Raw genomic sequence first — 72,089 nt, 5'->3', positions numbered from 1 at the left:
TATTGCCCGTTCCCTCATGGCTTTGGCACCCAAATGTCCACCTTTTTCATGAGCCCACCGACCGAAGACTAGCACTCTTCCATCTCCTGGTCTTGATGAGGTGCAACCACCCGCACTTTAGCTGGCCGATTTGCAGCTTGATTATACAGGGCTTCAGGTGTCCCTGACATGTGCCCATCCACATGCCCAGCATACACATTCAGCTTCAGGAGCATCTGATCCAATGGCATCCGGAGCTCCTGTCCCCATAATGGCTGATTATGGATACAAAACCCACCTATTTTCCATTTAGGGAACCAGACTGTCAATCTTTTATATGCAGCCCATGAATCAGTGTAAATATACACAGCATCTGCTTTTTGCTCCACGGCATGCTCAGTAATCATTAGCATTGCCATCAGTTCAGCATACTGGCTGGACTTGCCTTTCCCTGCATGGGTTAAAGTGATCTGCTTCCGTGGATTAATGGCAGCTGCATGCCATGCCCTCTCATTTCCCTGATACCCAGGAGACCCATCTGTAAACCAAACTTCATTATGGGACACCTGCTCATCGGGAGGGGCCTCTTGCACTGGAGACTTTTCAAGTTCCACAACAGAACTGTCCTGCATTTCTTCTCCAGTGGGTGTCACAGCCAGGACTTGCTCCTGCAGTGCACTGACCCCTTGCGGTCCAGCTTTGGCCCTTTCTGCAATGTACCATTTCCAGTTAACAGTGGAGGATTGCTCAGCTCTCCCCACCCTGGGGCTTGCAGACTCATCTTTTACCCAAGTCATGATTGGTATGGCAGGTCTCAATACCACAGGATCCTGTCCTGTCCATCTTTCTGTATCAACCAAAGCCCAATAACATGCTAAACGTTGTTTTTCAAAAGGTGTATAATTAACATTGGGTAACTTACGGGACCAGAACCCTAAAGGAACTCTTTTTTCCTTGGGTCCTTTTTGCCACAAACTCCATAAAGCTGTCTCTTCATTCGTGGAGATCTGTAACTCAAAAGGTTGCCCTTTAACATAAGGTCCTAGAGGCATTGCCGCAGCTACTACAGCTTTAGCATCAGACAATGCCTTATCATACAATTCTCCCCACTCAGACGGAGCCTTTTTGCGTGTTACATGGTAAACAGGTCTGAGTATTTGAGCTAAGTGAGGTATATGTTGCCTCCAATACCCCATTAGTCCCACCAGACGTTGAGCCTCAGTTTTTGAGGTAGGGGCTTTTAAAGTAGCAATCACATTCAAAACTTTTCAGGTATGTGCCACACCAGTCCTGCCCAAACCACCCCTAGGAATTGCACTTGAGCAGGTCCCTGAATCTTTTTTGGATTAATTTCCCATCCTCGGGACCGCATGTGTTCAATTACTGTAGTCAGTCCCTGCTGTGCTTCTTCCTCTGTAGGTCCTGACACCAAAATGTCGTCAATATAATGAGCTATAAACAAAGCAGGGCTCAATGTAATCTGTTCCAGGTCCCTTGCCACTATTCCATGACACAAAATAGGGCTATGCACATAATCTTGTGGGACAACCTGAAATGTGTACTGCCTTCCCTCCCAAGTGAATGCAAACTGATCTTGGGAGTCCTGATCAATCAAAATTGAAAAGAACACATTGGCCAAATCAATTACAGCATGCCACACTCCAGCATTCTTCTCAATACTTTCCAACAGAGTTACCATGTCTGGTATTGGTGCTGCCGAAGGGGGGTGCATGTTTATTCAGTGGATGATAATCTACGGTCATTTTCCATGTCTCGTCAGGCTTTTACCGGCCATACAGGGGAACTGAAAGGAGAAACAGCTGGTCTTAAAATCCCCACCTCCAACGACCCCTGTATTGTTTGAGATATCTCTTCATGACCTCCTGGTAGCCTGTACTGTTTAACATTCACAGGATTTGCAGGAGGAGGTATTTTCAAAGGAGTCCATTTGGCTCTGCCTACTATTATAGCTCTGACTCCAAAGGCAAACCTCCCCACTGGAGTCTGGAATTCCTTTCCTTGTAACAAATCAATCCCAATGATGTATTCAGGAACACAAGATATCAACACCTTTGCCCAGAAAGGAGCTGACTTTCCCAAAGCCAAACATAATTTCACTCGAGTGGTGAACTCCTCCCTGTTACCATAGGCATTGATATATAGAGTCTCTCCTTTGTGTATCTGGATTGTGTTGGGAAAATTTGGATAAATCCTGTCAGAAAAACATTACTTCTGTGTGCTTTTGCATTGTGCGATCAAATCCTGTACTTCTCAAACCAAGCTAAGTCACTGTCAAATGGCCTTCCTCCCCCACTCCTTTCTCTCACCTTTAGCTGTAAGCTACAGTAGACAGGCCATTTAGTCCAAATATACATTGTAAATAATCATTGTTGGAATTCATAATTTACAAGGAAGTGTCTTCCTAGCCCAGAGGGCTTCATGTGCCCTGGTTATTCAGAATGTCTAGAGTCTAGATAAGGGTCTGAGCTTATCATGAATAGTTTCAGTAGCTTGAATTTACATGTCTAAGCAGACCTGGAGATGGGTTCAAGTTACTCAACTAAAGTGTCAATACACTGTAATCAGAAATATTGTAATCTCATTGTCTCTGTATGATTGACTGACATTCCTTTCTCTGTTCTGTATGTGATGACCTCAGAATCTTATTGTAATGTCTGCATTCTGCCATCAATTGCCCTGTACCTGTGTACCTCTAAAATACCCTGCAATGGTATTGAAGCTTTGCAGCAGTTCACCTCTGCCTGCCCGGTAATGCATTATCGTGAGTCTACCGCGGGAATCTGGGTACTACAATAAAGCCAAGATGGTCTGGACGCTTGATCTTTCCCACGAACCCGAGTTTTATTTCCTCTTCTCACATTGAGATTCCAGGATTCTGACAATTGCCATATATCAATGTCACCTCCACTCCTGTGTCCATAAGAGCCATTACACACTGCACATTTGCCTTAGACCAGTAAATTGTTAAAGGAATATGAGGGCGTGGGTCTCCAAGGATAGCCTTCTTTATTGGCCTTACCTCTGGAATCTACCACACCCCTATAAAACTGGATGCAGTATCTCCTACTCCATTCGTTCAGATAAGGAGGGATATAGCCGTTCTTCCGGGTGGGGCTGTTGGTGTAACAGTTCCTCTTACCTGTGGACTATTACTATCCTTTTTCACCTCCTTTCTTCCTTTGCCAACACATTTTTGCTTCCACAATTTATACATTTCCCCTGTAGGAATGCCATCTATCTCATTCCTAGGCACTCCTACTTCCGGAAGCTCCAAGAACATTTGTTTTCGCGTCACTTTGATATCAAAGGGCTTCCTGTCTGCTTTGGGTTTTTCCTTCTCCTTTGTTACACATGTACAAGGTTTAGGAGCATTTTCCTTCTGAATGTCCCCTAATTGCCCTATGAGCATAACAATTTCAGCCATAGTTACCCCCTGAGCAGGTCCCAACAGCACCAATAGAGGACCACGCATGTGTGAAGGAGCTCCTTTCATTAATCGTGCTCTCATCTCTGCAGTAAGATGCTGAGTATCTGGTCCGGAAAACCTTGGTGATACATTCCAGCTTGCATAGCCGTTCCCTGCAATTGCTCTATTGCCTCGATAGTATGCCATGAAGGCATATGCTCTTCCCAGTCCATTGCAGCCGGGTGTCTGGCTTGTTCAGCTTGCTCACACCAATCAAACATAGACCCTGCTGCAGCCACATTGGGCATTCGAAGATACTGATTAATCAGCATGTCTTTGGTTAGTGTTCCTAGTTTTATCAACTCCTCCCCTGTTAAATAAAGACTAGTGGCTCCCTGGTCCCATAATCTGACCAACCACTGACTTAGCCTCCCCCTTCCACCCCCGCCCCTGCTTCTGCCTATTTGCTTTTGCCATTCGAGCCAGCTCCTGCTGAGTGTAATCTCTTACTACCCAAGTCATCTGGGCTGCTTGTGGATTGCCAGGGGACCCCTTGCTTTTGTTGGTAATCAAAGGACATGCCTCAGCCACCCATACAGACTCATCCCCATCCTCATCTTCTGTCCATTCGGACTCCTCCTCATCAGAATCCCATATATCCTCACTCCAAGTTTCTGGGTCCCATTCCCTTGAAGCAACAAGGGCTCTGACCTTCCAAGGATTAGGAATGCATTTTCTCTTTGCTTGCTTATGGTGCTTTATCTTAGCAAAGTGCATTGCCATAGTAGCAACTCGTTCTTCAGCCAGCTCCCCACTCCCTTGGGCACTTTCTAGCGCCTCTCTCAGAAATAGCCTGCTGATCCTTAAAGGCAGCGATCTCCTCAGTTTCTCAATTGGCTGCCGTACTGTTCTCTGAGAGGCTTCTAATTGCTGCCACACATTTCAGAGCGCTGGGAGAAGGATCCATCCAGATCCCCTCACCGCCTTGTGCTCCTTTTTCTCCCCCACTCCCATTAACTGCAGACACTTAAGCACAGCCCTACGGGTGGGCCCTCCAAACTCAGCCATATCAGACTCCCATGACACTGGTGGTGTCAACCGGTTCAAAATTTGAGCCACTGGCCCCCAAACACTAGTGCTGGGCCAACCAGAGATGTGGCTCTGGCCATCGTCTCGCTCAGTAACTTTCCTTCTCCACCAGGGCATTGCCTCAAAATCCTGTTCGTGACGCCAATTGTTCTACCAAAGGCAGGGGTTCTTTTGGATTTGGAGGCAATGAACATACCAGTAGGTGAAGGAAAGGCAATGCTTTATTAAAGCAATGATAGTATCTGCAGGCAAACAAAACAGCATTTATACCTTGCAAGAGTATCTTCTCCCCTTCAGCTGCCAGAAGCCCTGGTTGGGCAGCAAATGAGACTCCAGGCCATCAGTCACACAACATCCAGTACCTGATCTGTGTAGAAGCTCTCTAACTCAAGCTCTCAACCCCCTGGTTTTATAATAGAGTAACTGAGTGCATCTGGCTCACAAACCTCCATTCTATGCATGCCTGGCCCCTGGCCCCTGAGCCAACACTGGGGTAAACAACTCCAGATAGCACATCTAGGATCCTCCCGAATGCTCTACACCTGGGACACAGCACTCCCTTCTGGCAAGGGGAATGTAAAACAAGATATGAAAAACAAAACACATTTTGTTGTATAACTGAAGACTCAACATACTTGATAAGGGCAACATGAGGGGAAATGAGACATGTCAAACCTAACTCCTCGCCATACAATAATCTTCCACATGTTTCCAATACACTTACATTCCAGGTTCCTATGAAGTATAGATCTTTGCAGCATCGGACTCTCCTTTCACCACTAGATACATCCGCAACTGAGTGTCCTTTTGGCTTTGACCCAGTCACTTCATTCTTTCTGGCGCTACTAGTACTAGCCCTCTGCTCTTCCCCAGTAGCGTATTGGACACCTTCTGACCTGAGGGGCTCATCTTCCGGCGTCATATCTTTTTGCCTTTTGGTACTGTCCATGGGGTTTTCATGGCCAAGATACTTGAATGGGTTGCCATTTCCTTCTCCAGTGGATCCCGTTTTGTCAGAGCTCTCTGCTATGACCTGTCCGTCTTGGGTGGCCCTGCACAGCATAGCTCATAGCTTCATTGAGGTATGCAAGCCCCTTCGCCACGACAAGGCAGTGATCCATGAAGAGAGCCTTGGATACAGTGAATCAATAAATTTGTGTGGGCTGTGCTGGGCTTCTGTTCTGGATGTCTAATTTAGAAATAAGAACAAACTCAGTTACAAGGCTGTTATAAAGATAAATAAGATAAAGGCACAACTAGGACTTAGTCCTTAAACTTAGTTCCAGAGGCTGGACTCAAGTTTGTTTGTTGTTTTAAGTAATAATAAAGAAAGCATCTCTTACAAGCTTATTGTGATGAATTAGGCCAGAAGACCATGCAGTCAATGTTTGGCCTCCCAACATTGGCTTAGACTCTTTGGCAGTGTTCAGGTCCTTTACTCCAAGTCTCAAGTCAAGTCTCAAGTCTTCACTTTCAAGTCCAAGTTGAATATCAAGTCATTGGAAGGAATTTTTGAGTGAAGTCTCAAGTGTCTTCTCAAGCCTCAAGAGGCAACTTTAACAGAAAAAAAGGGAAGGTGGTGGGGAGGGGTGGGATAATTGTAACCCTGCCCAACTATTCCCATCTGCACTTCTCTCAGTGATGCATTAAAGTCCTTTACTTTAACCACAATTTGTTTAAACAAAGTTGTGCTGCTATTTCGAATTTCATCCCAGTGCTCTGGAGTCTGCCCTGAAGAATGCCTGATAAATAACTCCAAAATGCAGGTTTTCCGCTCAAGCTCAGATTCTTCTTTCCATCATGGCCTAAAGCAAAGCAAAGCAAAGCAAAGCAAAGCAAAGCAAAGCAAAGCAAAGCAATCCGAACTGCACAGACACTGAAAACAGCAAACTCTGGATGATTGTAGGTGATGGCTTAGCATGGTCTACAGTACAACCCCACTTTTGGAGGCACCCCAACCACCAATGATGTACTTAACTTGTTGCTGTTTGCTCCTCTCTAGAAACGTGCAGGAACAGAGCAAAGACAGCAGGCAGGAGAAGCCCTGTTGTGCTTCCTGATGAGGAGAGCAAAGTGTGCCCAAAAGAGCTGAAACCTTCCCCCTATATTGCAACCCCCTGGCCCTGCCCCCCCCCTGTCCATCCCTCATGCCAAAAAGAACTGAACCCTTCCCTTCCTTTCCCTTCCCTCTGTTGCAACCACCTTCTCCCTATCCTGCCCTCACCCCCTTGAAACTCCCTCCCTCCCATCAGCCCCGCCACAGATGCCTCCTGCCGAGATTGCCGCAGGATATCCGGCACACATTGGGTTCAGCTGGTGTGACTCGGTTAGAAAGACAGTAGAAATCTTTCAACGAGTCACTCCTTCGTTGCCCCCAAGCTGAGTCCAAGTCAAGTCACTAACACAACTTGAGTCAGACTTGGGAGCAAGTCACTCCAGTCCCCAACACCACTATTTAAATAGTTTTTCTAAACTCGTGTTATACTTCTACAATTCTTAGGCTTTCCCCAGACCTGTTCATACCTTCTTGTTCATGCATCGTGCTGTTTGGCTACAACATAAAGATCAGGACTTGGAAAATTAGTTTGTCAGTATTATCCTGAATGATCATCATTTGTATTTCTGTAGTACAAAAATAATATATTCCTTTGGCCAAACCACAGTGCCTCTAACCTTATATCTGGCTACCCTATGCAGATTAAAAGAACAGAAATAGGTTGTGGCCACTTTTCCAATTTCAAGGTTGCTGAGCAGCCAGTTTATCATTCCAATTCTGCATTAGTCATATACCCAACACCACAAAATTTGCCAATCAGACAAATGTATACTAATTGCTTGGTAGAGATACATGTTAAAAACAAATGCTGAAAATAGTAAGGAGAGAACTTGTTTTTATTTTTCTGGAGGCCTTATTCTGAGTGGGAGTGTACAACATTTTCACGAAATGGGATGTGTGCAGCGCTGGACAGCAACCTGGGGGCTACACGTGGCTCTCAGTATGGCCGTTCCTGCTCGCCTACTCAAAATTGTTTGGGAGAAGTCAGATTAAAGCCTCTCCCCACCATCAGTGATCCTGATTAGGATCCTGTTTTCTGCCAACTGACTGACAGAAGTGGCATCCCAGGGTTTTGCAGATCACACAGAGAATGGGCAAGGGATGCCTGTGGTTCACAGGTTGCCCACATGTGTTCTAAAGGTTACTGTTAAGTATAAGGATATAGCTTCTTCTTGTTTTATACCCTTATACCCAAGCTTTGCATGCGGGAAAAAGGCATTTCTGATTTATAAATCAACAGCTCAGAATCCATATGTATTGATCAATATATTTATGTGATTTATATTATTTATATCTTGCCTTTTCTCTAAGGAGCCCAAGGCAATGAAAACAATCTACCTCCTTTCTATTTTATCCTCCTTTCTATTTTAACCCTTTGGGGTAGGTTATGCTGAGGGTCAGTGACTGGTCCAAAGTGAATCCTATGACATAATGGGAACTGGAATCCAGATCTTCCTAGTCCAAGTCCAACATTCTAACCACTCCACTCCGCTGGCTTTTTGTGTGGCCCAACAGGGAAATCATGGGTGGATGTCCAAGACATCATCATAGCAGTTACTCAAGTGGCTCCATCCTGTACTTTTGCATCTCTTTCCTACTTCTCCTGCTTGGTATACTGTACTTCTCACTTCTCCTGGTCCTGCAGAGGTGAACTTACCTCCACAGATCTTGTACACCATAATGATGGCAGACTTTGTCTTTTTTTTTAAAAAGGGAGTTGGAGAACCCAAATTCTAGCATGTGGGAAAGCACCTCTAACATAGCAAAGGTATATGCATTGCATGTAGGTATTCTAGGGTGGGTATTTCAGGCCAGTGCATGGTGAGCACAATTATCAACATCAATGGAACCCTCCACCAGATTTATATAAAACAGTCTTCTGCAATCTGGTGCCCTCTAGGTGTGTTGGACTACTCCCAGAATGCTCCAACCAGTGAGCTGTAGTCCAGCACACCTAGTGGGCTCCAGGTTGGGGAAGGTTGCTACATTTCATATTTCAGTGGAAACATTGGCAGAGTAAATGGCACAAACTAGTATCAGCACTGACAAAATAATATCTTCTGCTTATATAAACACTTAAAAGTTGAAGTCACATTTACTTGATCTGTAACAGAAAAAAGGAGATGGAACCAGTTAATGCCTAGATCAACCTTCCTGATATCCGCTAAACTTCCAGCCTTCTTGACCATTGGCCATGATGGCTGAGGCTGATGTTAGCCAAAGTCAAAACATCTGGAGGCCACCAGGTTGGGGAAGGCTGGCTTAGATGGAGAGTGTTCCTTGTTTCTTTTAACCCATATCCTAATTCCATTCCCTTTCAATTTCTAGAGGAAAGCATTTTGCAGCTTGCAGAATATTTTGCTGTCTAGAAATGGCTAGCTCCTACTTTTACCAGGACTATTTAAGTCTGTAAAGGGAAGACTAATCTAGTTTTATTTTCAGTTCCTCATCCTTCATGGGGACATGGAAGGCAGGCTTTGCTAATCCATGTCAGCAGGGAAATGAGCAGAAACCTCTGAGAAATAGGTGGCCGATACATGGACCTTTATAAAGCTTTTACTAGGTATCTCTGGAATCAACCTTTTGAAGTTGGGAGGGGGAAAGAATGCCCCTCCACGTCTTTGCTGATGGTAACAAACAGCACATCATCTGCTCTCTCCCAGGTGATTATTCATTGAGAATCCCTGCTTTCCATATATGAAGAAGTGCCTTTAAATGGTGCTTTATAGACTCCTACTCAGTTCTTGAAGGTCATAGCTTATTTATTTTAAAGATGGTGAGTCACTTGAGTGATTACCATTCCATGATAAACTCATACATGTCATAAATGTCAAATCAAATGAATGGACCAATTAAGTAACAACAAGCTTTTCCTGTCATCTGACCTACAACCTCCACAATGCAAAATTTTGGCTTGATGGATTCCTCTTGCTAATGATGTTTATATCACTCTCTTTGTCTCACAAAGTTGCTCTTGGTGGGCAAGCTTTATCATAATAAAGATTGTAGTTAGAAGCCTCTAGTCATGATCTGCTGCAAAGAGAAAAGGAGAAAGGCTGGGAGAGAGATACCTGTTTATAACATTAACAATTAGCACAGGACAGAAGACTGAGCAGGAAAAAGTCACCTGGTCAGTCTTTTTCACTGTGATGTGATATATGGTATCACATTTCAATTATTTCTAAATTGGCTCCTAAACATATAATTTTACTTATGAAAATTAGAATTATAAAAGGTCAGTTTACATTCCATGTCCAAAGAAGGCCAATGCCAAGAATGTTCAAGTTACCATATAATTGCACTCATTTCACACGCTAGCAAAATTATGCTCAAAATCCTACAAGTTAGGCTCCAGCAGTATGTGGACCGAGAACTACCAGAAGTACAGGCAGGATTTCGAAGAGGGAGAGGAACTAGAGATCAAATTGCCAACATATGCTGGATCATGGAGAAAGCTAGGGAGTTCCAGAAAAACATCTACTTCTGCTTCATTGACTATGCTAAAGCCTTTGATTGTGTGGATCACAACAAATTGTGGCAAGTTCTTAAAGAGATGGGAATACCAGATCATCTTATTTGTCTCTTGAGAAACCTCTGTGTTGGTGAAGAAGCAGTAGTGTGAACTGGACATGGAACTACTGATTGGTTCACAATTGAGAGAGTTCAGCAAGGCTGTATACCTTCGCCCTGCCTATTTAACTTATATGCAGAGCACATCATGAGAAAGGCTGGGCTTAATCACAAATTGGAATTAAGATTCCTGGGAGAAATATCAACAACCTCAGATACGTAGATAAAAGGTAAAGGTTTCCCCTTGACGTGAAGTCCAGTCATGCCTGCCTCTAGTGGGAGGTGCTCATCTCTGTTTCCTAGCCGAGGGAGCCAGCGTTTGTCCACAGACAGTCTCCATGGTCATGTGGCCGGCATGACTAAACACCGAAGTGCACGGAACGCTGTTACCTGCCCACCGAAGTGGTACCTTTTTATCTACTTGCATTTGCATGCTTTCGAACTGCAAGGTTGGCAGGAGCTAGAACAAAGCAACGGGAACTCACTCCGTTGTGCATATTCGAACCGGTGACCTTTCGATCAACCAGCCCAGCAGCACAGCGGTTTAAACCACTGCGCCACCTGCAGTCCCAATACATAGATGATACCACTCTAATGGCAGAAAATGAAGAGGAACTAAAGAGCCTCTTGATGAGGGTGAAAGAGAAGAGTGCAAAAGTTGGCTTGAAACTCAACATTAAGAAAACTGAGATCATGGCACCCAGTCCTATCACTTCATTCTACTAAAAAGCAGAGACATCACCCTGCTGACAAAATATCATATACTGAAATCCATGGTTTTCCCAGTTGTAATATATGGCTGTGAGAGTTGGACCATAAGGAAGGCTGAGCACCAAAAATTGATGCTTTTGAATTATGGTGTTGGAGAAGACTCCTGAGAGTCCCTTGGACTGCAAAGAGATCCAATCGGTCAATCCTAAAGGAAATCAACCCTGACTGCTTTTTAGAAGGCCAGATACTGAAGATGAAACTCAAATACTTTGGCCACCTAATGAGAAGGAAGGACTCCCTGGAGAAGACCCTAATGCTGGGAACAACTGAAGGCAAAAGGAGAAGGGGATGGCAGAGGTTGAGGTAGCCGGATGTGGTCACTGGAGCGTGGGTGTGGGGTTGACCACGGATGGTGGAGCAGAGGAGATCCTGGAGGAATGTTGTCCATGGGGTCGCAAAGGGTCGGGCATGACTTTGTGACTAAACAATAACAATGCAAATTAGTGTATCCTCTTTTTTATATTTTTTGGTGCTGTGCTCTCTCTCTCTCTCTCTCTCTCTCTGTGATGAGGCCACCCTACTCATCATTGAGCAATTTCACACAGACCCAAAGATTTCCAACTGTGTCCTCAGCAGTGTCAGACATGTGTTGACCAGGCAAAAGCAGAGTAAGTCATAGCAGGGTAACTCTCAATCCAGAGAGTTCATAAATACCACTGATCAGAAATGTACCGTTAGTACATTTTGAAAGAAAAATATTGTGTATCTACCTGACACTAGATCTTTCTTTTATTGAGTATTTATATACTGACAAGGCAAAGCCCTGCATTTATTTTTCACTTATTTATTTTAGGATGTCTTTATGGATTTGCCTGCATGAATAGGACAAAACTATTTTCTGGGAATATTTTGGAATGCGTATGAAATTCCTGGGCTTTTTAATTTTTGGACTGAAATTTTGGACTTTTGTCTACCTGAAGCCCTGCCAGCAAGAGCCAGACCAGGCAGGAAGAATGGCAGGTATTTCCCCAGTATTCCTGTTCTGATGGAAAGGTGGAAGGGCCACAAAAAAGAGGCTGCCACAGGGCTGTGGGGAGGGGGGAACACCCTGAACTTTGATTCCCCCTCCTAAGTCATTGCAGGTTCTTTCCCAGGGAACATAAGATTGCTCTGCCTATTTTTTTTTAAGTGTTATTGCATTTTAAGTTGCTTATATTGCTGCTAGCTTTTACTTTGTTTTGTTTTCTAGTTTATTCCATTTTAAACATGATAATGTTTATATTACATTTTATTATGCTACTGTATTTTATGGCTAAGTTTTGTTTTATTAACTTCCCAGAAAGCTTCAGCTATTGGGTATAGAGTTTCTATACTACATTTCTACTGGGTTTGTATATCTGCATTTCTATTCTACATTTCTTCTATTCTACATTTCTTCTATACTGCATTTCTATTGGGTATAGAAATGTAGTAAGTAAAATAAATCATGTGTTATGTGCTGGTTTACACACACAGAAACACAATTAAAATCAATGTAAACACTTTCCCCTTCAGATCTGTTTTCAAGAATTGTCCTGATTTAAAGAAGAAAAGCCAGACCTTCACCAATCCAGAAAGCTGGTTCGATTTCGCATTCCTACATATTGAGTCAGAATGTATTTATATCAGTAAAACCTTTATTCCACGTTTGTCAGGATGTTAAAATGTATTTTGACAGTACCAGAGAAGTGAATTTTATCACCCTCTTCTTCTGCTACAAAGTGATGAAGATTTATTTGCAGAAAACTCAGAGATGGCAGCATGGAAGACAGCAGCTGCATCAGCTCCACTACAAGTCAAACAAAAATTGCCTCTGATAAACAGTACATGCTGGGAATCAATACCAAGTGGAGATACGACACAACTTCAGAAGGCTTCCATAAAAACTGCTAAATATTTAGACAATCTATCACCCACTGACAGCAGGAGCTTGCAAGTTTTCATTGTTTTGATTACATTCTTCCTCAGGATGGCAAGAATTTACATAATTTTAAAAGGAACTCTAGCAACAGATCTATTTATTGTCAGAAAAGGGAAAGGGGGGGAGAGTGATATTCTTATTTAAAAAGGGAAACACTGGAACGAAGGAGGACAGAATAGGTTACACATGACTGGGGGAGGGAAACCCCACAAATTGATAACTGAGACTGGACAAAACACATGCATATTACGCTACCTAAATAAATAAATCCGATTGATGTGTAGGTCAGTGACCTTCTTTCCACTGCTGGCAACTAGGCAGCAGTTGCAGTTAAATAGTGGAGTGTGTTGGCACCATCCTTTTCCGAGTTTTTTATCTCCAGAGAACCTTTCCTATACTGCTATATCTGCCAAGTCAATTAATTGTGGAACATACCCTTAAGTGCAGTCCTGTCTCTAAACTTCTTCCCTCTTTTTTTCTTGGACTAAGCCCTGCAGAGACCAGGTCACTTACCAGCATTGATCTATGTGGGACCTAAAATGAATAGCCAGGATGAATAGGCCGTATGGATGCTCTATGGATGCCAGGATGCTCTGCTGGAGCCTTATATTTAGGGTGCAGCAACAGTTTATGCACTGAAGATTCTTCTGGCCTTTTGGCCCTTATTTCTGCCCGTGAATGGGGAACACTGCAAAGTATACGCCATGTGCTTCTGCATTTATACACTACAGAAGACAGAGAGTGATAAGCTACCCATTTTGAGGAGTAAACTCGTCTGTCATCACCAGCCATTTCACTGAAGAACCAGTGGGAGATTTAAGGAGAGCTCAGCGTTGCACAGAATACCGTTCGCTAAAGGGATGGAAGCAGCTTTATTTGGACTGATGCTTTAACATGGATGTATATACCCTGTCTTAAAATGGTGGGAGGTAAAACAGAGAATTGGGAAAGGATAGTAATGATTAAATTTGAATGTGAGATTGCTGCTTTAGGGCAGGGGTGTTGAACCTCTTTTAGATTCAAGGTAGAATTCCATTTTGGAGCAGGTCTGGGATCCAATGATGGGTGGACTAAAGGAGAAGGGTCAGAATACCAGCATATTTCAGGTAAGTAGTAATTGGTACTAACTAACTCTTAGGAAAAGCACTTTCTAAGTGTCTGAGATCCTGAGTTTGCTCCTGTTCGGATTCTGTTTATGGGATGCTCTCAGCAGACTAATAGAGCAAGGTGACTTTCACCAATTTCCCCCTTCAACTCCACCTCTCCAAGTCTGCTCTGGAGAACTGAAGGGCTCTCTGGAAGAGTTGTGGAGTGCTGTAACAGGGGGGATTGGTAAAAATGGCCATCCCGTTCTTTTGGTGTGCAGGATTTTCTTCTGGACCTCTGTCCCATCTGTGAACAGTGGAAGATCAACTTCCAGTTGGAAGTCTGTGAGATGTACTTTCAAGCAAACATGCAGAGGATTGCATTGTGAAGTGGCTTCAGTTGAACTTGTCCCCCTGAGGGCCAATGTGGTGTAGTGGTTACTGGGAACAGTGTTGGACTGGGGATCCAGGGCATCTGGGTCCTAGTCCATATTCAGCCATGAAACTCACCAAATGACTGTGAGCCAGTCACAGACTCTCAGCCCAACCTACCTCACAGAGTCATTGTGGTGAGGATAAGATTAAAAGGAGGATGAGAATTTTAGAAGCCCACATGAATTCTTTGAAAGGGAAAAAAAGCAGGCTATAAATTTAATAAATAAATAAAATCCTCACAGGTGTGTTTATTGGTACTATCCTACCTCATTATCAGGCATCAGGTTGTTCATCAGAAAGTATTTCATCTCAAGTCATTCAGAAAGAACCTTCTGTTAATCAGAACTGAGAGATTAGCAAGTTGTGTTGCTTTTTTGTTCTTGGACTTCCACTGGCTTACATCAAACTCTTAAGTCCAATTCTGGCCTGCAGTCAGTGATTAGTTTAAAGGTAAAGGTAAAGGTTTCCCCTTGACATTAAAGTCCAGTCATGTCTGACTCTAGGAGGCGATGCTCATCTCCGTTTCCTGGCCGAGGGAGCCAGCGTTTGTCCACCGACAGTCTCTGTGGTCATGTGGCCGGCATGACTAAACACCGAGGTGCACAGAACGCTGTGATTAGTTTAGGCAGAACTTAATTTAATGATGGATCTGAAAACTGGAGATGCTATGCCCTGGCAGTTATATTTGGCATAAGTGAGAGAACAGCTTTGTGGGAAAACCGGGCCGTGATCCATACTGTTAAGTGTGTTCTGTTCTCTTCTCCAGCATAGTAAAGCACAGCTGAGTTTATAGACTGTGAGCCAGCAGAAGCATTTTTTCAGCTCTCTAGAATAATAACCAAGTATTTAGCCTTGTAAACCTTAAAGGCTGCAATGCTCTGATTATAATTTTGGAGGCAGGGTGAGGTTTGGACTTAGTACTTGCTTGGAAAGGATCAAAGGGCATTTTCAGCTTATGTAGAATTCAAGACTTTGCTTTGAAACAAAATGCAGCTGTAGAAAAAGACCACATAAAGCACTTATCCAGAGACAGGCAAACTTTTTGGACTCAAACACACATTTGGCAGTTTGAGGAATTGTCTTGGGCACTATCACAAAGCATGGGTAGTGTCAGGATACCAGACCTGCTTAGAATGAATATGTGCAGTGGAAAGGCACAATCAAGCACTCAACAGTTTTATTTACAGCAAACAGAAATCCCTAACACAACAGTGCTGAAGGGTAGCAGTACAAAAACTGTCCACAAGGAAACAGGATATGTGCAGAGTGCTTTATGGAGTAGCAGTCATGTATGCTTTTGGAGAGATGGGGGATGAGACCTTGAATGAGTGAAATGCAATAACAATAGAAGCACAAAAGGAAAATATGGAAACATTGAGAAACCATTACAGACATCAGGGAAAACATAATGACACATCAAGATAAAACAATCAGGTTTAACAGGTTTCAGTGCCTGCTTTTTACAGTCAGAGGTAGGACACTGCAGGAAGACAATGACTGGCTGGCCCAGTATTTGAAGATTCAAACTAGTAGCACTGCATCATCCCTCTGCCAGCTGTGCTCTGCTCACTGCATATCAGGTGTGGGGCTCCTTTTCCCATAGAAGGAACCTGAATGGAAAAATCCTGCAGAATGGTGTGTGTGTGTGTGGGGGGGGGGGGGGGCAGGCAGTATTCTGTGCCCTAAAGTATAAAAAGTATAGCTTTTATTAGGGCAACTCCAACAGTGGTATGCTTTATTGTTCTGTTGATAAAAGAAGCAGTGCTTATACCACAGCAATGAAAATACATGTAAGAGCAGGAAGTGCCAGAATTCAGATGAACCAATCACATCTGCAGCAGGAATTTCAAACCAATGAACCTCTGTCTCTATTACATGGTCAGCAAAAGTATAGAATCATAGAATCGTAGAACAGAGTTGGAAGGGGCCATCGGCTACAACCCCTTGTCATTGTGTCATTGCAGGACACTAAGTTACACTGTCCCATTTAGATGATTGTCCAGATGCTTTTTGAATGTCTCCAGTGAGGGAGAGCCCACAACTTCTCCAGGTAATAATTTCCATTGTTGTATTGCTCTGACAGAGAGGAAATTCTTCCTGGTGTCTAGTTTAAATCTTGTTTCTTTTAACGTAAGTCTGTTATTCCATGTCCTACACTCTGGAATGAATAAGAAGAGATCTTGTCCTTCCTCTTTGAGAGAACCTTTCGAGTACTTGTAGAGTGCTATCATATCTCCCCCAGTCTTTTCTCCCTGAGACTGAACATGCCCAGTTCTCTCAATCTTTCCTCATAGGGCTTTGTTTCCAGCTCCTGAATCATCCTTGTTGTCCTCCTCTAGTGTTTCTGCATCTTTTAAAAAGTTAGGTACCCAGAACTGGACACAGTACTCCAAGTGAGGTTTAACTAGTGCTGAATAGAAGGGAACTAGTATTTCACATGTTTTGGAAGTGATAGTTCTGTTAATGAAGCACAAAATAGCATTTGTCCTTTTTGCAGCCATATCACTTTGTTGGCTCATATTTAGCATGTGATCTACAACAACCCCAAGTTCCTTCTCATATGAAGTATTGTTAAGTCGAGTACTCCCCACTGTATAGTGATACATTTGGTTTCTTGTTCCTAAGTGGAGGAGTTAGCATTTGTCCCTGCTGAATTTCATTCTTTTGTTCTCTGCCCAGCATTCTAGCCTATTGAGATCACCTGTATCTTAACTCTGCCTTCCAGGGTATTTGCTATTCCACCCACTTTGTGTCATCTGCAAATTTAATTATCTTCCCTTGTACTTCTTAATCTAAATCATTAATAAAAATGTTGAAGGGTACCAGTCCCAGAACATAAGCCTGTGGCACTCCACTTGTAACCTCCCTTCAGTTTGAGAATGTGCCATTGATGAGTATGTTTTGAGTCCAATTTTGCAGCCAAACATGGCTCTATCTAATGGCTGCATTATCTAGCCCACTTTTTTCTAGTTTGGTAATCAGGATGTCCTGGGGCACTTTGTCAAAGGCTTTGCTAAAGTCTAGATAGATTATATCCACAGCATTCCCACAGTCCATTTGGGAAGGTAGCCAGTCAAACAAATGAAATTAGATTCATCTGACAGAATTTATTCTTGCAAAATCCATGTTGGTATCTAGTAATTATTGCATTGTCTTCAAAGTGTTTGCAGACTGTTTTATAATTTTCTTTAGAATTTTTCCAGGGATTAATGTCAGACTAATTGGTTTATATTTTGCAGGTTCATCTCTCCCCGCCCCTTTCTTGTAGATACAGACAACATTATTCCTTCTCCAGTCATCTAGCAGTTCTCCTGTCTTTCATGAATTCTCAAAGATGATAGATCGTGGTTCTGAGAGTTCTTTTATTAGCTCTTTTATGACTCTGGGATGAAGTTCATTGATCCTGGGGATCTGAACTCATTTAGCCAATTAGAAGATCCTTGACCATTTGCCTATCAGTCTTGGGCTGGGATTCTGTCTCTTCACCTTGTACTACATCTTCATCAAGAGAACTGTAGTTCTTCTTTTGGAAGAAGATTGAGCCAAAGTAGGAGTTGAACACTTCTGCCTTTTCTTTGTCATCTGTTATCATTGTTCCTTCCATGCTGAGTAGTTAAACTCCTTTCTCTTTCATCTGACTTTTGCTTTGGATGCACCTGAAGAAGTCTTATTTGTTGCTTTTAGCTCCCCTTGCTAGCCTCACTTAATTCATTGCTGTAGCCTTCCTGACGTCAGCCCTGCAGTTCCTTGCTACTCGCTTATATTCTTCCTATGTAGTCTGGTCTTCCTTCCACATAGTATAAAGGCCCTTTTTTGTTTTAAGATTCTATCTTAGCTTTTTGTGAAGCTGCATGGGCTTCCTCTGTTGTCTACTACTCTTTTTCCTTGTTGGAATTGTTTGACGTTGTGCCTCAAGCATTTCTTTTTAAAAGATATCCTACCTTTCCTGGGCTCTTTTTCCCTTTAGAATGACTTGCCATGGGACTTCGTTTATCATCACTCTGAATTTGCTTAAGTTGGCTTTTTTGAAATACTGGAGGGTGTTATAAGCAATGCATGTTAGGAATCTCTCAGATGGGCTGTGTTTGGCAGAGTTTGACTCTCAACAGATATCAGAGAAATTGAAGTGTCTCATAAGAGGACATCATGCCTCCATGAAATACTGGCAATTTGTTTTTCAAAAGGTTCATCTTTATCCTCACCTTGGTTGGGAGGACAATAATAGATTCTAACTATGCTCCTTTTATTCCTTTTTCCATTTATATTAATCCAGATATACTCAATGGCTTACTGGTTTCTTCTTTCTATATTTCTTCACAGGGATTTGTATCTTTAATATAAAGTGCAACTCTGCCTCCTGTTCTGTTACTTCTATTTTTTTAACAGGTTATATCTTGCAATTTTTTGAATTCTATTCATGGGAGTTGTCCCACCAAGTTTCTGTTATGCCTATCAGATCATATTTGCCCTCACGTACTAAGAGTTCAAGTTCATTTTGTTTGTTTTCCATACTTTGACCATTGTTTTATAGACGTATAAGACCACATGAATTATTCTCTAGCTTCATTCCTACATTTTTTGGTAAACTAGTGTTAGGCCCAGCTGGAGTTTCTTTCACTGTTCCATTACATAATCCTTTGTCAGTTGATGTTGCACTCCGATGTATGTCTCCCTCCTCTGTAGAATTCAGCTAATATAAACTTGATAAACCTCTTCATACTGTGGCTAAGAACATCCCTTTCTTTGTAAGGTTCAATCCATCACTTGCTAAGAGTCCATCTTCCAGGAAGCTTAGACTGTGGTTCCAGAATCTAAAGGATTGAGAAGAAAACTATGTGGGCCCCAATGTTCTTAATTTTCCTGCCTACATAAGTTTTCAAAGTCTGATGTAATTTCCTCAAAGCTCCTGTTGGCAATGTCATTAGTTCACACATGAATGAGAAGGAAGGGATGCGTGTTAGTGGGTTGTGCATCAGTAGGCTGTATTAGCACTGGTAATGTGTTAATTATATCATTGATCTTTGCTCCAGGGAGACATCATGCTTGACAATTCCAAGAGTCTTCCTGACATACATGCTTTTCCATCTCGCACAACAGGGAATCTGTGCAACAGCGACAACCATCACTCTTCTCTGTCTGTTGTTGCAAACTTTGGTATCTTATTCTTTACTTAACTGTTTGTTTCTTTGTCAGAGTTAGTATGTCATGTAGTTCCTTTGCAGTAGGTTTCTCACTTGTCTCTTCCTCAAGTAACTTAAAGCAATTCGAAAGTTCCACTGCTTCCACTGGTGCAGAGCATCTTCTAGTTCTGCACCTGTTACCCTTTCCCAGGGAATTTTCTCATTTTCCTGTCACTCAGAGTTTTCTTCTCCTGCCTCAGCTTGTTGATGTACTTCTTGTTTCACTTCTACACTCTTTTTTCCAAAGGTATGGCTGCCACACTAAGCAAATATAACAGAAAGCAAGTCCTATTGCTTCTAAGCAGATCTACCTTGGACTGAGCTGATAATTCAATTTTTGACAAAGTCTGAAATACAAAGATGAGTGTCATGGAAAAATGCTTAATTACATAGCCTCACAATATGGATCTGGTGGGGTTGCATAAGCTAGGCTGTTGATTTGTATAGTAGCACAAGGAATATCCATTTCATCTTTATCATGTAGGTGGCATAGACATGATCAACCTTTTTTCACAAAAGAGAATTTATAATGGCTGGGTTGCAGGAGGAAGAAGGCTATAGTTATAGAGTGGTATCTAGTTGTCTAACTTTGCTAATGCAAAGCTTTTGCAGCTTGCAGAGCTCCTTGTGCAGTTGTTTGCATCTTTATATATCTGTCCAATCCAATCTGATTCTACTTGCACCAGGCATTGTATATGTAATTATATAAGCTGTTTCACAAGGCATTCCGCAATCCATTGCACAATGCATTCTGCAAGCTCTTTTGCAAGTAATCCTGAAGCCTGTTTCAGAAGGCATCAAACAACATAGTAGAACTTCAGAAGGTCTTGCTTGTGCTGTTTCACCATTTCATTTATGTGGCTTGATTTTAGCCCACCCCTTTAGCTGTACGGCTCCATGGGTGGGTTACAGACAATAACTGGTTGTTCTGCTAGTGGCTGTGCTACTGCTAGAAGAGCCCAAACCCTTGTAATTTTTCTGCTAGCCTAAAGTTGGATATAATGCAGTCTCTGCTTCCTTTCCGCAGCTCCCCTTGTGCAGCTTTCTCCTCACTCATACCATAACCAGAGAGTAACCAGGACAGCTTCTTCTTTTCAAGGCATTTGCAGGGAAAATTTGCATTGGTTGCCATATCAGCATCAAAACAACAGTAACCATCCATAAAATCTCGTAACACAGATAAAAATGAGAGCTACTAGATGACATAAAACCTGAAAAAGTTGATACTGTAGAACCAGTCAGCCACCAGACAAACTGATTTATAGGTAGTGTTAAAAATGTTGCAGAAATCCATGACTCCATGCAAATTGCCCAATGTAATTTGCAACGAGGCTGCAAAATCCCACAGCTCACTCCAACTGAAGTATGCCATCATCTTTATGATGGCAAATAAACTTGATTCATGGAAGTGTCTTCCCACAGTGAAAGCATGTAAGAGGCATGGTCTGGCTTTCCATCTACTCATGCAACTTTCGGCTCTTTATCATTTTAGAAATTCCCTTTTCTTTCTCTCCCTCACATGCATTCATATGTACAGAGATATTAAATCAGATTTTCAGAAACATAGTAGCCAGGATCTGTGCAGCTTCCATGACTTAAAAGGTGAAAGTAGATAGAACATTATTATTTTTAGAGCACTTTGAGACTGATCTGTTCCCTCGATGTTGCTTCCCAATAAAAAAAAGTGATGTTTCCCAATAAAAAAAGTAATGTCAGAACCTCCCTTGCTATACAGTAGAAAACAGTATCATATCCAAGAGCAGCCTCGATTGATGCTTTAAACTGTGTACCTTGCTTTGTGCGATTTTACTGGGAAAGTGGTCTATAAATGTCATAAGCTGCCTTTGGAACATTATTACATTTTAGCACTTAGCAAACAAACAAACGTCTTTAAAATAAAATAAACAATTTTTGAAGTGAGAAATGTTTTAGCCTGTTGGTCCCAATGGAAAGCAGGGCTGTGTTTCCACTCTGGATTTTATTCCAAACTTAAATGGAGCTTTTTCCATGCTGCCAGATCTATTTTGGGGACAGGGTTCAGCAGCATGGATAACTCCTTTAAAGTTCAGAGTAAAATGTGGAGTGGATACATAGCCCCACTGATTTTAGTTTTAATACAAGGTATGTGAGATGGCTGGTTGCCACTGCTACTCTGTAGTATAAAAAATCTCTCTGTACGTTACCAAAGGCATTCTTGTCTCTATTACATCAGGTCTGCATCTCAAGCAGGTTATCAGAGCAACTTCACCTGTTACAACAATTTGTAATCAAAGTATTAAACTTACATTGGCCAGAATCCACACCTGAATTACAAAAGCTTCTCTTTGTATTATCCATTAGCAATAACCACACAATTATATGAATAGCAGAGCAAGGCTTAAATGCCTGGGAAGTGTGGTGAGATGGCATCCTACACTTCTTCAGCTGGACCACAAACAATCTACTTTTCATCAGATGCCATTGAGCTTGGCCTAATTTGAAATGAAACCATCCCACTTTATTTTTTCTCCTAGCACTTCTAGCACCACTCAAAGGAATAATAATAAGCTTTGCTTCTAAAATGCTCGCAGTCCATCGAGCAGGAGGACTCTTTGGCTATTTATAGCCTTGCCACTTCTCTGCTGGCTCCTTTTCAACATCTGCTTGAATCATCAGTCTTCTGCCCTCTTTTCCTTGCCTCTTCAGTTCCCTGTCACATGGATTTCCAGCTGGGGCCTGGATGCATGCGTGGGTCGTACCCAGACCTGAGAGCAGGGGTATCAAACTTCTTCCAGCCCAAGGGATGAATTCCATTTCAGAAAAGCCCTCATGGGCCACATGCCAGTGGTGTGTGAATCCAAGGCAGAAGGCGCAGGGTCCTTTTGCTTCAAATCCCTTGCAAGTAACTAAGTGACTCATCTCAATCTTTTAGAATGGGGGGTGGGGGTGGGGGACAAGTAAAAGCCAGGTGACCATCAAACATTTGGTGCTCACAGGAACGAGGGCGTGGCTTTCTGAGAAATCCAAACTGGGAGGGCCATGTTTGGTCTGTGGGTGTGAGGTTCAGCGCTGCTGCCTTAGAGGCTGCAGCACCAGCACCACAGCTTCCCTTTCATCCGTCTTTATCTTTGAAAAGACAACAGCAAGGATAACCAGGACTGGATTATATCAGATAGAAAGGAGGGCAAAAGACCTCAAATAAGAAGCCGGTCAACTGGGTGGGAGTTGTAGCCCACCATATGTGAAGACTACCAGTTGCAGAGGCTACAGACAAGAGAAAATGACATACTTTAAACTGTTCCTTTTGCACTTTTCTTGAGGCAAGCCAGGCTCCTAGCCAGTGAGCACCGATTCTTTTCTGCCGCAGCACCAATGTCTTTAACACTTGGAATGGCACCATCAGAACCTGAGGGCAGAAATCCAGAACCCCACTCAGCAGCAGAGCTGGCTTATTCACAGGACCATCTGCACCCCCCGCCCCGCAAAACAGTTAAATTCTAGAGTCAAAATTTACTTAATAACACCACTGAATATTTGCATGACAAGCATAGGTAACAATTCCTCAGCATGGAGATGCAGTGATAGAGAAGGCTAAGCATCAACAGATGAATTGCTGCACAGGAACCCTGCCAGAAAATAAAACTGGAAAAGTTAATTTCCAGTGCTGACCCATCTAGGTATACAGTGAGATTTTAAAAACCAAATCTGTGGGGAGCTCAAACCTGATCAGGAAGTCCCATCTTCTATTCTGGATTTCCTTCTGACTTTCTAAACTGTGTTCTGGTAGAACTTTGACCATTCTAGCAACAGGCTGAATTTTTGCAGAAATCTTCTCACAACATATGGCAGAACAGAATGTGTGGTGTCAGAGAACAGTGGGAGCCAGTGTGGTGAAGTGGTTAAGAGTGTGGGACTGGGACTCAGGCAGTTCGGGTTCTAGTCCCCGCTCGGCCATGGAGCCAACTGGGTGACTTTGGGCCAGTCACACACTCTCAGTCTAACCTACCTCCCAGGGTTGTTATTGTGAGGATAAGATTGAGATTGATAATGCACAGATCAATAGGTATAATTTTCATTGGTTAAATCATGCAATCATTGACACATAACCAGGCCTGAGAAAAACACTCTTTTCTAGAAAGTAGCCTGTGTGCATCCTTGAAATGTAGCCGACACTGACCAGGACCTATCCAGAGAAATCGAACTGGCACTTGACAGATAACATCAGATCAGACAAAGGGCAATTCATACCAGCCCAGCCCATCCTCCTCCTCCTCTCTGTAATAGCACCCTTTGCTAGCATGTGAAATGAGTGCAATGGTGCGGTAGTTTGAACATTCTTTGGCATTGCCCTTCTTTGGAATTGGAATGTAAACTGACCTTTTCCAATCCCGTGGCCACTGTTGAGTTTTCCAAATTTGCTGGCATATTGAGTGTAGCACTTTTACTGCATCGTCTTTTAAGATTTTGAATAGCTCAGCTGGCTTACTGTCACTTCCAGTAGCTTTGCTGTTGTTCAGACTTCCTAAGGCCCATTTGCCTTCACATTCCAGGATATCTGGCTCGAGGTCAGTGACTACCCCATCGTGGTTATCAGGGATGTTAAGCTCTTTCTTCTATAGTTCTTCTGTGTAATCTTGCCATCTCTTCTGCCTGTTAGGTCCCTGCCATTTTGGTCCTTTATCATGCCCATCTTTGCATGAAACATTCCCTTCATATCTCCAATTTTCTTGAAGAGATCTCTGGTCCTCCCTATTCTATTGTCTTCTTCTATTTCTTTGCACTGTTCATTTAAGAAGGCATTCTTATCTCTTCTAGCTATTCTCTGGAATTCTGTATTCAATTGGGTGTATCTTTCTTTTTCTCCCCTGCCTTTTGCTTCCCTTCTTTCCTCAGCTATTCATACGGCTTCCTCAGACAGCCATTTTGCTTTCTTGCATTTCTTTTTCTTTGGGATGGTTTTAGTTCCTACCTGTTGTACAATGTTGCAAACCTCCATCCATAATTCTTCAGGCACTTTGTCTATCAGATCTAATTCCTTAAATCTATTTGTCACCTCTACTGTATATGGTGAATAGCTACACCCAGTGAATTTCTGCCTGCTGAAAGGCGTGGGAAAGAGGTGGAAAGGGCAGGATTCCTCCACACACATGTATGCACCAGATGAGATCTCACGCCTCTTAATGGTGGGATGAATTGATTAAATCCACTTAGTACTATGAAGGTTCCGCTTGATCTGCGAGGGCTCAGCGGATTGTACCCAATGTTACAGCAGCACCGCTGAACGCGATTTACGCTGGACGAGTGCAGGAAGCCCCCTCGGGTCTGGAGGCGCAATGAGCCAACGGCGACCAGCGCCCGTGCGCCAAGGGCTCTCGCCCCTCGCCCGCGGCCAGGGGGCGGCCCTCCTCAGCACCAGCGCGCCGCACTGTCGGCGCACGTGCTTCGCGGCGGGATCCCGCCCCGCCAGATGCGCGCCGGGAGGGCGGCGGCAGCGCCCGGTGGGACGAGCGCCCGGCCCGGACACGCGCGCCACGCCTCCCGCCATCCCGCCCGCGCTCTCGCGGGGAGGCGCACGCAGCGCGCAAGCGGGGGACGTGGCGCGCTCCTCAACTCCAACTTCGAGCCGCGCCGGCGACGCGCAGCGGCTGCAGCCGTGGCCTGGGCGGAGCGGAGCCGAGCCAGGCGCAGGTGGGACGCGGCGACGGCGGCGCGGCGGCAGCATGACCGGTCGGCGGCTGGGCCGACGGGCCGGGCTCCTGCGGAGGCAGCTCTCCGCCAGCCGCGCTGCCGGCAGGCGGGAGCCGAGCGGGCGACGCTAGAGCCCTCGGCGGCGGCGGGCAAGCGGCGGGGTCCGTCCGGCGGCCACGCGGGGCTCGCGGGTTGGACCGCACAGAGAGTTCCCCGCCTGGGCAGGAGCAACCCGCGGGCGCCGCCGGAGCGCTGGAAGCCGCCGCCACAGCGGGGAGAGGCGGGCATGTGGGAGGCTGGCGGCTGGCTTCCTGGGCAGCCCTCCTCAATATGGTCCTCGACTTCAACGGCGGCACCAGCAGCTGCTGCCCCCTCCTCTCCGGCGGCCCGCTGCGCTCCTACGTGCCCGAGGATCCCCGGCAGCTGGGCGGCGGCGGCGGCGGCGGCGTGAGGATGATCTCTGGCTCCCTGAATACGCCCCGCTTAGGGATAGGCGGGAAGCTCTTGCAAGGGGTCACCGCCAGCCCCGGGGGCGGCGGCGGCGGCGGCGGGAGCAGCAGCCCCGGCAGCCCCAGCGCGATCAGCCCGGGCTTCGGCGCTGCCGGCCACGCAGGCAACGACACGCCGTGCGGGGAGCAGATCCTGAGCTACGGCAACGTGGAGAAAGTGGTGATCGGCGCCGTCCTGTCGCTCATCACCTTGCTGACGATCGCCGGCAACTGCCTGGTGGTGATCTCCGTCTGCTTCGTCAAGAAGCTGCGGCAGCCCTCCAACTATCTCATCGTGTCGCTGGCCGTGGCCGACCTGTCGGTGGCCGTGGCCGTCATGCCCTTCGTCAGCGTCACCGACCTCATCGGCGGCGAGTGGATCTTCGGCGGCGTCTTCTGCAACGTCTTCATCGCCATGGACGTGATGTGCTGCACCGCCTCCATCATGACCCTCTGCGTGATCAGCATCGACAGGTGAGCGGCGCCGAGCCCGCGCGAGGGCTCCGGGCGCGCCGGCGGGAGGCGGCCCTGCGGGGGCCCCCGCGCGTGGGTCTCGCTCCGCCGGCGGCTGCCTGTGTGGAAATGCGTGGTTTCGGGCAGAGCCGCTCCGCCTCGGAAGCCGCGCTTTTCCGGGGAAGCCGTCGCACGATCTGTGTCTGTGCGCAAATCCGCCCCGAGACTTCAGTGTTTCTGGGGGAAGGTTTTCATAAGGGTCGGGGAAATTAGTTGGGAGAGGCCTCCGGGGAACATGGGTTAAGTCCAAGGAATTGTAAGGCGAATATTTAGGAAGACTTAAGTTAGCCTATTTCATGTCTTTCAGTTAGGGTGTCCATAGGAATGGTAAAAGAAACATCCATTCTCCCGTGATGAGGGGGTGGGTGTTTTCCTGCATTGCTCTCAGAAGAGTGGCAATTCTGGTTTGAGCGAGTGCGAGTTATCCGAATTCACCCCAGATCACATCCATGAACTCCGTGCAACTTGTTCAGACAAACTGCTCCAAAAGATTTTGAAGCAAGCAGCCTCTCGCATAACACTTTTAACAGAATGGATTTTATTTCCTTTCAGTCTGTATAGGAAGGTAATTTGAAGCTTTCTTATGGGGAAATAGAAGAATGCTTATTTGGAATTTCTATATATAAAATAAAAGGCAGTGGTATTATGGGCTTGGAACTCACGGTAGAGATATTTATTGAGTTTGCAGAAGCAGAAAGCCTAATGAAGTATTTGTAGCCAGTGACTTTTTATATCCTTCAAATTCTCCCCCTCAGTTACTCCTGGGGATTCCAAACCTGAGCGAAACTAAGAAATTACATCAAGCACTCTAGTTACGATACTGAGGTAGTAGGAGAAAGTTAGGAATCTGGAGTGAAGCATGCGGGAAACATTCCCTGAAGTTTGAGTGGAGTAGTGAATTGTTCCACTGACGCTAAGAAGCAGGTTTACAACCATTCCAGCAGGGGGCTCTTTTGCATTGTTTATTTTTGCTTCAGCAGTAAATGAAGAACTGTGTAAATTAGGCAACAAAAGGATGCCTGATATGAAGAAAAGAACTACACTACAGATATGTACAGCCCATCTTACCTGTCTAAAACTATGTCAGGTAAACCAGATCTCTGTTGATATGCTAAACTTCTTCCTGTGCTGCAGTGACTGTCAGCCTGGTCTTAAGCAGAGTCAAGTCCCCCAAGCCCATTGAAATCAACCAGTGACCAGGTTGCTGCTGCACAGGATAGCAAGCTGGTATTGCTGTTGCTCAGTGGAGTTTGCATTTATACGAAGTCAAATTAGTACTCTTGCTGATGAGATAGTGACTCCCAATAGTGAGTTACTGGAGCAGCATTAAATTCTTCCGCATTTTTGTGATTCTCACTTATTTGCAAAAAAAACTTTACTCTGGGAACACGTTACTTTTGAGAACTCTACTGCAGTCAAGAAACATTTGAAAATAAAAATCACCAATTAATTGAGCAGTTTCACGTATTTTTTTCCTCAGAATGTAACATGGATTTACTTTTTCACAATTAGTGGGTTTTTTCTAATGTCAAACATCTGCCAGATTATCTTTATAGATCTAATATTACACTCACCAATAGGCCCCACTGAATACCAGCAGTGTGAGATTCAGGACACACACATGGATGGGAATGGGAAGGAGCCCAGCTGTGTTTTACTTCTGTATTGTTATTTTCTTTTTAGTTATTTGTGTATATGATGCTTCATGGTTTCTTAAGCAAGAATTATGGGTCTTTCCTTGCCCTCATAATTATTACAAGCTAATTTTTGACAATGTGGGGGATAATGGGTGGGAGAAAAGGAAAAAAAAATAAAGTAACAAAGGGACATTTGCTGCTTGAAAAAAAAAGATCAAGGGAAGATGAATGTTGCCACATTGGACACAGCCTGTAGATTTCTACTTTCAAGCATTAGAATGTTTATCTGAGCTGCATTCAGTTGAATTCATGTTACTGTTTAAAAAAAGTGCACTCTTTAAACTCATTGCATCTTAGGTTTGTGCCTGCAAATTTCCTCCACTGTCCCTTCCAGTGCCATGGAGGCATTTTACATGTGCACCTTGAATTCCCCCCTTTCCACCCTGAAAGTGATCATTCAGCTGCAGAGGCATAGCTAGTGAGCCCATTGGTAGGATGCAGCTTAACCACACATGGTGATTATATGAACCACTGTTTTTCTAGCAGGAACCACTTTGGTTTCTGGAACTGCCACCAAGACCACTTGGGTGCCTTTTCCTAGGCTATGAGGAGCCTCTCCTCTCCTCACTCTCAATCAAATGGCAGTGTTGTGCACCAGGCTCAGTTGGAGGTTATTTGCATTTTCTCTTCACCATTTTGTTCACACGAACATCCATCAGTCACCAAGAGAGGCCAATTCTCAGAGTGGTGCTTGGGTTAGAGTGGATCTTTTTGTCTTCATTGAGAGAGCATTGGAATGTCACTGTTGCAGAATCTCACAGTACCGAAGCACATTGCATGTTCTTTCTTTCTCTCACCCATACATTTATTTTTCCCTCCTGTGCTAGCATGGTGCACCATTGCACCCCCCCCCTTTGCTCTTTGCCTCTTGCACTTCTCCTCCACTGTCGCTAATTGTCTGATTGCCTCTGTGCTCTCCTTTTCTCCTCCTTGACTGTTTCAAGTGGCAGGTCTCCTGCTTCTCCATCCCTGAAGTCTCCATCAGTAGCCCAGATCAAAACAGCCAGCCTATTGCTAAAGCGAGCAACAAGGCAGAGAATGTACAGCTAGTACAGAGAGAGGGAGAGATCATGGGTGAATCAGAGAGAGACACACAGAGCCATGCTTGATGCGATTGGGTACTGCCAGTGGCCATGATACCCTGCAGCAAAGAATACTGATCTGAACAGTTGGATCACTGACCTTTTAATCCAGCAGAATTCCTCAGTAACATTGTAGGAATGGAGAGAGATAATGGAAAAAATGACTTATGCATTTTATTGTTGTGAAATACCTGAACCCAGAATAGTTTGGGTTTCCGCAATAACTCTCCAGATATCTTCTAGGTAAGAATAAAGGAACGAAAACATCATTTAAAATTGGCACTAAGGTCATGAAAACTGTCTCTTGCTAACAGTGCAATTCCTTTTTAAATTTGTGTAAATAGAAATTACTTTCTTGGAAGAAGAGAGATTCTTTTAAAAATGGATAACTTTTGATTTATTCCAGCACTCTAGTAGTTAAACTTAGTCACATCCTTGACCTGTAATCAGTGGATTTTGACTACAGCTCTGAGATGGAGCCAGTCCTAGGATACATAGCCTAAAAGGAAATTCTCAAGCACATCAGACTGTTCTTGCAAAACAATCTCCAAAGAACTCTGTAAAAAGCAAACTAACATCAGAAACCTAGGCAGTATTTTACATATAATTCTACATATTACATATAATTCAGAACTAGAAAATGAAATAGGAATTAGGAATTGCACATAAAAATAGGAATTAGAAATTGCATATAAAAAGATCGAATCAGAATTTTCCTGACTGTCATATTTGGGCAATTGTGATAGGGAAGGACTCACTGGGGAGGACAAGTTGAACACAGAAGAAGAGCAAGACCAATTATGAGATGGATGGATTCCATAAAGGAAGGCACAACCTTGAGTTTACAAAAGCTGAGCAAAGAAAAGGACATTCTAGAGCACATTCATTCACAGGATCACCATAAGTTGGGGATGCCTTGACAGCACATAACAACAACAATGACAAAATTAGCTTAGGCTGGAGACTGCCCCCACCACAGAAATAGTCTATGTCTCAGTAGCCAGTTGGCTGCAGCTGGTTTTCAAACAACAGGTAGGTTCTGAGGCACTAAAACAAACAGGACTAGATAAGTCCAATCCAGGGGCCTGATTCTAACACTTTCTCTTGACAAAGCCTGCCTGTTTGCTTTTCAGTCCTTCCCAAAATTCCTTCTTTTCCAGTTGAACAGCCATATAATCCCCCCTCCCTGTTTGCCCACAGAAATAATTAATCCTTGGGGAATTTTGTATTGATGAGATGGTCAGATTACAGTATTGTAGCCTCCTTCTACCCAACTTTATGGCTGAGGCAAGAAAAGGGCAAGCCCTTATTTACTGTATTTATTAAATATCTCAAAAATGCATTTTCTCCAGCTATTTTACAATTTAGAATGTGAGTATTATAATAAAATTGCAGTAAAACCAGCAACATAATAACCATGTCCAGGTATCCAAATAATAATAGCATGACATACAAGATAGGACATAAAATCACACTAGATGTACTAAACTAATAATACATGTAGTATACACAACTCTTAACATATTTTAAGACTTTCAGTATTTATTTGCAATCCTGTTTGTGTCTACTCAGAAGTCCTGTTCAGTGGCACTTACTCCCAAGGAAGTGAGTTTAAGACTACACTTTAAGCCTGGGAGAACAGGAAAGTCTGAAGTCTGGTGCAGCATCCCAGGGGGGGAGGGGGGAGACAGCATCTTTTGGGAAAGCGTGTCAGTGCTTGAGGTGCACCACTGAAAGAGTCATGTGTTTCCAAACCCATAAACACATTGTTGGCTTTCTTTTTGCCTAAACAGCCCTGGGGTTCATATATGAGTTGCCTTGAAATCATGTGTAATTCCCTTGTTTATGTTAAGAAAATAAAAATTTTCAGAAAAGAACGAAAGTGTCATTCCCAAGTCCCAAATTGGCTGCTTCTTCCTGGCTGAGGAAAATCAGGTTCCAGAGCCACTTGTGCCTTCTTATTCTTTTTAATTGTTTTACTGTTAACTAGTGCTGTTTGAACTCATACCCAGTTTTACATTTTCTCCACCATCTAGCTGGGAAATCTGTACTGTGCTGCTGCTGTCATATTTAAAAACACAAGGATTTTTGAAGAAGGTCAAACTTCTCCAGTTCCATTATTTATGAGCAATAAAAAATAATATGCCTACCCTGGAAAACTCTTGCCAAAAATCCAACATTGGTGTTTATTTATTTATTTAAACCATTTTTATGCCGCCCCATTTGCAAAAAGCCTTGGGGCGGCTTACAACAATAATAAATAAACATTAAACAATTTGTACAATTAGAGTTAAAAAACCGGAAGCATCTCGGCATATACCTAAAAATCCCATAAATACAATTCATAAGTTAACAATTAAAATAACTTTTAAATAAAAAGGTGTTGTCCTGGTGCCGAAAAACAAATAACGATGGTGCCAGGCAGACCTCTTTGGGGAATGCATTCCATAAGTGGGGCGCCACCGCAGAGAAGGTCCTCCTCTGGGTACTTACCCTCCTAATATCTTTCACGGAGGCTTCCTGGAGGAGGGCCTCTGCTGCCGATCTCAAGGGGTGGGAGGGCATATATGGACGCAAGCGTTCCTTTAGATAACCAGGTCCCAAGCCATTAAGGGCTTTATAGGTGATAACCAACACCTTGAATTGGGCCCGGACTTCAATGGGGAACCAGTGAAGCTGACGGAGAACTGGGGTTATATGAGAACAACGCCCAGTTCCCATCAGCAACCTGGCAGCTCTGCTTTGCACCAATTGAAGTAGCCGGACCGTCTTCAGGGGTAGCCCCACGTAGAGCGCATTACAGAAGTCTAATCGGGAAGTTACCAGTGCATGTGTCACTGTCGCCAGGCAATTGTTCTCCAGGTAGGGACACAGCTGATGGATCAGCCGAAGCTGACGGAAAGTGCTCCTCGCTACCGCCGTCACCTGAGCTTCTAATGACAGCTCAGGGTCGAGGAGCACTCCCAACCTGCAAACCTTGTCCCTAAGAGGGAGTGCAGCCCCGTTCAGGACAAGGTCCAGGTCCCCCAACCCGAAGCCCGAAGCACCTACCAACAGGACCTCCATCTGGTCTGGATTGAGCTTCAGTTTATTGGCCCTCATCCAGCCCATTACCTCGGCTAGGCACCGGTTCAGTACAGCCACTGCCTCACCTGGATTGATTGAGAACGAGAGGTAGAGCTGGGTATCATCAGCGTACTGATGATTCTGCAGCCCACACCTCCTAATGACCTCTCCCAGTGGTTTCATGGAGATGTTGAATAGCAAGGGGGACAAAATGGACCCCTGCGGAACTCCATGGCATAACTGCCATGGAGCAGAGCCATAGTCCCCCAGCACCACCTTCTGGAATTGGCCATTGAGATAGGAGCGGAACCACCGCAGAGCAGTGCCTCCAACTCCCAATCCTGCTAGCCTATCCAGAAGGATACCATGGTCGATGGTATCAAAAGCTGCTGAGAGGTCCAGGAGAACCAACAGGGGCGCACTCCCCCTGTCTCTCTCCCTGCACAGGTCATCATACAGGGCAACCAAGGCAGATTCAGTACCATACCCAGGTCTGAAGCCGGACTGAAATGGGTCCAGATAATCAGTTTCATCAAAGAGTTCTTGGAGTTGTCCCACCACCACCCGCTTTAACACCTTGCCCAAGAATGGGATGTTGGCCACTGGTCTGTAATTGGCGGCCATCTCTGGATCCAGGGATGCCTTCTTTAGGACTGGCCAGACTACTGCCTCCTTTAAAGGGGCAGGTACCTGGCCATCCTTAGAGAGGCGTTGACAACCTCCAGGATGCAGGTCCCTATCCCGTCCTTGGCTTTCTTGAGTAGCCAAGATGGGCAAGGGTCCAGTAAGCAGGTGGTGGGACGTACTTGTCCAAGCACCTTGTCCACATCATCAGGCCGCAGCAACTGAAATTCATCCATCAATTGTGGACCAGATGGCGGCATTGGTATCTCTCCAGAAGACTCTGGGTCACTAGTGGAGTCCAGCTCGTGATGAATCTGAGTGATTTTCTCCTTGAAATGCTTGGCGAAGTCATCACAGCGGGCCATTGAGGGTGGCACAAGATCTTTTTTTGGGCCTGGATGAACCAGCCCCTATACCACCCGAAAGAGCTCTGCCGGACGGCATTGTGAGGAGGCAATGGAAGCGGAGAAGAATTGCTTCTTCGCCGCCCTCACCACCACAGCATAGGCCCGATCATGGGCTCTTAAGTGTGTTGTCACCTATGGGCAGCAGAGCCTGCCTTGCCCTTCTGAAGGTTTGCTATGCACTCTACCAAGCCTCTTTTACAGAATCCGCAGATGTAGGGTTCAATTACAAAGCAACACTTTCAATATAGGCATGGTAAGAAGTGGTAAAAGAGGCTCCTGCCTTCTCCACACTGAAGTGTTTTGTTATCCATGAGCATCTTAGAAAGAGAACCCATGGTCATTGAGTCATGCAGTCTGGGTTGTTTAAACCAAGGGTAGCTGTTAAATGCGAACCCAGAACTGTGGGTTGCTTTCTCAGGCTACAGAGGGGGCAGGGAAGAGTAGTTAAAAAACTAGCTGCTCTATGTGCCAGAATTAAAGTACTACAAAGGCATTTAAAATTCAGGAAGCAAGCAGGTGAAGGAGGAGGACAACAAACAACTGAGGGACTGAAAAAACAAATCCCTGTTTGTTTGTCAGCTAGACAGACTTTGGGTAGTATAATAAACTATGGATTTAGAAACCATGGGTTAGTGTTATGTGTAAATCAGGCTATTAATTTGAGAATCGTGAGTTTTGAGATTAACACATTTTGGTGGAAAATATGTTCTTTAAAGAGTGTTCTTTCTTTGACTGAAAAAGAAATAATTAAAATGAGATGTCATCTGTGAGAAGTAGGTTGTTTTGAATGCATAAAGACCAATATATAGTATGTGGGATGAAAACCATAGCAATGCACTGAATTCCTGAGCTACCTGGAAGTCATTAACGGTTCCTAGCATTGGCTAGAAGTTTATTAGTATGTGGACTTCGATTTCTGAACTGATCTTCCTCACTGTTACAGAAACAGGTCTTAGAACAAAAGGGTGTCTGATGTATCGACAAGCAAATGTAAGGGCTTCTTTGGATTAATATTACATTTTGAATTGGTAAATGTGAGCTAAGTTTAAATAAATGTTTAAAAGCTAAGGAGATTTTCGATGCGTGGTAAAATAGGACTACTCTTCCTTCTGCCAGTATTTGTAGAGCTCCCTCCTAGAGCTTTGGAAGGATAAGGGACTCTTGGATGCATTTCATCAACCTAATGCTGAACAGATGCAACTTGGAAAAATGTCACATATCTGCACAAACTCCTTGGGGAAATCTTGCTATCCCTCCACACGAAAGCTGTAACAGAAGAAGGCTTTGTAGTCTCTAGAAAAGACAGGTGCTTATGTGTGGTGTGCGTGCCCTAAATGAGAGTTATTGCCTTTAAAGTGGGCTGATGAGTATTTTGGATTGTTGTGGGAATTTGTGGGAAATTCTTTTAGGGAAGGGACAGAACCAAAATTGGATGAGGGAGGCTCTCCATGGACTGTATAATATCCACAGGCATGGCTGCACCAGTGACATCAGTGGGTATGACCAACATCCACCTGTTTGTTTCCTGGCTGTTGGAACAGGGAACAGACTTTGCTGCACTGGCCTTTCCTAGTTAGGGAAGTCCCACAGAGAGCAGAACCTTCTGAGTCCTCTTTGCTCCTTTTACAGAGCCTTCTGCTTCACCTACTCTGCCTTCAATTGCTTATTTAAAGAAGTTTCCAGAGAATTTGGATGGAGAGCATCCCTTGTCCTGCTGATGAAGTGATTGGATGGATGCTGCTTATCCTTTATGAGTTTGTTAGAACCTCAAAACTCTCCTCCCAAAATGACCGAAACCAGTGAATTGGAAGGAGATCATCGAAAATAACAGTAATTACTGTATTTTTCGCTCTATAAGACGCACCTGACCATAAGACGCACCTAGTTTTTAGAGGAAAACAAGAAAAAATATTCTGAATCAAATGGTTTACTAAACTATTTAATAAACTATAACAGAATACACTAATACCGTATTTCAACCTTGCAAAGTGAACAGCAGTCAACAGTGGCATTAAGAACCATCATCATTGTCATTAACAAAAGAGAGACTTTAAAGTTTGAGTACTCTTCTAGTTTTCGTTGAACCCACAGAACTCATCATCACTAGTCAGAATTTATGAAGCTCTGTTGCTCACAATCACTGACATCACTTTCTTAGTCAGTAGTGGAATTACTGAAGGAATCCACAACCTACACCAGTTATACAAGAGCTGCTGCAGACAATTCAATAACAAATCTAAAAAAGCCAGTAATACCAATGCTGCCCTACTAGTAAATAATAGAAAAAACCTTCTGACAAAAAATGAGATATTGTACGGTAAATCAAACACACAGTGGACTAAGTAGCCTTTGAAGAATAAACTTCATACACGAAGGTAATGCTGTTCACATTTCCACTGATCCTAAAAAAAAATGTGTCTGATCAACTAACAGATAACTGATCCACGGAAAGCTTCCTGATAATCACAGGCACATTCCCCATCACTTCCCCATGGGCTTCATTAAAAGACGGGTTGCCATGACGAGGTGGTGCCACGTGGTGCAGGCAGCCGGCAGCGTCCCAGGTGTCGGGCACACACACATTCACTCTGTAAGACGCACAGACATTTCCCCTTACTTTTGAGGGGAGAAAAAGTGCGTCTTATAGAGTGAAAAATACGGTATGTAGGATTTTAGTCACTGAAGATACCAGTCAGCTTCAGTGACTGGAGTCCTAAGTAATTTCCATCCCTATACCTCTGAAATAGAGCAGTGCTACAATTGTCTACTAAGAAGACATGTGAACGAAATCTAATAGAATTGGAACTCAAGCTAAGTGTGCATAAAGCTTTCAAATGCCTTCCAGATGTGCCTTCCAGATGTGTTAGACTATGACTTTAATCATAGTCAAGCCAGTGGCTGGCTGGGAATGATGGAAGATGTAGTTCAACATGTTTGGAGGGTATCAGGACGGGACAGCCTAGTATATATGATTGTTACCAAAGTCTTTAGGATTTAGCATGCTCTGCAATCCCTTATGCTTTCTACTTGTTTCCATCCCCAAGTATCTTTTGATGGTGTGAATCAATGAATGCCACCATTTTTCAAGCAGGAGTCACTTTGATCCCAACTGCTGCTCTACCCTCCTAGGTTCTTTTCCTGGGCTGGACAGAGGACTCTCCCCTTCTGTCCCAGCAAAAGGAGCGGCTCAGGTTTGTATGGAGGCCTTTCTGAGCAGGAAGCAGCTGTTGGCAAGGCAGGTGGAAAGAAATATGTGGAGCCCTTCTGATCTGGGGTTGCCATCATCCTGCCTGTTGCAACATGTGAAAAAGCCAGACACTTGCTTTTTGTTTTGTACTTTGAGACAAGCTGGGGATGCATCAGTCACAATATCACTCGTGAGCATGTTTCCTGTTCACTACTGTGGCTGGCTGCAGTCCATTTCTTTGCGCTTCCTGTTGGTCCCCATTTTTTCCATGGTCAGAGCAGAGGTGCATCCATTCATTGTTCATAACAGAAACACTGAGTATGTAATATAATAGAACTTTCCAACTAGAAAGAAGAAGCAAAAGCTTACCTTCTACATTCCAGATGTAAAATTTATTTCTTTGCACAAAAAGCAACCAGAACTTCCTCTCTGGCTACTGCAGAATTCAGAAATACATAGAATGTGCATAGCTTATGCATGACACTCTTTCTTTTTTGTCATCATTGTCTACTTCTGTAGCTGATTACAGCAAGGTGTATAAAGTACTCAAAAGATAACAGTACTAACATAGATTCTGCCTGTGGCAGTGACTCTAGGGTTGCTAACCACAGAGTAAGGTCCACTGAACTTGCAGGGTTTTTCTTTTGAGTAAACATGGGCAAGATCAGTCAGGCTGGGGATAGGGTGGGGGTTAGGTATAGACTTTGGACCCTGCTTTGGACTCTGATCTTGCTTTTCAAAGAATTCTTTTGTTTGCCAAGTGATAAAATTTGCTGGCACATAAAAGGGACCATATTTACTAGGGAGGGAAGAATGCTCAGAATATATTTGCAGAATATGTACTTGCAGCTTACTGAAGAAGAGCTTCATGGCACAGCAAGTAAAATACTTTTAAAGGGGGGAAATGAAAGAAAATATGCTAGTCTAAAGTGGCCATAAATTTTATTAAAACCATGATAGGTAATTTGGGCTCTTGCAATACATGTAACAATTGCAAGACAGCCGACCATTTGTCTTTTTCACCCTTGGGACCTAATTTTCACAGAACAGGTCTCTGAATATGCTACTGGCTGTTGGATCAGCATGTTAGCATTTATATGTTTCTTTTATCATTCAGTGTGGCATATACCTAAGATCTCTGCCTTAAAATTCCATTCCCTCAGGCTGCCAAGATTCTGAAAGCCTACTTTCAGAGAGTCCTAGGTTCCAAAGTCTAGGGAATGATTTTAAAAGGCCTGTTAGAGTTTGCCCTCTGGGTAGCTGGAACAGATGCATTAATTTTATCAAGGCTGTTCAGATGGCTTGTTTATCAGCTGGCAGGAGTAGACTTAAGGTTCTTTATGTGGCAGCACCTCAGAGATGCAAAGCTAAAGGCTGATTCACACATGGCCAAACTGTGTATGACGTTCTTGCTGCGGGAGAGAAGCTTGTTCCCATATTTACAAATGTTTGTACATGAGTAGCCCTGCTGATGCAGGAGCTGCCAAACACATGCTCTTGGTCTATAATTCCTGAATTCCCTAGCCATTGGTCATGTTTGTTGGGGCTCATGGTTTCCTTCAAACCTTTGAGAGGCTACTAGGTTGCCTGCCCTGGCATATCATGTGAATTGCTCTTATTGTATGTAAGTACCTGTATGTATCTATGAATCTAGATCTGAGGATGGCAAAATCTTGCAAAAATAGATCCTAGGATACTGAGATAAGAAAAAGTCTGTTCATTTAAGATGTATAGGGGTTTTTTTAGAATCATAGGCTTGTCAGTGTATTTTCTTGTAAATTGCCCAGAAGCAAGCAAGCGAGTGAGCGAGCGAACATCCAAAATTATCATTGCACCGTTTTTTCTTGCTTTACATCTTTCAGCTGGGTTAATACACCACATTAGTTAGCTCTACCATGAATTCGTATATTCTTCTTATTCTTAATTATATATGTATTCTGTTTTCTTAATTATATATGTATCCTATTGCAGGAAACCCTCAGCAGCTTACGTGCCCCCACTTCTTCATTTTATCTTCACAACAACCCTGTGAGTTAGGCTAGGCTGAGAGACAGTGACTGGTTCAAAGTAACGCAGGGAACTTTATGGCTAAACGGAGTGGGACTTGAATGCAGGTCTTCCCAGTCCTAGTCTAGCTCTCTAACTATGTCACACTGGCTCCCAGTGCAAGAACTTCAATATAAAAGAACTTTAGCTTTTGTATTATTAAAACTTGCAATTTACAAAAGATTCTTTTGCTGCTACTCTTGTTGCTGATGGCGATGTTATTGCTATGGAAGAATGTATCTGGTTGTTGTTGTTGTTCCTAAAGCAGAAACAGCTCTGGACCTTGTTTATGCTAAGGCCTAACTATACGTGCAGTCTGTGATTGGATCTCACAACCTTTTTCTAAAGCTTTAGACAAAGCAGGGCAATTAATAAGTGATTGAAGTATAGGTACACCAGGAGGGTACATCTTGATCCTTTCCTCTTGCACTATTTCCCAAATCTAAAATGGTTTCCCTACCACCAAATGTTGTTTCCTTGTGAGGAAATATGTGGATAGCATGTGGTGTGGGATGACTTCCCTTCTGCTGCACCGTTGGCGCAATCAAGTGTCTACCCTGAAGCACAACCAGCCTCCTCCTGCCCCTCAGTCTAGGAGTTTTGAGTATGTCTGGCAAGCCACTCCCAACTATAACATATTTTTCAGAATTGAAAAGAAAGGGAAAAGGCATTTGTGACCTTCAGTGTCAGCCCACATGTAACCCACCATGATAATGACACCTTTTTGATGCTGCTCCCCTATTTATTTATTCTGTTTATGGGTTCTAGTCCCTGCTCAGCCATGGAGCCAACTGGGTGACTTTGGGCCAGTCATAGACTCTCAGCCCAACCTGCCTCACAGGGTTGTTGCTGTGGGGATAAGATGGAGGAGGAGAATGATGTAAGCTGCCTTGAGCCCTTTGTAGGAAAAGTGCAGGATATAAATAAATAAATAAATAAATAAATAAATAAATAAATAAATAAATAGGCAGTTTCACAGGGTCCTAATTTAACTGAAATTAGACCCTTGGGTGTCATACCCTATAAGGCTGTCTAGCTTTCCAGGAAACAGCCGCAATGACGACAGTGGTAGTCCCATATTTGAGGGTTCAAGGTGAATACAGACAAGCTTAGATGGGAACATGGGAGATTAATGAGATTATTTTGTACAGGGAAGATACAAGCATTTGCTCTAAATGACCTCCTGAAAGTGGCTTGCCTAGATCCAACACTGCAGATACTCAGGATGGCAGGAAGAAGGTAGTGACTTTATATTTGGCACTGGGATAGGTACATTTTGTGATGTTCCCAAACTGTTTAATTTGTTGTATCTTGACTGGTTATTGTATCGGTCTATCTATGTCACAGGAACCACGCACGAGTATGTGGAGGAGGGCAGGGTGCAAGGATGAGAATAAACAAGTGGACCTAGGAACATCTTTACCTTCTCCAGAAGGAGGGTGGCCATGAACCCCAATTTACAGAGAATGATCCTCTATTTGAAAGGCTTTCAGAGGACAGTTGCACATTTGAAGTCATCCTTTGAAGGACTATTTATGGTGTAAAGAAAAAAAAAACCATCAAGAATTCATGCCTGGACTGGGGCATGCAGATCCCCTGGGTACATTTTTGCCCACTTTGGTGAGGTCTATTTTATTTCTGTTTGAACTACAGCAATTATTTCTACATTTGCATCCAAACATATATATTAGAATATATATTTTCATGCAAATAGACATCCTGATGTGGGCTAGCTTATGAATTCCCTTTGCAGAGGTGCAGTGGAGAGGCGGCCCTGCTTTTCAGAAGGTTTCCGGTTGTTGCAAATAGGAAGGTATCTTTACAGATTACATCTCTGCTGAAAAACCATCTTCTGGATAATGAAGATAGGCAGCCAAAGAGCAGAAGCCAAGCTGTAGGGAGCTGAGAAGATTTTGAAGTTGTGTTCTGGCTGCTTCTTTCTGGTTTGACAGGAACAGCATGAACAAGGAGCCCAGCTACTGTGGCAAAGACAATTGTGCCAGCGTACCCAAATGTGCAAAGAACAGGAGCTGCAGGCGCACAGCCTGCCAGGAGCTGCTAGATTACTTCATTGATCACCAGCTGTAATCTGCATTTAAGAAAGAAATTGAAGCCTTTAAGCTGCGTTATGTTCACACTGGAAATATATCTGACGTGTTTTATGTTGTCCTTTTAGTGCATGTTTTAAAAATAAAAATAGTTCTGATATTTATATGACATTTACATTGTAATATTCTTTGTAAGTTTCTTTTTTGCTGTAAGCAAATTTTTTGTTCTGAAAGCCAGCATAAATGTTTCTAACATAACAAATAATACATTTTTAGAAAACAAAGATAGAAAAGGTATAGCGTAGGTAACATTTATAAAGAATGTCACCAGAATGGGAGCATATTTATACAGGGTTTTAGATGTCAAAATATATGTGTGTATATGAAAAGCTATGAAGGGAATAAAGAGTAGAGAACTAAGGCAGGTTGAAAAGGTGAAATCAGGAAGGTTTTCAGAAATCTGTAAGCACAGGATATAAGAGTAGAAGCATGCACTGGACATGTTCCTTGGCAGTCTAGATGCAGATGGAACTAGTGGGTAGTACACAGGTGAGGTTCTAGACACAGTAGTTACATGGGGCACACACAGTTTTCCCTAACTGGGTGCCTTCCCGGAGTTTCCCATCAACCCCAGTCAGCATAGCCAAGTGGTTGGGGATGTTGGGAGCTGTAATTGAAACATCTGGATGTTGAGAAAGGCTGGAGCCTTCTGTAAGGTTCCTTTGAGGAAGATTTTGCTATTTGAAACTGCTGCTGCAGTCAAAAAAATCATAAGAAAGCTTTTGCTGGATCTATCTGCAAATGGAATAGTTGTATACTGGAAACTTATAAAACATAGCACATTTGTTTTAATTGTGTTTTTATTGAGGCTATGCTGTATATTGATTTTATTATATTTGCTGTGGGGTTGCCAATTTTAGTTGTATTGGTTTTATTGTTTGTTTATCATTTGTTTAATTATGACTATTGTTTTTACATATCTTTTAAATTTTGCATGTCGCCCAGATACTCCAGTGGGCTATGGGGAAGTATATAAGTGAAAGGAAAGGAAAGGAAAGGAAAGGAAAGGATCACTCTACAAGAGGGGCACTTGTCTGCTTGGACATTAGTCTTTAAATTTTGACAATATAATAAGTAGGACAACCTCTTGGACTTCCTGGAGAACCACTGCTTATCAGTATATAACAGCAGTTTTGTCTTCTGCAGAAGGAATTCAGAATGCTTTTGGCTATTGACCAATTCTTTCCATTCTGACTAAGGGTATTTTGTTGTATTGGGTATTTTGCAAACGGCCCTACTTGGGACGGTGGTGGTGGTGGACTATATTGTATTTGATATGACTCAGTGTGGAATGGCACTAGAGGTGATAAGAAGAGCCACTAACTGGGGACTTACCTGTATGCTGACCTCCTTTGAGTGTCTCCAACTTTTCCAACTCTCCCATTTTAAGTAGAGGGAAGTTGGTCTTTTGCTTTTCATTGGGAGATAGGTGATCTTTGGAAAAGGCTTCTTCAGTGATGAGGATACATTTTCTATTAGAGCTCACTAGACTATAATGGCATCAGACACAACTCATTGTAGGCAAGAGTGTAATGGATATCTGAGAAACTGGAAATCTCCTACCAAAGGAGATGGTTGTTACAAATACAGAAATGCTTCTCTGCAGTGGATTGTATCCATAATCAGCTTGGCTAATTAAATATTTGTCTATAAATTTGAACAAAATTTTCTGAACCCATGTACAGTATATGTATTTTTATGCTGGATATTAAGCAAACAGAAATGGTCAAAAGGTTGATTCTTTTTCCAGTGTGTGGGTAAGAAAGAAAAGAGACAGGAAATTGCTGGCCCAATATGCCATTGTAAGCAAAGTGTCAGTATTCAAAGAGATGAGTATTCACAGGTTCTAGAACTTCTGTGAACTGTAAATTGTGACTGAGTAAAGCAATGTTATTAATTCTAATTTGAGTTTTTTGGGTTTCTGCTTTTTTAACAGAGCATTTCTTTACCAGAATCATTCTTAAAATAATAGGAAACACCTACATCCCTATGTAGTTCTTTGTGAGTTATATCATGAATGCTCTTAATGAAAGTTCATGTTGAGGACAAATGGACTGCTATTTTGAGTAGCTCTGTTAGAGGACAAATAGAAACTTCAGAACATCGCAAAATGGGGCATTTACAGATACTTCTATTTCTGAAATTTGTGTCCCCTACATAGCAGACAGTCAACATTCTGTGCTTACTAGAATGTTTGATGCTCATTTTCTGGTTTTGGACTCTCCATGACTCCAAGAGTTTCTTCCTCAAAGATATTTTGCATTTTCTGGGGTTCAGTCTAGCTTGGAGTAACTCCCTCTTCTCTGGATGTAGCTGTTTAGGCTACATATGGACTGACTCTCAGAGAATCGAGTTATTTACAGAAGTATAACTTTCTCTGATTTCACTGTTAGCTGTTGCCATTGATAGGATACTATCCATGACAATGCAGAGTAACATGTTAATAGTACCTTTTCTTTAATCAACTAACATATTTTTTCGTTTGTTCCTTTATCTGGGTTATCCATGTGAGAGGCTGCCAGAAAACATGCAGAGCCTTTTATGAAGCAGAGTTCAGTGTGGAGGTGGGGCCAACCAGCCCAGAGGGAGTCGAACTTTGATGCAAGGCTAATCATAGAATCATAGAAGAGTTGAAAGGGGCCTTGAAGGCCATCGAGTCCAACCCCTGCTGTTGCAGGACACCATGTTACACCAACCCACTCAGATGGCTGTCCAGGTTCTTTTTGAATGTCTGTAGTGTGGGAGAGCCCACCACCTCTCTAGGCAGCTGGTTCCACTGTTGTATTGCTTTGACAAGTCTTGATCTACTAAGTCTGTATTGCTATGCTGAGTCTTCATCTGCTTCCAGGCTCAGTACCACTTGGAGCTTTTCATGATGCTGATCTATTTCTCCCTAGCTTCCCTGTGAAACTTGACCTTGGTTACCCTCACCTCTGCTAAAGTCTCACCCCTAGTGTGGCTATAGCAATGCCCAGCAACACGAACCCCTTGTTATAGCTGAGGCGGGGCATGGGCAGAATCCACAGCCTGAGATGGTACACAGCATGAGAGGTGTAGACCATAATATTCCAATCAGACCTTTTTTGCTAGAAACTTTGGATGGTGCTTTAGGGGAAATTTGAAATAGACAAACAGACAGACAGAAGGCATTTAGAGATTTTGCGCTCAGCTTAATTGAAACCTTATTTATTGTAAGAGATAGGAATAAGAGGATACAGAGAAACAGTGATTGTTACAACAAATATATTTGTTCCTATATTCAGGTAGTTCTAAACGGGGCTGAGCATTATGCATCTGTCTGCTTCAACTATATACCAATTATACCAAACCTGAGCCTCATTGTCTCTAGTTAAGACCTTCAATTCTGCTACTTTTTACTCTTGGTCTCAAATAGAGCTCTAGATAAGCAGGCTGCAGTTTCTGGGTTAGGGTAACCTTGGGAAAATGCTTGTGCTGTGCATTTTATTGAGGGTGGGAATGCTTTAGAAGGGAATATAGCACTCCACTAGATTCCTTGGGGACTGTAACAATGAGTATCATTTGTCACCCTCCAGCTTTAAATAACTTTGGGGACTGTTTCTTTATTCTTATGTCCTTAGCTGAAGAATGACTGCTTTAACTTGTGTGTGCAGAATTAGTTCCTTTTGTATGTGCAGTCTGGTATTTTTTTAAAAAAGAGAAATCTAAAACGTGTCTCTCTGTTCTTCCTGCTCCTGATAATAAATTGAGGTGAGAACGAGAGAGAGAGAGCGAGAGAGAGAGAGAGAGAGAGAGATCCTTTGTTGTGGCATTGGTCCTGAATGCACTTTTGGAAGTAATTTCTAGTGAAATTGCTGATTGCTGTGCAAAAGTGATAAGAAGTAAGGGTCTGAAAACAAACTCTTCAAAAATTGGCATATACTGCAGTCATCTTTTTACATAATGGCATAGCTTCTTCCTTGTAAGATCATGGTGAAACCTGAAAGCTTTCAGATTTGGATCCAACAATTGGCCTGGAAGAATATCCTCTTGCCTACAAATTATGTAATTGCTCTTGTGGCCCACACAACAAGAAAACACAGTATAACAACTTCTTAAGCTTCTATTGTACTTCAACACTTCATAAACTGGACATGAGGCATTTTGCTCAGCAGGAGAGGCTGCAACCTGTAGTTTCACTTATCTTGCCAAAAGGTCATGGTATTTTTCAGCAATGGTTGCTTTATAACAAGTGTCTGCCCTTTGGGTGTGTATCGATATGGTGGTGCTCCAACCTGTTTGAAAGTTGCATGATGGATAGGAAGGAGCTACACAATTGACAACATACAGCCAAGCTCCCCAACTACCCCAATATTGTTGTTCTTTTCTTCCAAGATACTGTGAAGAAGAGATTGAAGTTAAATACATCTCAGAGTGCTAACAGCAGCTTTGGTATAGACAACATTGCATTTTGTTGTCAAATGTCCATTTGAGTCACAATGACTTTCCTTTTTCTTTTGCAATTGGATGGAGACCTAAGACCCACAAAGAGTAAAGAGTACTTAAGTCTACTGAAGCGAGTTACCTTGAACAGGCTGTGTTGGATTCTGGACATGAACTTTTTGAAAATAAAATAACTGTTTTAGTGTGCAGGGTAGGGAAACTGTGATTCTTCGATTCTTGCAGCAAGAATCTTCTAGCAAGCCAGTGACCAGGGTTGATGGGAATTTTAGTCTAGCAACAGCTGTAGGGTTACAGATTCTTCCCTTCTGCTGTAGATGAAAGTGCTTAAGAAGAGCCTAGATGAGAATTCATCCATGTGCACTTTAAGAACAGTCCCCAATAATGGAGGTTCTCTGGGAGTTATAGGTAAATTAAATGCATAAAATTACAATGGTAATGATACAGCACAAAATAAACCCAGACACAATAGTTAAAAATAAAGCCGCTCCTCATCTATAGACTCCGTTGTGGTCTGGCTGGTGCCAAATCTGCCATCTTTTTGGCATCTCTTCATTGAGGCCTTTAATGACTGAGCTGGCCACCCAGGGGGTTTAGGGGACTTACTTATCCCAGGTGTCTTGCAGAGAGTCATTCTTGTCTGTTTTAGCTGCTTTAAGCCTTTTAATGGTTTTTTTCTGATTTTTTGCATTTTTATTGTCTGTCTGTATGGATTGCTGTAAACTGACCTAAGAGTTTGGCTGCGGGGCAGTATATAAATTAAATAAATAAATGATGATGATGGAAACAAAGTAAAACCAGCAAGGAAAAAGGTAAAACTATGCAAAGATCAAAAAATGCTTAAACAGTTCTTAAAAAGCTTGGGGGATTAAAAAGCTCTCTAGTTGGCACTGAAAATTCCTTAAGTGTCAGGTATAGGGCATTTTACAGGCAGGGTGCTACCACTGAGAAGGTTCTTTTATAGCCACTTGCCTTGTTGTGGCCACCAGGAAGAAGGCCTTGAATGATGCCTTAGGTCTAGGTCAGTGAATTTGGGAAAAATAACCTTACCTCATGCTGTTTAAGGCTTAAAAGTTAAAGTCAGAGGTTTATGTTAGGTCCCATAATCTTGGCATTTTATGGAGGGGGAAAATGCTCGTTTTAATATGTTCCCCAGTTTAAATAAGTATGTGCATTACATTTTGGGGGATTAATGTTTGGATCTTAAAATGGCTACCATCTGCTCTCAGCAACTGCCATAGATGTAGCTTCACTTGTTAATTCCTGTCTAACTTGTCCTTGTATATGAGGCTCTGAGACAGAATTGTTCTGTGGATTCATTTTCTTTATTTATGCTAGCAACACCAATGCCATGTGCTTCTGTTGAACCTATTAGATCTTGCATTAAACAGGCCAAAATAGATTGAAGAAAAGCAAAACAGCAATACTTATTAAGAATAGAGCATATTACAAATAAAAGGCAAAACACCTTGGAACTGCACAGCACACAATTAGAACAAAGCTTGTTTAGTTTACATCATCCTCTAACAACTTTTTCATAGACCCCCTCCATTCCTGAGGCTGGGAATTGTCCTCCCTCTGATTCATACCTTATCTAAGGACAACCCTAGCAAGATGCAGCTCAAACAGTCATTCTTGGCCTGGTTTATTCTTGTTCTCTCTTATCTAGGACCAGTTCTTGTAGAACTTCATACACACAAGTTTTTGTTTTTGTAACCCTGTAAGAACAAAGGAGGACTTCAAGAAAAGAGGGAGTCTGGTGTGAAGTCAAGGTGACTTTTTCAGAATAACCAGGAAAAGCAATGCTATATGAAATAGAACCAGATTTTTCAGAATGAACTTTGTAATGGATGACAGCAATCACTAAATGGAACGGAGCAATTTCAAGTAAGGCAGTACTGTAATTAAATGTCTTTGTCTAAAAGATATAAGAAATCTACACTGCTTTCTCAAAAGCATTTTGACTATCAATGAAGATATTGTCTGTTGTGTTGCTAGAGTTGCAACTTGAACAAGAGCAATAATCTCAGCAGCTTGGGCAGAATGAATTAAGGGAAATAAACAGGCAACAGCATACAGTGGTACCTTGATTCACGAAATTAATTTGTTCCATGATTCTGGTCGCAGCCTGAATTGGTCGCGAACCAAGTCAAATTTCCCCATAAGGTTCAATGTAAATAAGGTTAATCCGTTCTGAACCATAACTTTGTTATACATGAAGGACGGTATATAAAAGTTTTAAATAAATAAATAAAAATGGTTTGTTTTTTTTAACCACAAAAATAGGAGCCATGTCCCTGGGCTGCGGGCCAAGCTGTAGCCACCTCACCGAACCCGGGGGCAGACGGGCCGAGGCAGAGCAGGAGTGGGGCTGCGGCTCCTGTCCCTCCGCTGCAACCTTCTCAGGGAAAGCCCCCGCCATCATCAAGCGGCTGTCATTCTTCTCTCCACGGTGGGGAGAGGCAGGAGGCACCACACTCGGCCAGCCGTGGCCCCGTCCCTCGCCTCCCCTCGCCTCGACCCGCGGAAAGCAGCCCTTACCTCCCTGCTCATGGCCCTCTCCCGGCCAGGGGAGCCACCCCGTGCCTGCCTCTCTGGCGTTCCACTCCTGCTTCCTCTCCTGGAGCCGGGCAAGTGCCTGCAAAGGGACCTTCCTCCGGCTCGGAAGCGGGGCGGCGGCGGCAAGGAGCTGGGAAGGCCTCTATCGAGGCAAACACGCCCTCATGGCTCCCCCTTGTGTTGTGCTCCCCCTTTCAGCGGGCAGCGCAGCATCATCTTGGGCTGCTGCTGCAGCCTGAGCAAGCGGAAGATGGCCACGATCATGGTCGCCACCCGATGTGAAGTTCACGAATGGAGGCAAAATTTTGCCAAACTTTCTGTTCGTGAATCGATTTGTTTTGCGAACAGAAGCATTTGTGAACCGAGGTACCACTGTATTAGAGACAGAAAAGGTCTTTAAGAAACAGCCATCACAGAACAGAATAATATGTATGTCTGAAAGTTCAGGGCAAAGGCAAGTATGAAGAAGAATACTTTCAGGCTAGTCATGAGAGGAGCCTTCACCAGAGAGAGAGAGGAGAATAGTAGAATTTTAAGGGACTGGAATGATAACTCACAAGAGAGTGTTAAGCAAGAGAGCTTTGGTTTGGCACCTGACCAAAATGCAAAGAGCAACAAGAGTGGCAACAAGTGGATGGTATGTCCTAAACTTAGAGTCTGAGCCTTTTTTCTGTCTGACAAATCCATTTTTCCAAGAAAAACTTCAGTAACTTCCACAAAGCAGAGATAGGCAAGCATTTGTTTGGCAAAGAGGTTAGATAACTCTGAGAAAGAGCAATGGAAGAAGATGGGAAGAACCAAAGGACTGTGTTGGAAAAGGCAAAAGAGTTGGACAAGTTTCCTTTTCAGTCAGAAAGAGCAATGGCAGAAATAACACTTGAATGTTCAGCTTATGGAAGAATTAGCTCAGGCTGGCTCCAAGGTAAACTGAAAACAGGGATCCCATCAATAACTAAAAAGGCTCAAATACTAGCATTTTTCCCTCTGGAGTTTAGGGAATTGCAGAATAGGAAATTAAGCTAGGCTTTGTGCATTAGAGCAGCTAAAAATGGCAAAGCTATTATGGGACCAATTTTTCAAGTCCCTTTAAGGCTGTGGCCAATGCAAAAAAAAAATCAATATATAAAACAAAGAAGCCAGCAGATTACTACTACTACTACTACTACTACTACTACTACGATGATGATGATGATGATGATGATGATGGAGGCTATATGAAAAATGGTGTGGGAATCTCAAAAACTTTGCTTCTCTAGGTTTTCTCATTTATCATTGGGACTATGCCCTTGATTTACTCTTTAGACAGTCGATTTGGCTTCATACTAAAGAAGGGCAAATAAGAGTAGCAGTGAAATAGCACATTCAACAAATAGCACATTCAGAGGTGACCAGTCTCATGAACTGAAGCTAGGCACCATAGGGAAAGTATCTTTCACAATTCAGGGCACTTTTCAAAAATTAAAAACAAGGAAAAAACAAGAACAGACTCAAAACATTCAGACTGAAAAATATCAGACAAATACATTAACAAAGAGGGAACATTAAACTGCATTCAGATTACCTATGCACAGGGCTTTTTTTGTCATAGAACGCACCAGAACGGCATTCCGGCACCTTTTTTTCCAATGGATTTTACGAAGTGATTTTGAATCATAGCAGATCAGCAGCAAACATCATTAACATAGTGCCTACGGGCTGCTTTTGTGTCTGCTATCTGCTCTCTGATAGTGAGATAGTGAGGGCTTGGGATTGGTGTGTGTGGTGGCGCTTACTGCTGGGGACGTGAGTTCCGGCACCCTTTTTTTTTTTTTTTTACAATAAAAGCACTGCAAATACACAATCTAGACTGGAGCAGACTATTAAGAACATTAGAAACATAATTGAGTATAGGTTCAATTTGCACAGGAGATCTCTGACCAACAGATCTGTTGAGTACTCAGTTTGAAAACAGAGAGGAATGCTTGACTCTCAGAGGTGATGGCCACTGGAGAGAGATTAGGCACTCTGTCAGATTTTCTACAGTTCTAACAATTGTGAAAGCAAATATTGGGAGAAATACTAGAAGAGAATTGAGAATGACATTTGTCTGTCTGTTTTTCCTATGGGGCACCTTTGTGTAGTATTAAACCAGATAAACACATTCTTGCAGGTTGTTTTACCTGGGCTTGAATCAAGAGAAAGTAATTTCTCTAGTCTTTTAAATCTTTCCCAATCATCTACTCTCCTAACACAGGTTCTCTGTTGGGTTAGTGAAAGCATTAAGAGAGGCACCTAGAATAGAGAAATTTCCACTGGTGCAATCAGGAAAATGAAAGAATCATACTGTGGACAGAAAGACCTTTAACATGGGGCAAGAGAAGCAGAACATTTTTCAGAGTTGTGATTTCTCCTTTTTTCTGAAATGCTTATTTTTTTTCAACTTTTTGACTACTCTCCATGGACTTTCAGGAACTGGACTGAAACCCAAATGGAGCAGTAGAATCACAAACTCTAAGACCTCGGCCACTGACAGTCTAATTCCTTTTGTGGTTTAGGAGCAGCCCTTCTTAAAGACATACATGGTAGCATCCTGGCTCCCACATTTCCTGATCAGCCCCCCCCCCCTTTTTTTTTTTTGAAAGGGAAAGATAGAAAGCCCATGCTGTGGTCCACATGGAGAAAGACTACCACGCTTACTCATAACTCTGGAGGCAAAACACTTTTTCTCTGGTGCCAGATTGGCTCACAAGGACCAATAACCATTTGCCTCAGATGGGAGTCTACCAGCAGACCCTTCACATAATCCTCACATAATCTGTCTTGCTAGACTCAGAAGCCATTCTTAATAAATCTGGCTGGCCCTGCTATCTATTGGTTTCTCTAGGAATTTACTGCCCTGACATTAAATCACTGAAATTTCCTAGAGAGAACTTTATCAAGAGAAAGGTCTCTCTCACACCATTTTTATGCCAGTAGGAGTTCAATGGTGATTCAGTGAAATCAAGGAGCACCAAGAATCTCATTCTTGTCACCAATTTGTTAGATCTTACATGAAACAGGCCACGATAGATTGGAGATGCAGCTCAAACATCCTTGACCTGATTTCTTCTTGTTCTTTCTTATCTAGGAGCAGTTCCTTCTACAGCTACATACACACAAATTTTCTCTTTAACTCTGTATTTGTAAGAAAAATTGAGGCACCATCTTCTTCAACAAGCATCAGGCCATAAAAACAGTAGACTTTGTGGTGAGACTTGGTTGTGATTCATGACCTTTCTCCTGAGTAAACACACTGCTTCAGAATTCCTTTTCTCAAAATGTTTTTGTTGCACATACTCTTTGTCAAACAATTCTGAGTTCACTCAGAGTAAAGCATTGTACCCTCTCTAAGTCCTGCTTCATCTTCACTGTTTGAATTTCAATTCCCATCAGATCTATCAACAGACTGAAGCCCTTCTGGCTACTTTTCCCTGTATATGTGCTACTGATTCTCTAGTCATTCTCCTTATTGTGGCCAACTGTCAGTGAGGTAATGACATAGGTAGCAAAAACTCTGGTATGTACTATTGGTCTTGCTATGGAAGCCCTGTTACTCCTCCTGTAACTTCTAACTATTTTATTTGTTTGATTTACTGGCTGGATTTGCATACTTGCAAATTGGCAAGTGTCTTTGAGGAGGTTTACAATCAGAAAACTGAACCACAACAATAAACCAAACAAAAATACAACACTAAAAGTGTTAAATATAATATTAAACACTAAAGTTATTAATGTTTTAGCATTCTTTAAATAAACAGAAAACTTGGTGAAGTATTTCGGTATTAAATTGACCAATTCTGATCCTTAAGTGTAAAGAGGGATTCTATCCACTTGAAATGAATTCTAGGTCAGACAACATAACAGGTAATGAATCTACCTTTTGATTTTTTTAGATGCAGAAAAAGCAAAATAAAAACAATTTGGCATTTATGTAGTATGTAACTGAGAGCTGTGTTATAGTTCAGATGAGCTATGCACCTGTTTCCTTATTTAAAATAAAAAACATGTGAGTTGTTTTAAAAGTAATCGGTTATTATCTAGGTAGGAGGGAAACACTCAGTAAGATTATGGAGCGAAATGCCACTCTGTTGTTCAAGGGGAAAATACTAATCAGGAAACAGATTATCCATAAGAGCTCTACAATATTCATTATATATTAAGTTGAGAGAAAAACATATTAAATATTACCAGAGGGAAGTTTCAATGGATAAATAGGATTGTTAATCCCAGTTCTGAGATCCTACCCATCACCTTAATAGCTTTCTTTTTGCAGTGGTATCTTTTTAGAGATGGGGTTTGACCCTGAACACTTTCCTCAGTTTTTCAGAGACAAGGGGATGTGCCTGAAGCACTTTAGGTGTTTGTTTCATCATGTAACACAGGGCTGTATACCTAAGATTCCCAGGCAGTCTCCTCTCCAGGCACTGAACCAGATCTGGGCCTGCTTAACTTTGACAAAAATGCTTCATCATTTGTCTTCAGACCATGCTCCAGGACAGGTAGATTGTTATACTTCCATTACTGCATTCCCTTGACCCAGTGCTCTCCTGGTATTATTAGACTTCAACTTCTACCACACTCAGCCAACATGGTCAATGTCAGGAATGCCAGGAGTTGTACTTCTAAACACCTGGAAGGTGCCAGTTCGGAGGAGAATATTTTGGAGGGTCTTGAGGGAAAGCAGCATCAATAACCTTCAAGGTGGCTAGACAGAAGGGACACAGTGGATGTGGTTTACCTGGATTTCACCAAGGCTTTTGACAAAGTGCCCCATGATATCCTGGTGGAGAAACTGAGGAGTTTTGGGGTACACCAAAGCACTGTCCAGTGGATTAGGGCCTGGTTGACTGACCGAAAGCAGAGGGTAACCATTAGTTGGGGAATCATCGGGATGGAGGCCAGTGACAAGCGGGGTCCCCCAGGGCTCTGTCCTGGGGCTGATCCTGTTTAATCTTTTCATTAATGGCATGGAAGAAGGGGTGAACAGTCTGCTGATCAAATTCGCAGATGATACTGAAACCAGGGCAGTGGCCACAACTGAGGAGCAGGTACTCCAGATCCAAAAGGATCTGGACAGACTATGGAAGTGGGCAGGAGATAGCAGGATGGCGTTCAGTGTGGATAAGTGCAAGGTCTTGCACTTGGGGCATAGGAATAGGTGTCATAAATACAGGTTAGGGGACAAGTGGCTGGAGAGCAGCACTTATGAAAGGGATCTCGGGGTACTGGTTGACTGCAGGCTAAACATGAGTCAGCAGTGTGATGCAGTGGTCAAGAGGGCGAACGCCACCCTTGGTTGCATAGCCAGAAGTGTGGCTTCTAGATCAAGAGAGGTGTTACTACCACTCTATACGACTCTGGTGCGCCCGCAACTGGAGTATTGTGCTCAGTTTTGGGCCCCTCATTACAGAAAGGATATAGCCAGGTTAGAGTCAGTGCAATGTAGGGCCACAAGGTTGGTGGCCGGTTTGCAGGGGATGGGGTTTGAGGTGAGACTGAAGGAATTCGGTCTTTTCAGCCTGGAGAAGAGGAGGGAATCTTTTGGCGACATATATGTATGTGAAGGGGTGTCTCATGGAGGTGGGTAGAGACCTGTTCTCCCCTGCAGAGGACGTGCTCCAATGGAGCAAAGCTTAGGGAACCAAGGTTCAGTTTGGATGCCAGGAAGTACTTCCTGACAGTTAGGACCCCAAGGGTATGGAATGGGCTTCCATGGGAGATTGTTGAGGCCCCATTGGTGAGGGTGTTCAAGGATAGGCTAGGCATGCACGTGGTAGGCATGTACTGAGTGGAGCCGGCTAGAGCTGGGGGTCCGACTAGATGGCCCAGGAGGCCCCTTCTGATTCACTCTGTTTCTATGTAATCTGAAAAGAAATGGTGTGTATAAACTGAGAGTCCTTTTGCATTCTCTCTTATAGGGTGCACCATGCCAGCTAGGGCTGCCATTACCCATAGTTCTCTCATGCCTGCAGTGAGATACAGCTATAATCCTACTTGCAACAAGCAGACTGGAGAGAAGGAGAAACAGGAGGTTGAGTTGCTGAATGCTGTCTTTCTGTGCTCCAGGAGCTAGGAACTGCCTTTGACTTGGGAATTAACTACCCCACTGCTTAATGGTTCCACACAGTTTAATTTTAATGGTAATATCATTTATTATCATTTCCTGGCCAACTCTCATCCCTAAACTCCAAAAGCAGTTTACAGAACAGGAATCACTATATGTTTAAACAGAGTAAACAAAAGGGTACAGATGACACAGCTTTAATGTTTATTTGTTGAGAGCCAGTGTGGCGTAGTGGTTAGGGTGTTGCACTGGGACTCAGGATATCTGGGTTGTAGTTATCACTCAACCATGGAGTTCACTGAGTTACTCTGGGCCAGTCACAGACTCTCAGCTCAACATACCTCACAGGGTTCTTGTTAGGATAAAATGGAGAGGAGGAGAACCTTGTAAGCCACCTTGAGTTGTTGCAAGAAGAAGAAGAGCAGGGTATATGTGTAATATAATAATTATAACATCTTGGCTTTCTTCCGAGAAGCTTAAGATGGGACATGTGGTTTTCTTCCCTCCTTCATTTTTTATCCTCAGAACAACCCTGTGAGTTAGGTAGGCTGAGAAGTGGTGACTGCCCAAGGTCATCCAGTGAATTTCATGGCCAAGTGGGCACCAAAAGTTGGGTCTAACAACTCTAAGTTCTAACCACTGTCACTTGGAAACCATCATGGATGGGACTTGTTGATGCTCTTTCTAGAAGGAATTCCATAATACAGTTATGGTTACAGGAAAGGCTCTGGTCTCATCTTCTCACCAACTGAGCCTATATATGTGGGATAAAAAGCAGGGTCTAAGAAGATTACTATAACCTCCAAATGGTCCTAAAATTCTCCTTCTTACAGCTCTCTGTTTATGATAACAACTCTGCCAAAGTGGCCCCAAAGGTGAGGGACTCCATTAGGCACATCGGACTTCTGCAGGAAGAGAAAACTTTCAATTTCTCTATATGCACATAGAAGAATTTTGTGTGTAAGACCAAGCCTCCAAAGCTCTGACTCCCGTTGCTTCATCAAAGGATAACTGTAGTATAGGAGTTAAGTATGTGTAATTTTCTCTATCTCTGACTCAGTTATTGTGAGTTGTATCGGCTTGACATTGCAGGGTGTCTCCCCCATGCATGGTAAAAACATCCCCAAAATGATAGTTGCACGCTTGCATCATTTGCTTATGGTGTTTCTAGTGTTTTTATTGCTTTTTAATGAGAACATACGGCAATAATTGGCAGTTAGAAAATATTATGCTTTTAAGCTGCATATATAGTAATAGGAAAACATCCCACCCAAAAATACCACACACTTCTTTCCCTATTTTTTAAACTAATGCATTTAGTTTAAAATGCATTCCCCCACCTACCCCAGCCCACATTTCAAATGGTAGTTCTGGCTGCATTCCTAATTCGTGCATAATTCATTTTAACTTATTTTCTTTGCTGTTTTTCCATAATTTTTAGTTCTGAAATTGCTTTCACTTAAAAGAAAAAAAATATGTGGAATTCTAGTTTATAGGTACAGATAGATGAATCATGCAGCCTTGAGTTCTTTGCTGGAAGAAAAGGGATAGGATATAAATGCAATGTAATAAAAATATAAGTGCTGTGAAGGGCTGAGCAACTGTTAAGAAAGACTAGATGATTATTTATCACTATCATATTGCACCCTAATTATATGGAACTAGAATTCTGGCTTGCTCCAGTTCATGTAGCATCCCTGTGAGATACTTCCAGGTGAGGGAGAACTCAGCCCAAGAGACCACTCAGTGAGCCTCATATCTGAGGACTGCAATTGTAAGCACACATACTGGGCTGTAATAGCCACTGGACACGGCGGAACTTCCTTCTGGTTAAGTGTGCCTAGGATTGCAGCATAAAGGGGATTTGAAACCAGGTTTCTTGATTGCACAGTCTTGTGCAGCTTGAACATCTGAGCAAGAAAATGTCATCAAGTGGCATGAATCAAGTGCCTAATAAACCATTATAGTTAACACTGATAGATAACATACTCTTTCATAGCCAGTGTGATCTGTAAGATCTGGGTGAGTATAAAATATGAAATGAATGAAAGTGATATTGGAGGCTTTGGGTATTTCATGACAGTCTGAACATATATTTATTGCGTACACAATTATTTTTACATTCACCAATCTAGGAAACTTCATAGATGTGATTGACGGTCTACTAGAGAAATTACCACTGGGGGAGGCATTTCTGGAGAGATTGCTGCTGAAGAAATAAGTGTGGGTTTCCTTTACAACAGTAACTCTTCTCAGTAGTTAGGCTATTTTAAAGCCTCTGTAGACATCAAGAGAGGCTTCTTTAAGATGTGATTGATTTTTTTTTTTTTTTGGTCCATAGGACACAACATTTGAGTACAGTGGGGTTAGTTCTTCACTTCTTAGAAGCCACACCCTCTTTGTAGCAACTAGGTTTAAAAAAAGTTTCCATACAACCTGATGGGGCATAGGGTGTATGTGCGTATCCATTTCTGTCTATGTCCATGGGTGTGTTTCTGAAGGAGAGCACATAAGATGGCCCCACCCACTTCAGCCTCTCCTCACATATTGGGGGACCCAGATCCCCAAAGCAGACTACAACCCTTGGACCAAATTCACCCACCCATCGAACCTGATCTATACAAATACTGTAGCGTATATATGTACTTTCTGATTATGAGTGAATCTTTACTTCAAGACCATCTCTTGTTCAGGATGTCAGTGAGTGAGAACAGAATAGACATATTTCTTCTGCTCATTTTCAGCCACTGGACCTTATGCTTGAAAGGCAATGGATTTCAGTATGCATATTATGCAGTATGTATATTATGCTGACTATACAAAGGTTGCCATTATGAGACTTGGCTTTCATTTTGAGTTACACGAATGAAAGTGGATTTGAGTGTGGGTTTTCCATATATGAAACCAACACTCAGTGACAGCACACATATAGCTAAGTTATGGGCATTTCAGCATCATTCATTTTGGCAGATCATAAGCAGGTGCAAATGTTCACTAAGGCCTCATCACTGTTTTCTCTAAACAACATGAAGGCTGCTACAACATGGCTGCTCCTCATGCTGTTTTGGTAGTGTTTAAAGGGAAGTGATTGTGTGGGTGGGCTGACTGATATGGCTACTTCAAGTGCCAGCTTTACTGAATAACACATGCTTAGGGCTTCTAGTACTTAACATTCTAGAAAAGAGGTATACTGCTATTGTGAAGATTGCAGGCATGGTAACCTGAATGACCTTTATGGCAGCTTTCTCCAACTTGACATCCTTTAGATGTGTTTGCCTACAGTGACCATCATTCTTGACTCATGCTGGCTAGAGATGGTGGGGGTCTAACACATCCAGAGAGCAGCAGGTCGGGGAAAGCTGTGTTACACAGTTGTTTCATACAACCATGTGTTAATGTGGTCTTTTTATGAAGCCATTTTTCTATGGATGACTCTCAAAATTGGTGCCACAGTTCAAGACTTTATATTTAATGGGTTTGCTTATATTCATGGAAGAACAAAGACAATGAATAAAACAGCACATTTAAAATGACTCCACTTCCCAAAGATAAATATTTTTATAGCTTTATCATCCAAACAGTGAGGTGGACTGAAAAGCTTCATTCATCATTCATAGTTTAAGGAATGTTCTTTTAAAAAGCTTCTTAGCATTTCACACATGTGTTTCCCCCATCATATATCTGCTTCTTCAAATATATTGAAGAAAGAAGGAAAACATGATTAGATACGACATTAGCTCATTGACTAAATGGAGACGTACTGGGGATGGGGAGAGTCATTTTGAAATTCAGCTTCTCCAATCAGTGTAAGATATCCCTTTTTGTGACTATTTTAATTCCAAGGCCTCCCAAAAGCAGATTTATTAATGAGTAAACACAATCGTTTTCTGATTGGTTAGAAAGAGAAAGCTGAAAGAAGTTGGTGCTCCTTGGCATAGAAACTCTCACACAGTTCTCTGTGGGTTTCTTCTTCCTTTGTGACCTGTCCCACAACTACAAAGTGGGAGGAAAGGAAGAAGAAAAGTCAGAGAGAACTGAGGTTGCTTCACCCTGCCAAGCTGGGACCTTTTGCTGCCCAAAATAAAGGACATGATGGTACCACTGCCCAACATTCCACATTCCTAGGATGGGCACTTACACATTGCAAGCAAGAATGAAAGATAATACATATTCACATATGTCAATTTATACATGCAGATGCAGATTTAGAAACAATTACTATAACTTAAATTAGCCATACATAAGGAACCTATTTGGGAATGGAAATCCATCAGAATACCTGGATTTGGCTTCATGGACTCTGGTCCACATTGCAGCAGCCCTGGGTCCAAGTTTCTGGTGAGCGCATTCAGTGTGTGTGGGGTGCTCACCAAGAACTGAGCCCTGTACATGTTGACTGGGATCCTAAGGCAATGATAGGTGTAGCAGCCAACAGGAGGCATGCATGGCTATGCTCTGTGATTCTGCCGAAGGAGAGCTTTTCCTTCATTGAGGACCTCCCTTTTGAGGGGGGAGGGCCTCTTCAAAGTGCATATGGATTAGCTCATGGACCACCTGTAGAAGACCAGGACAGTGGTGAGGAGGATGAATTTCCAACAATCATCCACCAAGTCTCATAAGTGGCTCAGCCCTCCCCTCCCCTCCATACTAGTGCATGGCCTTTGTCGACCATGTGTCCAGGTCCCAGGAAGCCGCCCCGCCCCCCCCCAGGTCAGGCGGCATGACACCACAGTTTGCTTCAAGCAAGCACAAAAGTACCCAGTAGAGGACAAGTGTCATTGCTGACTGTCCTCACCAGCTAGCCCCTCCATCCTGCACAGCAATCTTGATGGACATCTCCTTCTGTTCCTTCCTGCATGGAAGTAATAACATCCAACTCCTGGGTCTCATCATGGAGAGAGGCTACCAGTTCAAGTTTGATGCCATCCCACTTCTTGATACCATAAGGAACATGGCTCTCTCCCCAGTGTTAATGTCTGAAGTTGATTCACTGCTTTCGAAGGGGTCAATTGAAAGAGTCCCCCATTCTGACCTTTCCCAAGGCTTCAGCTCTCAGTGTATCATGGTACCAGAATGAGATGGGGGACTCAGAGCAATCCTAGACCTCAGAAGCATCAATTGCCTATCACACCTCTCCTGCAAGGAGGAGACTAGTTCACCTCAATCAACTTGAAAGGTGCCTATCCACATTACCATAGACCACCACTGTTGACACTTTCTGTGCTTCCAGATTAGGGATGAGATGTTCCAGCTCTCTGTGCTTCCCTTTGGGCATTCAACTGCCCCCAGGTTCTTCACTAAATTCATGGCAGTAGTCTGCTTACACCTGTGCCTCCAAGGAGTACAAGTCTCTCTATACCTTAATGACTAGCTCCTAGTTGTGCCCTCTAAGCCAGAACTACCACACTTCATCCACACCACCTGCTCTCTCCTACAGACTGGGACTCTATTAACTATGATTAATCCATTCTCTCCTCTCAGCCCATCTTCATGGGGGCCTGCTGCAATGCATCCTCAGAGAAAGCTCTCACCCCAGCATCCAGAGCATCTGCACTGATCAAGATGGCCACCAAACTCAGCATAGAGCGACTGTTATGGCCCACAGAATACAAAAGCTGCCTGGACTTACAGCGGTGAAGTAGCAACACTCCCCTTCACAAAACCCTGAATGTAACCCTTTAAAAAGTGGTTTGTCAATGTGTTCTTTGTGCTGGACAACCTGCACAAGACACAAGACTAAAACTCTGCCGTATCTGCTCAGAGACAAGCAGCCTGGGTCATGAGCACCATCTCCCTAAGCTTACAAGCTGGCTGGTCTACAACTCTTGGCCCATCCAAAAGCCTACTCCATATGAACAGTGGTGATGTCCACAGCCCTCCTCATGGGAATTCCTTTGCAGGACGTTTGCAGATCATGGTCCACACCTTAAACATTTATCAAGCCCTACAGGCTAAACATCTGACACTATCCTACTGTCCTCTCTGGAGTGACCTTGCTAGTTGCCTGTGTGATGCACAGAAGCCACGAAGAAGAAAGTCAGGTTTCTCGCCTGTAACTATCATTCTTCAAGTAGTCATCTGTGCATTCACATATCCTTTCACCAAGCCCACTTGGTGTTGAATTGAAGGCAGCTAGCCCTTATCAGCAGGGAGCACAGGAGCTGGACTGGGTCAGTACACCACTTGGTCCTGGAACCAATAGGTGATCTCAGTGGAACTGAGGGAATGGATGGGAGCCTCTCCCATCAATGCAGAGAACAGGAAGGGAGGGCTCCTGCCTAAACTAACACTTAGCAGTAGAAGCTCCCTGACAGCAGACTCCATGCAGGACACGGAGCCCATATGTATGAACACACAGAGGACCACTCAGGGAACGACAGTTAGAGGTAAGCAGTCTGACTTTTCTTACCTCAGCCTTGGTGATGGCCACAACAGCATGTTCAGCTGCACCTGAGGGCAGCAGGCTAGCTTAAGGGGCACAGGACAGGTCCACATGGCATACAGCTCTGACTCGCTACTGCTTGCTCACCAGCTACCTGGTGTCAGTTCACTGACCACACAAGCAAATGCTGCCATGCAGCAGAGTCATAAGCCCAAGTCACATGAACAAAGAAATGTGTATGCGTGCTTGTGGTCCTTCTTGGTGTGTGTGGGCTGGAATAGCTGCCTCTCTGCTTACTCTCAGTCATGAACCCTTTCCAGTGGCACTCTCTAAGATGCATCAGCTCAGTAGCAAGCAAGTGCTGCTGCTGCCATTTTGCCACATTAGACGCTTGTGTACATTGTTGTAGGTAGAGGAGATTCCAAAGAAAGAGCCAGGGTGACTCCCACTGCTGTAAGTTCTCAGAAGTCCCATCTAGTCCTCATCTGTTGTACCTGCTAGATTACACCTTGGTCCTGGCCAGCTGGCCCTACCAGCTACTGTACCAGATGGCATGGAAAAATAGGAGGTTGAGAAACCCAAATGGTTGTATTTCCCATAGATGTCATGTTGGCGGATGTCCATATATGCTTATTTCTTGTTAAGACCAAGAAGGCTTATTGAAGATGAGGTTTAGTAGCTGCAGTGGAACATGGTCCAATCTGGCTAGCATCCTCTTCATTATTTTTCTGGCAAAACACCTGTCTGTTCTGTTACCAGGACAGCCACAATCCATTGGGGGTGGGGGGAAAATGTGCATATATTTCACAATAAATCTTACTGCATTGAAACAATCTACTAAGTAAAGGCAGCTGTTCAAACAGCCCAGTACTCTAGAAGCATGTATTTTGTAATGTGGGATGTTTCTCTTGGCAACAGCATTTTATCTGACTTGGGCCACAATCCATCCATTTCTCCTGCTGAATGCCACAGGGCAAAACCAGCGGTTTTATATCATCTCTATTGTTCCCTGGGGGTGACTATCATGTATAAACTGTAGTGGAAGGTGAGAGGAAGATGTATGAAGGTGTAATTGTTTATACTGTCAGGAGCAACAGAGAAACAAGCAGACCAGAGAATGAGAACTTTGTAGGCAGAAAGGAAGATGTTTGAGTACAGTACACCTGTCTTGGGAGATAAAATTCAACATGGTTTCAGCACCCTATGTGTGGGGAAATAAAGGGCAAAGGAAAGACCTAGTGTGACAACATGTCCATTGGTTGATGGTGATTAGGAATGGTTTTGAAATGAAAATGGAATGGAAATGGAGAAGGCTCAATGAAGGGATAGAAATGTTCATTTGGAAGACAGAAATAAATAAAAAGTATAGCAAGATATAAGCATGATAAATAGAAATCCTAGAGCAATACGAGAATGTGGAGAGTGTGAATGAGAGATAAAGGAATGAAAAATGCATTCATGGCGTAAATATATGAACACGCAAGGCTTTTAAAAATCCATCTACAAGATAGTGGATACATAAAAAAGAATATTAGATATCTATATAGACTATTAAAGGAAATAGATAAAAGGCACACACACAATGATGATGGTAACAATGATGGCGATGATGATGATGATGATGAAAGAAAAATCATGAACCCTGAAACTCATAGCCTGGAGAATCACTCCACCTCCCATGCAAGTGTGGCCCTACCACCTGAGGTGACCCTTAAGTCATCCACAAGAAAATCTCACGTGGCTAAGTGGAGTGCCCTTACTACGACATTCACCCACAAGGAAGGTTTCAACCCTCTCAGGTCCTCTGTAGAACAAATCACCTATTCCTGCAAACCTGGTCCAGGGATGGGCTCAGCACTTCCTCAGTATGTGTCTACCAGTCATCAGTCTTCTCTTCTCACCTGCCTATCTAAGGAATCTCCGTCTTCAGACAACCGCAACACACAAATTCCTAAGCAGTTTTCACAACATCACCCACTCCAACAGACCCTCCACCCCAGTGTGGAGCTTCTTGGTCATTTTACAGGAATACACCAGGAAGCCCTTCAAGCCTCTCACAACAACCTATCTGCACATCCTCTCCTAGAAGACATACTTCCTGGCAGCCATCACATTGGCCCACTATGCCAGTGAGCTCTGTGGCCTGTGGGTGGACCCACCGTTCCTCAGTTTCCACTGCGACAAGGCCGTTCTCCATGGACACCTCTGTATTCCATCTTGACCAAAACATCATGCTCCCCACCTTCTTCGCAAACCTATTCATGCCAATAGAGGCCAGCCCGCATCTACTGGATGCCAGAAATCCCACATCTACTGGATGCCAGAAACTGGCCTTCTACAAATCCGGAACAGAGCACTTCTGCCACTTGCCCAGACTCTCTGTACGCTACAAAGGACAGAAGAAAGGGGACCCTGTCTCCTCTCAGTAACTTTCCAAATGGGTCGCCAGCACCATTAACCAGGCTTATGAGATCTCCAGCCTTCAGCTCACCTCATGAGCCTTGACCACTTCCACAGCCCTCCTTGCCAGAGTCCTACCGCAGGATATCTGCAGAGCTGCCATGTGGTCAACCCTCTCAACCTTCATCAAGCACTACTGACTGGACATTCAAGTGAGAACAGACTGCGCCTTCAGCACAGTCCTCTCTTCTGCCCTCCAATAATGACAGCCCCCACTGTCCTTGACAAGATAAGCTAGCTAGTCACCCATATGTGTGATACACAGAGACCATGAATAAGAAAGGCAGGTTGCTTACCTGTAACTGTCATTCTCTGATTGATCATCTGTGCATTCACACAACCCACCCTTTTGCCCCACTTGCTCTTGGCCCTAACCCTAAACATGATCCAACTTGCATATAAATTCAACTTGAAGGTGAATTTCTGTTTTCTCAGGAATGGAACTTTTTTGTTACCCAGGGACCGCCTGTACTGCAGCAAAAGTCATTGTGTGTGAAGTAGCTGTAATTTTGCTTTGAATAAACCTCAGTGAGTTCCTTTCCAGTGGAACCTGGAAGAGAAGTAATGCATTCCCCACTTCAGGCATTTGCAGCAAGAGAAGCATCCCTTTTCCCCATCCAAAAGTAGTTTCCCTGCCCTGCACCCCTTTCCTGCTATTTCAGCAATTGGAACCCTGTATTTTCAAAGATCAATGACTAATTTTGTGTCTTCTGTGTTTATAGTGTGTGCCACCCCTCACCTAGATACGATGCAGTATAAATATGTTATAAATATAAATAAATGAATCCACCCAGACTAGAATATTGCAGAGACTCTGTAGCATCTGACATCAAGTAAAGTGTGCAAAGGAAGATCCAGCTTTCCAGGAGTGCTTAGGGGCAAACTGTGCTTGCTGGCACATGCCTCTTCACATCTAAAATGCAGAGTCTTTAATGCAAATTGCTTCAGCTGGGGAATGGCTTGTAATTAATGGGATCAGAGCAAGCATGTAGGGGATTGTAACCATTTCCTACTATGCTGTGTTCCTGAGCAAAATTCTTTTCCTGAAACTAGTATCTTCTTCTGCGGGGAGTTCTTCCACCGGCTCTGTCCAGGTTTTTGGAGCACATGGAGCACAGTCCAGTCCTAGCAAGGTGGAGCCCAGGGAAGAGTTTAAACAACATCCCTTAGGTACCTTCCAGTTCTTCTCAGTGATTGTTTTTTCCTCTCCCTCAAATTCCCTCTTTTCCTTGATAGTGTCTGGATGTAGACATTACATTCAGGTGAAATTAATTCTTAGCATGCTTTGCCAAAACCTATGAAGAAGATCATTCTTAAGATAATGATTGAAAAAGCCCATTTCCTGCAATATGTGGGACAAGTGGCTGATAAATGTATGCATTTCTGCTTAGCTATTCTGTACATTTTCTGCAAAGTAGACAACATGGTGATTTACATTATATTGAAGAAGAATCTTAATTTTCAAGGTTAATAGAATGCATATATTGAGATGAATGATATGAAGGTTACTTGATTGATGTCTGCTTAATTTTTAGAAAAGATCATCTGCAGCTGAAATAGAAATATTACAAGGAACAAGTTAATGCATTTTATGGAGATTAATGTATTTTAATTTCAAACACAGTATTTTGTGTGATGGATATACTTTTGTCCTCCTGATGTAACTCTCTCAATCTACTGGATTTTAATTGTGTCAGTCAGTATATTGCTTGGAGTTTTGGTTTATTTTTTAAAAATGGTATTTGAATGCATTAATATGTACTGCGGAGACCTTCAAGAAATATATAATATAGAGGACTGACCTTCACTGGGTTTATATTTAACTCTCCAGCACTACAACTGGGCTTACATAAAACTATTTATTAAACAAAATCTGTGTTAGGAAGTAGCTAAACATCAATTTATTATAGAATTACATAATTTTTATGTTTTTATTGTGTGTTGGGGTGGTGTTTGGGATAGTGAGTCTTAGGGAAGAACTACCCATGGCACTAAATTGGGGTAGGCATCGTGATACTCTCTGTTGGACGACCCTAAGTTAGCTACCATGGCCCTCCTCAACATGCCTTTTTAATTTTTCCCTGTTTTTGAAAAGATGCATACATGGATTTGCATATATTCATAGCTCAGAAAGGTTGTGTGCTCTTCCGCACTAGAGGCATTCAAGAAGGAAATAGATAGTCATCTGAGTGGGATGGTATAACTGGTGTTCTGCACTGGCAGGGGGTTAGACCCATTGGCCTTCTTGGTCCCTTCCACGTCTACAATTCTATGATAGCAATGAATACAAATGAAATACATAGAGTTTTGTAGTGCCAGCCTTAGGCACTGCAGCCTCAGAGCCTTCATGTTCTGGTCCCACTCTGCGCTGGCAGCCAGCATGAAAAGAACCAGACTGCTGCCACTCCATGGTCAGGAACCCAACCTCAGAGAGTGGGAAGAGAGACATTATGGTGGGCAGGGAGGGGAGCAGCCTGCAGAGGCAAGTGCAGAACATATGTGGTGTCCTTTGCAACCTATTGCCTTCCCTCTTCAAGCACCATCCAGATCATGGGTCCTCAAACTACGGCCTGGAGGCCGGATCCAGCCCGCCATGCCCATTTGGACCCACCACGTGTGCACCCATGCCCCGTGCCCATGTGCCCGCTGCTGCCCACCTCATCCCAAGCACAGGGAGGCAGTGGTTTGCTCACTCAGAAAAAACGATCGTGCATCCGCCTCGCAGTGCAAGCCCGCCCCCACCTGCACCTCATCTCGAAGTGTGTGTGCACCCGGCCAAGCCTCCCCTCCCCTCACTGCACACGTTGCCCCCGCCCCTGCACTGGCCTGCGCAGGGGCCAACACCACCTTTCTGGCCCGTGCCCAGCACCAGCAGGTTTCAGCTGGCCCCCTGGTGGAAAAGTTTGAGGCCCCCTGATCCAGATAGTCACAAATGGTGGCCTAGCAAAAAGGCCAGAGTAAAAAGATAGGAAAAGGAAGATTGCCTCTGCCAGCCATGCTGGGAGTTGCAATATTTTTGTATGTCAATTGCTGGGGAACATTACTGGGAAGATGGAGAATGCTGGAGTAGGTATGCCTTGGTCTGATCCAGCAAGGCTGTTTTTATATTCCTACCAAGTTTTTTGAAGTCATTCGGAACTAAACAAGCCATGGAGAAAAGTGCATGTTCTAAATAGCTCCTGTGGGAAGTATGGCTTAATGTCACAAGATACCTTTAGCCACTTAAGGAAAATGAAAACATGTAAGAGCCACTGAAACTGGTTTTACTGAATTTAAAACTTTTATAAATAGCAAGTATTAATATTTTCATTAAGATACTTTGCTTCTAAGTATTACTAAGTGAAGATTTCCCCCCTTCTTCCCTGAGACTTTAAAGCAGAGGGGAGAACCTATAACCGTCCACCAGTTGAACTACAAAATCTATTATATCTGATCATTGCCCACACTGGCTACAGCAGAGGGAAGTTACAGTCCAGCATCTGGAAGATTCCATATTCCTCACCCCTATTTTAAACTGTGGTGTTCTGTCTTTTTAAAGGGTAGAACTGTTGGGAGAATGAAGCCAAACTAAACTTGAACTGAAAAGTAGACCAAATCCATATTGTTCCTGAAGCAGACTGGACCAGTCTTTGTTGAGTCCAAACAGACGCTAAAATAATAATGACAATTCAGACAGAAGCTCCTTTTTTTAATGAGTGTCATGGTACTCCCACTGGCTGCAAGCTGTAATGAGTAATGGGCACTAGAACGAATGGTATATTTTGCAGTTTTGTCAAGTCTTTGTATTCTTCCTTTCTCAAGTGCTCACTTCTGGGCTTTCTATTTTAAGACATCCAGTTTAGCTGTTCCCCAGCTAGATGTGATGTTACAGGTGTCTTCTGAAAACACACATTTTAACAAATAAAATAAAGCAAATGCCATCAGCTGGGTGAGGGTCCTGATCTTTACTGAAATCATAACAGATATACCTTTCCTTCCCTTGCTTTCATTCCAAGGATCATCCCTTCCTTGATGCATTTGCTTTGTCAGATAATCTAAGACCGTCTCTGTCAATGACTTAAGCTGCACATGATTATGCACTCAAGATCTATACTCCTGTATTACATACTGTCCAAGTTGCACTGAGTTATTGCTGGAAAAAAGTATCCCGCTGGTGTCCTTTCACCAGAGCTGGGTGATAATGCCCAGGCTGAATCCCTGCCTGACATTCCTTAAATTGCTAGTTCAAGAGCATTGTGGGTTCCAGGCTTGATTATGGCCAGACTGGTGCCTGGGGCTGGTTTCAGGGAACACATGACCTTCTTATTACAACAGCTTCACTGGCTATTGGTTTGTTTCTGGTCAGAATTCAAATTGCTGGCTATGACTTATAAAGACTTATATGACTTGGGACCAGGCTATGTGAAAGACCACTTCCTTCCGCTTGAGCCTGTTGTGTCCTTAAGATCTTACAGAGAGACCCTTCTTTCAAGACTGCCACCCTCATGACACATTTGATGACAATATGAAAGGGGGTCTTCTCAGTGAAAGGACTTCAGCTCTCAAATTCCTTCCGAAAGAGGGTTCTTTCTCTCCTGTCCCTTCACTAGGAAGCAAAGACAACTATATTCAAGCATGACTTTGGTGTATATGTGGGTCTGTTTGATTGGACATTCTTTTTACATTGTTCTTGTTGTTTTTGATAGTGATTGGGGCAATACTGTTGTGATAAACCTAACCCCAAACTCAGAGGCTTACAGGCATCCATTGCTGAACAGGAGGAGCAGTGGGGCAGATTTTTTCATCTGTCCAGCTAGGCTGGCTTGGAGGGTAACGTCAGGAAGCTGGATGGGCTCCAGTATACCTCATATCTTTGCCTTTCCTGGGTTTTCACTTCCTTTTATCACCCTCTCAGGTTACTTTTGAAGGCTTAGGGAGCATCCAGTGAGTTATTTTACTCCTGCTCTGCGAAAAGGCAGAGACAGGGGCTGGAGCTCAGACTCACAGTTCTGAAGTTGGAGTGCTGTCTCCAGGCCTGGATGTGGGAATCCAAAATATCTTAGGGTTCCTCAACTGCTGCCTAGGGTCCACCGTATTCTTCCCTTCATGTATTAGTTTCATCTTTTGTTTCATTTTGTATACAGTTCATTAGTGATAACAAGCCACTTTTAGTTCCATTTCTAGAAAGGTGGGTACAAGGCAGATAAACAAATGTGGTTGCTAGCTTAAATTGCCTTCTTTCTCAGCCTTATGTACATCACAGGTTTGTACACTCTAAAACACATACTGAAAACAGCTCCAGAAATAGTTGTTCTTGATGATGATGATGGATTAATCATTCACTGTATGCTTGGGAGGAGATGCCACATAGAATGGACTGCATTACCTGCATTCTCCACATGGTATGCATTATGGCTGCCCTAATATCTGACCATGAGTTGAGTGAAGCTTATTTATGTATTAAATTTATTATAATTTAATCTATCCAATAACCATTATTATCTTGGTGGATTACAAACAGAAATGAGGCCAGATTCTCGATATATGGGAAGACAGAATCAAAATTAGCACCATCTGATTGGAGAATAACTGAACAGTCTAAAGATGCTTATTAGTCTGGTGATTAAATATTGCTGGTGTGATTGAATGTTGGCCACACCAGACCTGATTGAAGCAAATATAAGGAGCTGCTCAGAGGCATCTGAGAGAATTGACCTGTAGGGAGAGTTGGTAGGGGTTGCCTTAATGAGAGGCTGGGGAACCTGAGGAATATACCAGCTAGTAACAAGAGCAGCTGCAAGACTGGGAAGCCCATCTAGGAGTATGTGAGGCAGAAGAGTGAGTACAAGTGAGGACAAAAAGACTCCAGGAGCAGCTTTCAGCAGAAAAAATTGAAACCTGAATGCCAGATGGTGCTGGTGGAATAAAAACTGAACAGGTGCTGGACCAAACTGAAGACTTCAGGGAAGCCTTTAGACAGTCTTTAAGGTTCCAGGTAGAAATCAAACCCCACCAGAGAAGAGACTGCCTTTTAAGCCCTAGTTGCTAGGCCTATGAGTTAACTGTGGGTGCTGCTTGATAGAGGAGCCATATGTTTGTGTAGGGTTAGGAATTGGAATTTTTAACACCTATGATAATAGTAACAATACAGAAGTGCTGTTTTTAAAGTAACTGTATAGACATGTTGTTCATAAAGTACAGTAATCTTAAATGAACTTTCCTGTTTTATTTATTTTTAATGGGATATCTCTGATCTGTTAGTGACCGGTTATGTTAGGAAAATTGTATACATTTTTAGTTCAAAGGTGGAGGGAAGTGAAGAGAGAGATTGTCCAGTGGTGAGGAGTGATCCTTCATAAGTGATGGTGAGAGTAGTAGGAATGACCCCGTAAGAAGTGTTGTTCCATATTTGTTCTTAGAGGAGGATTTGCTATAAAACTTTAGAGGGTGCCACCTAGGTAAGCTCTGCCATAGTAACCTAGCAGCTCTGTTTGAAGCTAACTGAAGTTTCTAAGCATCTTCAAAGGTAGCTTCCTGTAGAATATATTGCAGTAAAGAATCCAACTAGGTGGCTTCAGAAGATTCCATTCCTGTTACCACCTGTCCATATAGTGTATCAGCTGCTAGATCAACTGAGGTTTATGAAGGCTTTTCTGATCACTTAGGCCACCTGAATGATCCATTATGCATAACCAGCATATGCATTATCTTCTACTGTTTTACTGCTAGCCTGTTTGCCTAGAAATTGTATGTTTAAAGAACCTCACAATCTTCATATTTTGTTAGCAGATCAAATGTTTATTTGTTGTAATTTGGTCTGTAGGATCTCCATAGCGACTTAGTATGAACAGAATAGTTTTATCAACAATAATGAACAGACACTTACTCTATTTTCTTTCTTTCTAGGTATCTTGGAATAACTAGGCCTCTCACCTATCCTGTAAGGCAAAATGGAAAGTGTATGGCTAAAATGATCCTTTCTGTGTGGCTACTGTCTGCATCAATTACTTTGCCACCTCTCTTTGGGTGGGCTCAAAATATTAATGATGACAAAGTTTGCTTAATCAGCCAGGACTTTGGTTACACCATTTATTCTACTGCAGTTGCATTTTATATCCCTATGTCAGTGATGCTTTTTATGTATTATCAAATCTACAAGGCTGCCAAGAAGAGTGCGGCCAAACACAAATTTGCTGGCTTTCCACGGCCTGAAGAAAATGAAGGCATAGTTTCTGCAAATGGCATTGTGAAACTGCACAAGGAATCGGATGAGTGCACAAATTTTTCACGGCTGCTGAAGCATGAACGGAAGAACATTTCCATCTTCAAAAGAGAGCAGAAAGCGGCCACCACGCTTGGGATTATTGTTGGAGCCTTTACTGTGTGCTGGCTGCCCTTTTTCATACTTTCCACTGCTAGACCATTTATCTGTGGAACATCTTGCAGTTGCATTCCATTGTGGGTTGAGAGGACATTTCTGTGGCTGGGTTATGCAAACTCTCTGATTAACCCATTTATATATGCCTTCTTCAACCGGGATCTGAGGACAACCTACCGCAATCTACTGCAGTGCAGATATAGGAATATCAACCGTAAGCTATCTGCTGCAGGCATGCATGAGGCTCTGAAGCTTGCCGAAAAGCCAGAATTTGTTCTGTAAGGTCATTTGCCATTTATCACACTTATTTGCTGGTTCATGTGTAAATGGAAAAAGAAGCTGAATCTAAGAATAGATATGTAGGTAGAAAATTCTGTCAGCTTTATACCAGTTTGTTGTGACATCTCTCAAAAAATTCTGAGAATTGCATTTTGTAGTGGATGCTGATAGCTTTCCACCAGAAATTTCTAATTCAGTCCCAACTATAGTCCCCTATAATCATAGGGAGAAAGATAAACTAGATTGGGGTAGTGATATAATGAATTACCCCTTAGAGTCTCCTGTCAACAGATGGTGGGTGGTATAAGTCTGTTTTGCTGACTATCAGTGGTTTCTCTTACACTGGCTATAGTCACACATCATCATAAATCAGGGTGGGCATTGTATGAGTCAATGCAGTCCCTGCTGCCCCCACCCACAACATCAAGGGGTTTTTTTTCCAGAATTAATGGCATCCATAGCCATCATGGACTCTCTGTGTGTGCATACATGTACTCCCATGAGTGAGTGGGTGTGTCTGCAGTGGGTGGCAGTATGTTCTGGTGCACAAATGATCTCCAGTCCTCACACAGTTGCCCATCTCTGCACTAAACAATGTAGGACAATGTTCCTTCACCCAATGTCTGTCAGATCTTTGAGATTTCAGCTCCCATCTGCCCCAGCCAGCATGGCAAATGATCAGGAATGCAGTCCACAACTGCAGAAAGCTCATGTTGTGCAACATGGATGAACCTGAGTAAACTTCAGATCCACAATCTCCTACTCCCACATGGCCAGGAGGAGGGGGTTAGCAGTTTTTTCCCCTTCAGCTTTGGAAGTTTTGTCTGAACCAACTAACTACTTTAACTTTGGTTTGTTTAAAATAAGATAACTTGAAACAATGGTTTAAACTAAGGGTAGGTATCAAGTTTTTGTACTGCAACTTCCATAAACCTCAGGCAGAATGGTTAATGGTGAGGAATTATTGGAGTTGTAGTCCAAAACACCTGGAACGCACCAGGTTGTCTGGTCCTAGTTTAAACAAAGTATAGTGAATATTAGTTATAGCTTGTCATTTCAGACAAAGGATGTGAAGGTTTTGAAATGGCACGGGAAGGGGAGATGAAAGAAAAGTGACTGAGGCTCAGTCATATCTTATTGTATTATGTTCCAGCATATCTGGATGGCATCAGATTGAGGAAGACCGATTCTAGTGTTCAGTATTTTGACCTCAGTTCTTTTCAGCTGGCAAGGTTGGGGCTTAAAGCAGCAGGCTGCAGGAGACCTATGCTATTTACACAATTCTGGAGATACCTTGGAGAATTTTGGGTTAGTACAGATGGCATTCCTGTTGATGCCTTGGTCTCTCTGTGGCACAGAGACAATGAACTATTACTGATTTAAAATTGGCTCAGAGAGTTGCTGAGAGTACTACTGTCTGTTATTAGGAAGAAAGCCATGTGAGGGAGTCTCCACTGGAATGCCACGAGAGGAATTTCACTTGTGAAGTATGCATGTGGAGGTGGGCATATTGACAATGATGTTCTCTTATTAGCCTATCAGTAAGTTTCAGTCCTGTTTTTTGTTGTGTTGCTGTTTAGACCCACGTAGCTTTTGATTTTCTATTCCACAGATGGTATTTTACTGTTCTATATTCTTCAGAGGGAGAGAGCCAAATAATTTAAAATAAGTATACTGCAGGCAATCATTGAGCTGAGGATTTGCTTATTAAATGTCTGAGGCAGCTGTTTATCAGGGGCACTTTTTGGCAGGAAAGGAGGAAGATGGTCTATAAAAACAATCTAAGCAACACAATTACTGTCACACTTAAAAATCCTGGTGTCTGCTAAGGTAGGATTTGTCAGGCACTGATAATCTGTGGAATGAATGTTTCGGTTCTTTAGATCTGTGCATGAGCACAAGCTGTTTAATGCCAATACAGTCTGGGAAATTACTGAAGCCAAATAACCTTTTGTGTCTCTACTGAAGTGTGATTAGGGTGGGGGCAATCTGTATTGCTCTGCCTAATTTCATGTGGGGCTTAGCTTAATTTAAATGCACCCTGCATGTGTCATTTCAGTTTTCTGGCAAAAGTGATCTGACTTTTCTATGATAGCATGGGAAATAGGAGGAAATGGGAGTGTCATGAAGTGACAGAAAGAGAGAAAGAGAAGGGGTGGCAGAAGGAGAAAAGG

General features: G+C 43.1%; 1 protein-coding gene and 1 pseudogene across 1 annotated transcript; one reads left to right on the top strand and one right to left on the bottom strand.

Annotated features, from left to right (window-relative positions):
• Positions 1-68: 68 nt before the first annotated feature.
• LOC123018222 lies at positions 69-3,613 on the bottom strand (annotated as a pseudogene).
• A 21,876-nt stretch (positions 3,614-25,489) lies between these two features.
• Positions 25,490-69,918, top strand: HTR7 (5-hydroxytryptamine receptor 7). Its single transcript, XM_044420080.1, has 2 exons — positions 25,490-26,121; positions 69,165-69,918. Exons 1-2 carry the CDS (start codon positions 25,490-25,492, stop codon positions 69,916-69,918), a joined length of 1,386 nt encoding a protein of 461 aa, XP_044276015.1.
• Positions 69,919-72,089: the final 2,171 nt, after the last annotated feature.

This window comes from Varanus komodoensis, unplaced genomic scaffold, assembly GCF_004798865.1.
Source record: "Varanus komodoensis strain SLA01 unplaced genomic scaffold, ASM479886v1 scaffold11, whole genome shotgun sequence".
NCBI classification, from domain to species: domain Eukaryota; kingdom Metazoa; phylum Chordata; class Lepidosauria; order Squamata; family Varanidae; genus Varanus; species Varanus komodoensis.
Note: the sequence above shows the minus strand (reverse complement) of the source record. Positions and strands in the feature narration are given on the sequence as shown.

Coding starts and splice junctions, on each gene's coding strand:
- HTR7 (XM_044420080.1), top strand. CDS start 25,490: ATGGTCCTCGACTTCAACGGCGGCACCAGCAGCTGCTGCCCCCTCCTC. Junction 26,122..69,164: donor TGCGTGATCAGCATCGACAG/GTGAGCGGCGCC, acceptor CTTTCTTTCTAG/GTATCTTGGAATAACTAGGC.